The sequence below is a fragment of the Choloepus didactylus genome, chromosome 3 (genome assembly GCF_015220235.1).
Source record: "Choloepus didactylus isolate mChoDid1 chromosome 3, mChoDid1.pri, whole genome shotgun sequence".
Lineage (NCBI taxonomy): Eukaryota > Metazoa > Chordata > Mammalia > Pilosa > Megalonychidae > Choloepus > Choloepus didactylus.
The window spans coordinates 179,119,418-179,191,506 of NC_051309.1; the positions used below are offsets into that span (position 1 = coordinate 179,119,418).

At 36.4% G+C, this 72,089-nt stretch overlaps 1 protein-coding gene and 1 non-coding gene across 2 annotated transcripts; one reads left to right on the forward strand and one right to left on the reverse strand.

The window, feature by feature from the left end:
- Positions 1 to 13,648: 13,648 nt before the first annotated feature.
- Positions 13,649 to 37,853, forward strand: SMIM31 (small integral membrane protein 31; the record flags this gene model as incomplete). The annotated part of the gene is made up of 3 exons (XM_037829099.1): positions 13,649 to 13,963; positions 33,843 to 34,012; positions 37,828 to 37,853. Coding segments are annotated over exons 2-3 (174 nt in total), but the record flags the coding sequence as incomplete, so codon positions are not given.
- Positions 37,854 to 60,462: 22,609 nt separating this feature from the next.
- On the reverse strand, positions 60,463 to 60,569 carry LOC119530676. Its single transcript, XR_005216072.1, has one exon. It is a non-coding gene; the product is annotated as a U6 spliceosomal RNA (small nuclear RNA).
- Between the last annotated feature and the right edge of the window lie 11,520 nt (positions 60,570 to 72,089).

Here is a 72,089-nt window from a genome sequence, read left to right on the forward strand (position 1 = left end):
AGACCTGGTAAAAAGCATAACAACTGTTCAGTTTGGAGCTCTCATCCCAAACTGAGGGAAGGTGATGCATCATTTTAGTTGTGATTATGGATGACTTGGTGAACTGTACCTGTTTTGAGGCATAGTCCTTATGGATTTTAAGAGAATGACATGGATGAGCTAGCCAGGATACAAACTGTGAAATCATGGACAAGATAGAAATGGTAGGCCACAGAAAGACTGAGACAGTCTTAACAGCAACTATTAGATTTTTGATAGGAAACTGCAGCTTGGATATTGTGGATGTGATAGAGATGGTGAAACCTAGAACACAGAGGCTAAGATTGGGTATCACAGCACTAAAGGGCTCCTTCCCAGGAGTGTTTTGCTCTATATGTGACTTTAGCCAACTCTAAGTTATTACCTGATAGAGTCACATCTATCACTGGAATGGTACTTTAACAGAATGGATTAGAGTCCTGGTCCCTTACACCTTCTGGCTCTCCAGGTAAATTAGGGGCTAATGTGGCATAAACCCCTCCCTACTGGAGACCCACCTTATCTGGAGCAAAGACATTGGTAGCTTGATTTTTAAACAGGGAATAAATCAGTAGAAAATCTATATGGTCCAATGCTACCTTTTTTTGGTAATTTAGTTTCTATTTCAAGTTCATCTGGGAAAAGAAAAGAAAGAGGTGAACCAACAGGAATAATTAAGATTAGGGCTTTCTTAGTTTGCTAGGGCTCCTATGACAGTGCTATGTAATACACACTGGCTGGCTTAACAACAGGAATTTACTATCTCAGTTTCAGAGGCTAAAAGTCCAAAATCAAGCCATCAGCAAGGCTATGCTTTCCCCAGTCTTTAGCATTCTGGTGCTGGCTTGCCACAATCCTTGGTGTTTTTTGGCTTGCTTCTCTGCCTACTGTCACATGGAGATCTCTCTATCTTTGTGTCTGCTCTACTGTTCTCCACTGACTTCTGTCTTCTCCATGTGGCTTTCTCTTTAAAAGGCCTCCAGTAATGTGGACTAAGACCCACCCTAATTCAGTTTGTTCACACTAAATAGAATTTTAGAAGATCATCTTCACAAATGAGTGAACACCTTAACTGGTTGTACATCTTTAAAGGGTCCTATTTTCAAATGGGTTCACACACACAGGAACACAATTAAGATTAAGCACATATCTTTTGTTGGGGTACATAATTCAATCTACCACAAGGAATGAGGATGAGGATGAGCTTCACTTGGAAAATCTGAACATTGGTTGGAGCATTGACGTCTAACTTTTGATATATTTTAAACTCTGAGAAATACTTATCTCCTCATCTTTGGTCTTAAGTTAAAAAAAAAAAAAAAGGATAGAGGTGCTTAACAAGCTCTCCAGGTGATTCTCATGCACAATACAGTCTGAAAACCACCGCAGTTGACAGTGCAGCTATGTAGCTGACCTTCAAGTTGGAAGAGGATACCCAAACACCAGACTTCAAAAAAACTAAAAGTGGGGCAAGATGGCAGACTGGTGAGCTGTATGTTTTAGTTACTCCTCCAGGAAAGTAGGTAAAAAGCCAGGAACTGCGTGGACTGGACACCACAGAGCAATCTGTCTTTGGGCATACTTCATACAACACTCATGAAAACGTGGAACTGCTGAGATCAGCGAAATCTGTAAGTTTTTGCGGCCAGGGGACCCGCGCCCCTCCCTGCCAGGCTCAGTCCCGGGGGAGGAGGGGCTGTCAGCTCCAGGAAGGAGAAGGGAGAATTGCAGTGGCTGCTCTTATCGGAAACTCATTCTACTGATTCAAACTCCAAACATAGATAGACTGAGACCAGACACCACAGACTCTGAGAGCAGCCAGCCCAGCAGAGAGGAGACAGGCATAGAAAAAAAACAACATGAAAAACTCCAAAATAAAAACAGAGGATTTTTGGAGTTCTGGTGAACACAGAAAGGGGAAGGGCGGAGATCAGACCTTGAGGCGCATATGCAAATCCCGAAGCAAAGCTGATCTCTCTGCCCTGTGCACCTTTCCTTAATGGCCCTGGTTGCTTTGTCTATTAGCATTTCAATAACCCATTAGATCTCTGAGGAGGGCCGTTTTTTTTTTTTTTTTTTTAAATCCTTTTTGCTTTTTCTAAAACAATTACTCTAAGAAGCTCAATACAGAAAGCTTCAAAGAATTGAAATTTGGGCACGTCAAGTCAAGAGCAGAACTAAGAGAGCTCTGAGACAAAAGGCAATAATCCAGTGCTGAGAAAATTCACTAAACAACACAACTTCCCAAGAAAAGGGGGGTGTCCGGTCACAGCCACCATCCTGGTGGACAGGAAACACTCCTGCCCATCGCCAGCCCCATAGCCCAGAGCTGCCCCCAGACAACCCAGTGTGACGGAAGTGCTTCAAATAACAGGCACACACCACAAAACTGGGCGTGGACATTAGCCTTCCCTGCAACCTCAGCTGAATGTCCCAGAGCTGGGAAGGGGGAGCAGTGTGAATTAACAGAGCCCCATTCAGCCATCATTTGAGCAGACTGGGAGCCTCCCAACACAGCCCAGCAGCCCAGAACTGCCCTGGGGGGACGGCACTCACCTGTGACATAGCACAGTCATCCCTCAACAGAGGACCCGGGGTGCACAGCCTGGAAGAGGGGCCCACTTGCAAGTCTCAGGAGCCATACGCCAATACCAAAGACTTGTGGGTCAGTGGCAGAGACAAACTGTGGCAGGACTGAACTGAAGGATTAGACTATTGCAGTAGCTTTAAAACTCTAGGATCATCAGGGAGATTTGATTGTTAGGGCCACCCCCCCCTCCCCGACTGCCCAGAAACACGCCCCACATACAGGGCAGGCAACACCAACTACACACGCAAGCTTGGTACACCAATTGGGCCCCACAAGACTCACTCCCCCACTCACCAAAAAGGCTAAGCAGGGGAGATCTGGCTTGTGGAGAACAGGTGGCTCGTGGACGCCACCTGCTGGTTAGTTAGAGAAAGTGTACTCCACGAAGCTGTAGATCTGATAAATTAGAGATAAGGACTTCAACTGGTCTACAAACCCTAAAAGAACCCTATCAAGTTCAGCAAATGCCACGAGGCCAAAAACAACAGAAAATTATAAAGCATATGAAAAAACCAGACGATATGGATAACCCAAGCCCAAGCACCCAAATCAAAAGACCAGAAGAGACACACCTAGAGCAGCTACTCAAAGAACTAAAGATGAACAATGAGACCATAGTACGGGATATGAAGGAAATCAAGAAGACCCTAGAAGAGCATAAAGAAGACATTGCAAGACTAAATAAAAAATGGATGATCTTATGGAAATTAAAGAAACTGTTGACCAAATTAAAAAGATTCTGGACACTCATAGTACAAGACTAGAGGAAGTTGAACAATGAATCAGTGACCTGGAAGATGACAGAATGGAAAATGAAAGCATAAAAGAAAGAATGGGGAAAAAAATTGAAAAACTCGAAATGGACCTCAGGGATATGATAGATAATATGAAACGTCCGAATATAAGACTCATTGGTGTCCCAGAAGGGGAAGAAAAGGGTAAAGGTCTAGGAAGAGTATTCAAAGAAATTGTTGGGGAAAACTTCCCAAATCTTCTAAACAACATAAATACACAAATCATAAATGCTCAGCGAACTCCAAATAGAATAAATCCAAAAAAACCCACTCCGAGACATATACTGATCACACTGTCAAACACAGAAGAGAAGGAGCAAGTTCTGAAAGCAGCAAGAGAAAAGCAATTCACCACATACAAAGGAAACAGCATAAGACTAAGTAGTGACTACTCAGCAGCCACCATGGAGGCGAGAAGGCAGTGGCACGATATATTTAAAATTCTGAGTGAGAGGAATTTCCAGCCAAGAATACTTTATCCAGCAAAGCTCTCCTTCAAATTTGAGGGAGAGCTTAAATTTTTCACAGACAAAGAAATGCTGAGAGAATTTGCTAACAAGAGACCTGCCCTACTGGAGATACTAAAGGGAGCCCTACAGACAGAGAAACAAAGACAGGACAGAGAGACTTGGAGAAAGGTTCAGTACTAAAGAGATTTGGTATGGGTACAATAAAGGATATTAATAGAGAGAGGGAAAAATATGGCAAACATAATCCAAAGGATAAGATGGCCGATTCAAGAAATGCCTTCACGGTTTTAACGTTGAATGTAAATGGATTAAACTCCCCAATTAAAAGATATAGATTCGCAGAATGGATCAAAAAAAAATGAACCATCAATATGTTGCATACAAGAGACTCATCTTAGACACAGGGACACAAAGAAACTGAAAGTGAAAGGATGGAAAAAAATATTTCATGCAAGCTACAGCCAAAAGAAAGCAGGTGTAGCAATATTAATCTCAGATAAAATAGACTTCAAATGCAGGGATGTTTTGAGAGACAAAGAAGGCCACTACATACTAATAAAAGGGGCAATTCAGCAAGAAGAAATAACAATCGTAAATGTCTATGCACCCAATCAAGGTGCCACAAAATACATGAGAGAAACACTGGCAAAACTAAAGGAAGCAATTGATGTTTCCACAATAATTGTGGGAGACTTCAACACATCACTCTCTCCTATAGATAGATCAACCAGACAGAAGACCAATAAGGAAATTGAAAACCTAAATAATCTGATAAATGAATTAGATTTAACAGACATCTACAGGACATTACATCCCAAATCACCAGGATACACATACTTTTCTAGTGCTCACGGAACTTTCTCCAGAATAGATCATATGCTGGGACATAAAACAAGCCTCAATAAATTTAAAAAGATTGAAATTATTCAAAGCACATTCTCTGACCACAATGGAATACAATTAGAAGTCAATAACCATCAGAGACTTAGAAAATTCACAAATACCTGGAGGTTAAACAACACACTCCTAAACAATCAGTGGGTTAAAGAAGAAATAGCAAGAGAAATTGCTAAATATATAGAGACGAATGAAAATGAGAACACAACATACCAAAACCTATGGGATGCAGCAAAAGCAGTGCTAAGGGGGAAATTTATAGCACTAAACGCATATATTAAAAAGGAAGAAAGAGCCAAAATCAAAGAACTAATGGATCAACTGAAGAAGCTAGAAAATGAACAGCAAACCAATCCTAAACCAAGTACAAGAAAAGAAATAACAAGGATTAAAGCAGAAATAAATGACATAGAGAACAAAAAAACAATAGAAAGGATAAATATCACCAAAAGTTGGTTCTTTGAGAAGATCAACAAGATTGACAAGCCCCTAGCTAGACTGACAAAATCAAAAGAGAGAAGACCCATATAAACAAAATAATGAATGAAAAAGGTGACATAACTGCAGATCCTGAAGAAATTAAAAAAATTATAAGAGGATATTATGAACAACTGTATGGCAACAAACTGGATAATGTAGAAGAAATGGACAATTTCCTGGAAACATATGAACAACCTAGACTGACCAGAGAAGAAATAGAAGACCTCAACCAACCCATCACAAGCAAAGAGATCCAATCAGTCATCAAAAATCTTCCCACAAATAAATGCCCAGGGCCAGATGGCTTCACAGGGGAATTCTACCAAACTTTCCAGAAAGAACTGACACCAATCTTACTCAAACTCTTTCAAAACATTGAAAAAAATGGAACACTACCTAACTCATTTTATGAAGCTAACATCAATCTAATACCAAAACCAGGCAAAGATGCTACAAAAAAGGAAAACTACCGGCCAATCTCCCTAATGAATATAGATGCAAAAATCCTCAACAAAATACTTGCAAATCGAATCCAAAGACACATTAAAAAAATCATACACCATGACCAAGTGGGGTTCATTCCAGGCATGCAAGGATGGTTCAACATAAGAAAAACAATCAATGTATTACAACACATTAAAAACTCGAAAGGGAAAAATCAATTGATCATCTCAATAGATGCTGAAAAAGCATTTGACAAAATCCAACATCCCTTTTTGATAAAAACACTTCAAAAGGTAGGAATTGAAGGAAACTTCCTCAATATGATAAAGAGCATATATGAAAAACCCACAGCCAGCATAGTACTCAATGGTGAGAGACTGAAAGCCTTCCCTCTAAGATCAGGAACAAGACAAGGATGCCCGCTGTCACCACTGTTATTCAACATTGTGCTGGAAGTGCTAGCCAGGGCAATCCGGCAAGACAAAGAAATAAAAGGCATCCAAATTGGAAAAGAAGAAGTAAAACTGTCATTGTTTGCAGATGATATGATCTTATATCTAGAAAACCCTGAGAAATCAACGATACACCTACTAGAGCTAATAAACAAATTTAGCAAAGTAGCGGGATACAAGATTAATGCACATAAGTCAGTAATGTTTCTATATGCTAGAAATGAACAAACTGAAGAGACACTCAAGAAAAAGATACCATTTTCAATAGCAACTAAAAAAATCTAGTACCTAGGAATAAACTTAACCAAAGATGTAAAAGACCTATACAAAGAAAACTACATAACTCTACTAAAAGAAATAGAAGGGGACCTTAAAAGATGGAAAAATATTCCATGTTCATGGATAGGAAGGCTAAATGTCATTAAGATGTCAATTCTACCCAAACTCATCTACAGATTCAATGCAATCCCAATCAAAATTCCAACAACCTACTTTGCAGACTTGGAAAAGCTAGTTATCAAATTTATTTGGAAAGGGAAGATGCCTGGAATTGCTAAAGACACTCTAAAAAAGAAAAACGAAGTGGGAGGACTTACACTCCCTGACTTTGAAGCTTATTATAAAGCCACAGTTGCCAAAACAGCATGGTACTGGCACAAAGATAGACATATAGATCAATGGAATCAAATTGAGAATTCGGAGATAGACCCTCAGATCTATGGCCGACTGATCTTTGATAAGGCCCCCAAAGTCACCGAACTGAGCCATAATGGTCTTTTCAACAAATGGGGCTGGGAGAGTTGGATATCCATATCCAAAAGAATGAAAGAGGACCCCTACCTCACCCCCTACACAAAAATTAACTCAAAATGGACCAAAGATCTCAATATAAAAGAAAGTACCATAAAACTCCTAGAAGATAATGTAGGGAAACATCTTCAAGACCTTGTATTAGGAGGCCACTTCGTAGACTTTACACCCAAAGCACAAGCAACAAAAGAGAAAATAGATAAATGGGAACTCCTCAAGCTTAGAAGTTTCTGCACCTCAAAGGAATTTCTCAAAAAGGTAAAGAGGCAGCCAACTCAATGGGAAAAAATTTTTGGAAACCATGTATCTGACAAAAGACTGATATCTTGCATATACAAAGAAATCCTACAACTCAATGACAATAGTACAGACAGCCCAATTATAAAATGGGCAAAAGATATGAAAAGACAGTTCTCTGAAGAGGAAATACAAATGGCCAAGAAACACATGAAAAAATGTTCAGCTTCACTAGCTATTAGAGAGATGCAAATTAAGACCACAATGAGATACCATCTAACACCGGTTAGAATGGCTACCATTAAACAAACAGGAAACTACAAATGCTGGAGGGGATGTGGAGAAATTGGAACTCTTATTCATTGTTGGTGGGACTGTATAATGGTTCAGCCACTCTGGAAGTCAGTCTGGCAGTTCCTTAGAAAACTAGATATAGAGCTACCATTCGATCCAGCGATTGCACTTCTCGGTATATACCCGGAAGATCGGAAAGCAGTGACACGAACAGATATCTGCACGCCAATGTTCATAGCAGCATTATTCACAATTGCCAAGAGATGGAAACAACCCAAATGTCCTTCAACAGATGAGTGGATAAATAAAATGTGGTATATACACACGATGGAATACTATGCGGCAGTAAGAAGGAACGATCTCGTGAAACATATGACAACATGGATGAAACTTGAAGACATAATGCTGAGCAAAATAAGCCAGGCACAAAAAGAGAAATATTATATGCTACCACTAATGTGAACTTTGAAAAATGTAAAACAAATGGTTTATAATGTAGAATGTAGGGGAACTAGCAGTAGAGAGCAATTAAGGAAGGGGGAACAATAATCCAAGAAGAACAGATAAGCTATTTAACGTTCTGGGGATGCCCAGAAATGACTATGGTCTGTTAATTTCTGATGGATGTAGTAGGAACAAGTTCACAGAAAGGTTGCTATATTATGTAACTTTCTTGGGGTAAAGTAGGAACATGTTGGAAGTTAAGCAGTTATCTTAGGTTAGTTGTCTTTTTCTTACTCCCTTGCTATGGTCTCTTTGAAATGTTTTTTTATTGTATGTTTGTTTTCTTTTTAACTTTTTTTTTCATACAGTTGATTTGAAAAAAGAAGGGAAAGTTAAAAAAAAAAAAAAAAAAGAAAAAAGACAAACAAGGAAAAAAAAAAAAAAAGATGTAGTGCCCCCCTTGAGGAGCCTGTGGAGAATGCAGGGGTATTCGCCTACCCCACCTCCATGGTTGCTAACATGACCACAGACATAGGGGACTGGTGGTTTGATGGGTTGAGCCCTCTACCATAAGTTTTACCCTTGGGAAGACGGTTGCTGCAAAGGAGAGGCTAGGCCTCCCTGTATTTGTGCCTAAGAGTCTCCTCCTGAATGCCTCTTTGTTGCTCAGATGTGGCCCTCTCTCTCTGGCTAAGCTAACTTGAAAGGTGAAATCACTGCCCTCCCCCCTACGTGGGATCAGACACCCAGGGAAGTGAATCTCCCTGGCAACGTGGAATATGACTCCCGGTGAGGAATGTAGACCCGGCATCGTGGGATGGAGAACATCTTCTTGACCAAAAGGGGGATGTGAAAGGAAATGAAATAAGCTTCAGTGGCAGAGAGATTCCAAAACGAGCCGAGAGATCACTCTGGTGGGCACTCTTACGCACACTTTAGACAACCTTTTTTAGGTTCTAAAGAATTGGGGTAGCTGGTGGTGGATACCTGAAACTATTAAACTACAACCCAGAACCCATGAATCTCGAAGACAGTTGTATAAAAATGTAGCTTATGAGGGGTGACAGTGGGATTGGGAATGCCATAAGGACCAAACTCCACTTTGTCTAGTTTATGGATGGATGTGTAGAAAAGTAGGGGATGCAAACAAACAGACAAAGGTACCTAGTGTTCTTTTTTACTTCAATTGCTCTTTTTCACTCTAATTATTATTCTTGTTATTTTTGTGTGTGTGCTAATGAAGGTGTCAGGGATTGATTTAGGTGATGAATGTACAACTATGTAATGGTACTGTAAACAATCGAAAGTACAATTTGTTTTGTATGACTGTGTGGTATGTGAATATATCTCAATAAAATGATGATTAAAAAAAAAAAAAAAAGGATAGAGTATGTTTATGTAGATTTTGAAAAGCTCTCTAGTTTGTAAAATTTGCCATCTTAAGCAATAAGCATATAGGAGTCTCTCATCTCCTGTTCTAGAACACTAGAAATTCCACAATGATATTTGGAAAAGCAAGACGGGTTGAGAAACGGAAACTTGAGGCCCTCTTACAGACTCTGTGGTCATAGCCTTAAAGGTTCTATAAGGGATTCCGAAGTCACTACCTCAACAGTATTTCTCATGCATATATGCCCTCCATAAGGTTTCCAAAGAGGAAGGAGTTTACTACTTTCAGTTTGAGCATTTCCAATATTAGGATACATTACTTCTCGGGGCAGTCCATTTCATCTTTGTAGAACTCTCACTATTGGAAAAGAACAACTTTTAATAAACCAACATTTGTGCCTATGTAACTTCTACCAACTGAGCTTATTTCTACTTAGCCCTTGAGGTTCACTGAACATTTCTACTTCCTCTTCTACCCAAGAGCATGGGATTTTTGAGGACAGCTAAACAATTCCATCTGACACTTGTCTGTTAGTTTTTTATATGTGTTTGCTTATGTCATGGGTTCACATCTCCTAAGAACCCTGGTAGTTTCCATTTAACTTTCTCCTAGTTTGTTGAGTGTTAATCTAGGAAGTGTGGTGCCCAGAGTGTTTGTAACAATGACAGGAGTTCTGCTCAACACACAATAGAACACTGGTATAGTCTCTTCATTCTAGATAATGTTCTTTCCCTAACGCAGCAGGATTATTCTTAGTATGAACAAACAATGCCAAGTTTCTTCGATACTTGTCACAGATAAACCAGACCTTCTCCATGCTGTAATAGTGTAGATGGTTTCTTTGAAAATAAGTGTAGGTCCTTACATTTCTTTCTCCTAAATTCCATTTCGATAGTTTTTGTACTGTGTCAGGGCCATTGAATTCTGTCATATAATGTATATACTATTTCTCACAGCTTTGAATCTCACAAGTTTGTTAAGCATATTGTTTCTCTATCAACTTACTGATAAAAGTGTTGAAAAGTATGGACTCAGCATAACACTAGAAGTCTCCTGTTTCTTGATTTAAATCTATTAATCAACATTCTTTGGATATGTTATTCAAACAATTATTAATCTTCGTTTGGATATTATCATCCAGTTACACTTTTCCATTTATTTACAGATCATTATGAGGGCTTTGTCAAGGACTTGATAAGGGCCAGCTATGCTTCTTGGCTGACTAATTTAAAATAACTCTAAGAAATAAGGTTGGTCCAACAGCAGGTGTTCTTGATAGCACATTGTAGTCTTAGACATCACAGCTTCTCTTCTAGGGGTTTCTATATGTTCCTTTTAATAGCAATACCTCATTGGGATGAGATATTTCTAGGTTCTAATAGGGAACCCGGGGATACTTGGCCCTCTTAGGCAGTGGTAAGGATGTGGGGTGGCAACAAAATCTTTTGTTTTTTTTTTCCAGAATACAGAAACTTCCACAATTTGGCTTTTCTCAGGTGGTTACTTTAAGTCAGTTTCTGGATCTTGACTCTAAAGGGATCATTTGGTTCTTCTGTCCCTTTGAATTTTATTTACAAAGAAAATTCTACTTTAACATATGCTGCAGGGAAGTATAAGGAAGAGTTCATAACATCAGAATCTGAAAACAGTGCAGAAAAAAATTTCCTTAGATATAAAATGAAAATTTTTAATTTCACATAAACAGAGTTCAAAATTCATAACATATGATGCAGATAAAAATGGGAAAGAGTCTATAACATCAGGATTTGAAAATAGCCCAGAACAAATTTTCCTTATATATAAACTTTTAAATTAAAATTTTACATTAACAAGTGTGGTGGGTTGAATTATATATCCCGATTTATACATGCTCTTGGTCTTATTATTTTAGTTAAGGTATGGTCTGACTGAATGAGATTGAACCTTAGCTGGATTACTAGAGATCTTTATAAACGGAAGAAATTCAGACATGGAGAGAAAGCCATGGGGAGGAGCCAGAGGCCAGAAGTCAGTGGGAACTCAGAATAGAAAGGAGATGTGAAAGGAAACGCAAGAATTATCAGCCTGCAAGAATGCTACAGACCCAGGGAGAAAGCAAGCCTTCCAGCCTCCAAAAGCATTAAACAATAAATTCCTGTTGTTTAAGCCAACCCACCATGTGGTATTTGTCATAGTAGCCTGAAACACTAAGACGACCAGGTTCAAAATTCAAAAGGTTCAAAGGGTACACAGGGAAAATTCTTCCTCCAGTTATCCTCACTGGAGACAACCAACTTTACTAGTTGTGTGTGTGCATGCAGGTGTGTGTGTGTGTGTGTGTGTATGTCCTTCCAGAGATATTCTATGCATATACAATCAAACATGTAAAAATACACTGCTTTATTTTTAACATGATCACAGTTTACTACACATATTTTCTGCAGTTTGATTTTTATTTTTAATATATCTTAGAGATTATTCTAAGACACAAACTCTTTAAACAATAAAAGAGTTTGTTCTTTTCAATGTCATATTAAAATGTTATTCTGCGAGAATGTAACATCAATGGTATGGCCACTGTGGAAAACAGTTTGGCAGTTCCTCAGAAAGTTAAGTATAGAATTACCGAATGACCCCACATTCCCACTTCTAGATATATACCCAAAGAATTGAAACCAGGGATTTAAACAGATTTTTACACACCAAAGTTCACAGCAGCATTATTCACAATTTTCTGCCATTATTCACAAAAGATGGAAGCAACCCAAGTGTCCATGGTATGGAATGGGTAGATAATACTTAATTGGTACAGGTTTTCTGTTTGGGGTGATAGAAAAGTTTTGGTATTGGATGGTGGTGATGGTAGTACAACATTGTGTTTGTAATTACCACTACTTAATTGTGTATTTGATAGTGGTTAAATGAGAAATTTTAGATTGTGTATATGATACCAGAATAAAAACTTTTAAAAAATATAGAACTGTACAACATAAACAGTGAACCTGATTGTAAATGATGGATCACAGTTAATGGTATAATTGTAATAATGTTCTTTCATGAATTATAACAAATGTACCACACTAATGCAAGGTGTTAATAACAGGGTGGTATATGGGAACTCTGTATTCTATACATAATTTTTCTGTAAACCTACAACTTTTCTATTAAAAAAAATAATGAACCCCAAAGTAGTTAATAGTATAATTATAGTAATATTGTTTCATCAATTGTAACAAAAGTACCACAGTAATGCAAAATAGGGAAAACTATGTGGAGGGGGAAGGAGTGATATATGGGACCTCTGGATTTTCAGCATGATTTTCCTGCAAACCCACAACTGCTCTCATAAAAAAATGAAAAAAAAAAAACCCAAAAGACTGAAGAGCATATATGTGCAAAACTTTTCTTCAACTTATAGACAATGAATGGCACACATAAAAATTTGGAGACCCCTTTCAATAACTCCTTCCACTCAAAGATTTCCATGCAGGAACCATAACTCCAGCCATTTCTCTATTGCTAAAGTCTTTTCAGAAATGTTGCTGGTGGTGGTTTGGAACTATATGTGTCCCAGAAAATCATGTTCTTAAATCTAATCCACTCCTGTGGTGTAAACCTATTATAAGTAGGTTTTCACGAGGTTACTTCAGTTAAGGCGTGGCCCAGGGTGAGCCTTAATCTTCTTACTGGAGTTCTTCATAAATGAGATGAAATCAGACAAAGAGAAAAAGCCATGGAAGCAAGAAGCTGAAAGCAATGAAACCCTGAAGGAAAGAGAGAGACCAGCAGATGCCTCCACAAGCCTTGCCACATGATACAGGAATAAGGATCACCGACAGCCATCCTTCGGAAGCGAGCATTGCTTTGATGATGCCTTCATTTGGACATTTTCTCAGCCCGAAACATTTTTCTCAAGTTAACAAATTCCCATTGTTAATAGCCAACCCATTTCATGGCATATTGCTTTCAGCAGACTATCAAACTAAAACATTGCTCTTAACTCCTTAATTAACAATTTTAAGATAAAAATAATGAATAAAAAGAAAGTAAAGGAATGAGATCTCCTTGTGGAGTAAACAACAAAAGGACCACTTAAAATACAACAGTAAAAACCAAGGCCGAAGCTGACTACTATGTGTAAAGTCCCAAGATAAAGTGGTTAGAAAGTTAATTATTTACCAAACTCTTAGTGGTTCAGCCTGGCGGTTATCGTTAAAGAACAATATAAAAATTGACCTGTGTTCAGACACGTCAACCCTCTAAACCAGCTGTCCAATCTCATGTGTGTGATGTCAGCCAAGGGACAATATTGTCCTGAGCTATTTATATATTAGTGGTATTTACAGAAGGGTGTATGATAGAAAAAGCCAACAGAATTCATTCATACCATTTCCTGTTTCCTTCTTGATTCTTCGTGTAGGAACGATACAGAAAGGTACAGATTCTCCTTGGATAAGCACTAATTTAAAGTTCCAGCTAGACCAGTAAGCCAGTTAAGGAGATGGTGTCAGAAGCTGCCTATGTTTTCATGGCCTTGTAAACTTCAGTGAAAATATTTACTAACGGACACAGACCATCCCTTCTTGAGTCCAAGATGCTGCAGACTGTTTGAATCAGACTCCTGAGCTCTTTCTCAGCCACTTTCAGAGACAGAAATGCTTCTGGTAAGTTTTTATAAATTTCCCATGTTTTCTTTGCCACAAGAAGAAATTTGTTTTTTTATTAGTCCATATTAACTAATAGTGTAATATTGCATTGCCATAGATAACATAATTTCACATATCATTCTTTCCTGGAGATTTTCTTAACTGTAAAAGAAATATGAACAATAAGGGGGCAGGGGGAATCTTTGCTTTGTGAAACAACTCCCTCTCATAATATTTTTCTTCTTCTTTGCTACGTGTGGTTTCTTTGTCCTTCTTTTTTCTTCTTTCCCCAAGTTAGAAGATAAGTGTTTTTCATTTGATTCCAAGGTGGACTTAAGCAAATTAAATTAAATCACAAGACTTCAGTTCTGGTACTTTCTTATTATTGAAAATATGGTGACATATTCTGGTGAAACCAAGAATAAATTTCAAGGGAAATATTTCTAAGGGACACTTAAATAATGATTTATTTATTTTTAATTGAGGAGTAAAAGCAGACAAATGATAACATTTCCTCTTGGGTATTTCTAAAGTCTCTTTATAACATAAATCCATTGATATAAATCTGTGGTCAGTGTTATTTTGTTCTAGATATTCAACCTGGAAATCTGAGGTAAAGTGTTATGGGATATGCCTTGAAAGTTCAATTTGAATCAGATTGATACTCGTGAGTTGCCTGTTGTGCTACATGATAAGGTATAGAAAAATCACTGGCCCCACAGGGCTCTATGCTGTTGGACAGAGAGCAGCAATTGCATTGCTAATGCTTAAAAACAAAAATCTTTGGAATTCAATATTTATAACAAATCTATACAAACACACTAAATATACTATTCTTCATGATATCTAGAAGCACAACCAAGAGTCATTTTATCTAGGACTTTAGTAACAACGTTTTTGTTCCCAAAACTTTATTATGAAAATCTTCAAACATACAGAAAAGTTGAAATAATTATACCATGAAACCCCAGTCTAGAATCTATAATTAACATTGTGTTATTTTGGCTTCATCACATACCATCCAACAATTAATCCATTAATTCACCTTCTTAATTTTTATGATATAAATTGCAGACTTCAGTATATCCTACTCCTAAACAGGAATGCAAATTGCTGATTAGAGTTCAATACTTGTTAACTTTTTTCCTTGAGGTAAAATTTATATACAGTAAAATATACCAATCTTTAGTGTACCATTCAGTGGGTTTTGATAATGCATACATCTTTATAATCCAAATCCCTATCAAGATACAGAAAATCACCATCACTCCAGATCTAGATGGTTCCCTCATTCTTCTACACTGTCAGTCCCTGTACCCATCCCCAAAACATTTTTCCTACTTCTTTATACAATATGCATGATAATGGTTTTAGTTTCATCCATGTTGTATGTATCAGTAAGTGATTCTTTTTTATTATTGAATAGTATTCTATTATGAGTACACTACAGCTTACTTTTCCATTCTCCTGTTAATGGACACTTAAGCTTTTTCCAGTTTGGGGCTATTATAAACAAAACTGCTGGAAACATTCTTTCACAAGTTCTTATACAGGTTTTCCTCTGGAGATATGTTTTCAGTTCTTCTGCACATACATAGGAGTAGAATTGTTGGGTCATACTGTAATTATAATCTTAGCTTTTTAAGACAATGTCAGAGATTTTTCCAAAGTGATTTTTCCAAAGTGTATCATTTTAACACCTTCATTGACATTGTATGAAATTCCAGTTACTCCATAACCTTGTCAGAGCTTTAAATTTTATCGATATTGGTGGCTGAGTAGTGCTACCTAATTGTGGTTTTATTTGCATTTCCTTGATGACTAATGTTGAACATTTTCCCATGGGCTTATTGATCATTTGTATATCCTCCTTTGAAGAATGTCTATTCAAATATGTGGCCCATTTTTATGTTAGATTGTTTTGTATTATTGAACTCTAGGAGTTTTTTGTAAATACACATTTTGATACATTTGTTCTTTGTCAAATACATATTTTGTAAATGTTCTCCTCCAGTATGTAGCTTGCCCATTCATTCCTTAAAGGTATATTTTGATGAGAGGTAGTTTCTAATATTGATTAAATCTGGGTCCTATCTAAAAAAGCTTTTTCTTATCCCCAAGTTTAAAGATACTCTCCTATGTTTTGTTCTAGAAGCCTGAGAATTTTAGCTTTTACATACAATTCTATACCATATTAGATTCATTTATTCTAAGTGGTATGAAGTGGGAGTTTTGGTTCATTTATTTTTGATATGAATATCTAGTGGTGTCAAGACCATTTAAAAAAAATAATTTCCTGGGTTTTTCTTAAAGCAATTTTATTTACACACCATAAAACATGTACAATTAATGGTTCTCAACAGCATCATAGAGTTGTAATTTCATCACCACAATCAATTTTAGAATATTTTCACTGCTCCAAAAATAAAAAAACCCATACCCCTTATAACTTCCTTCACTGACACTTAGCATTTGTCTGCTACTTTTTTTACAATTGATGGAAGAATATTATAATATTACTGTTAACTATAGTCCACAGTTTATAGTAGGTGTATTTTTCCCATATACCACCCTTGTAATAGTGACATGTATTTGTTCTAGTTCATGGAAGAACATTCTTATATTTGTACTATTAACCACCTTTACCATCCACAACAGGGTTCTCTGTGTTATTCAGTCCCATGTTTCATTCTCTAGCTTTCCTTCCAGTGACATGCACGTCTCTAAACTTCACCTTGCCACCACAAGCCCACAAACGATTCAACAGTGTTAATTACACTCACAAAAATGTGCTACCATCACCTCTATCCATCAGCAAACATTTACAATCAGCCTAATTAAAAATTCTGCACAAATTAAGCATCAGATCCACATTCTCTACCCTCATTGTATCTCCTGGTAACCTATATTCTAGATTTTAACTCTAGGGTTTCGCTTATAATTAGATCTTATTAGTGAGATCATACGATATTTGTCCTTTTGTGCCTGGTTTATTTAACTCAACATAATGTTCTCAAAGTTCATCCATGTTGTTGCATGCATCAGCACTTCATTCCTTCTTAAAGCTAAACAATATTCCATCATATGGATATACCACTTTTTGTTTATCCATTCATAGTTGATGGACACTTGGGTTGCTTCCATCTTTTGGCAAACTTTAAATAATGCTGCTTTGAACATTGTCGCACAAGTGTCCGTTCACATCCCTGCTTTCAGTTCTTCTGAGTATATACCTAGTAGCGGGATTGCCAGATCATTTAGCAATTCTTATTAAGCTTCCTAAGGAACTGCCAAACTGTCTTTCACAGTGGCTGTACCATTTTACATTCCCATCAGCAGTGAATGAATTTTCCTATTTCCCCACACCCTCTCCAATATTTGTAGTTTTCTGTTTGTTTAACAGTGGCCATTCTAGTAGGTATGAAATGATATCTTATTGTGGTTTTAATTTGCATTTCCCTAATAGCTAGTGGTTGAACATCTTTTCATGTCCTTTTTAGCCATTTGTATCTCCTCTTTAGAAAAATGTCTATGCCGGTTGCTGCAAAGGAGAGGCTAAGCCTCCCTATGGTTGTGCCTAAGAGCCTCCTCCCGAATGCCTCTTTATTGCTCAGATGTGGCCCTCTCTCTCTGGCTAAGCCAACTTGAAAGGTGAAATCACTGCCCTCCCCCCTACGTGGGATCAGACACCCAGGGGAGTGAATCTCCCTGGCAACGTGGAATATGACTCCCGGGGAGGAATGCAGACCTGACATCGTGGGACGGAGAACATCTTCTTGACCAAAAGGGGGATGTGAAAGGAAATGAAATAAGCTTCAGTAGCAGAGAGATTCCAAAAGGAGCCGAGAGGTCACTCTGGTGGGCACTCTTACGCACACTTTAGACAACCCTTTTTAGGTTCTAAAGAATTGGGGTAGCTGGTGGTGGATACCTGTAACTATCAAACTACAACCCAGAACCCATGAATCTCGAAGACAGTTGTATAAAAATGTAGCTTATGAGGGGTGACAATGGGATTGGGAAAGCCATAAGGACCACACTCCAGTTTGTCTAGTTTATGGATGGATGAGTAGAAAAATAGGGGAAGGAAACAAACAAACAGACAAAGGTACCCAGTGTTCTTTTTTACTTCAATTGCTCTTTTTCACTCTAATTATTATTCTTGTTATTTTTGTGTGTGTGCTAATGAAGGTGTCAGGGATTGATTTTGGTGATGAATGTACAACTATGTAATGGTACTGTGAACAATCGAAAGTACGATTTGTTTTGTATGACTGCGTGGTATGTGAATATATCTCAATAAAATGAAGATTAAAAAAAAAAAGAAAAATGTCTATGCAAATCTTTCATCCATTTTTTAATAGGGTTGTTTGTCTTTTTTTGTTGAGTTGTAGGATTTCTTTATATATTCTGGATATTAAACCCTTACCAGATATGTGGTTTCCAAATATTTTTTCCATTGAGCAGGCTGCATTTTCACCTTTATGACAAAGTCCTTTGAAGCACAAAAGTCTTCATTTTGAGGAGGTCCCATTTATCTATTTTTCTTTCATTGTCTGTGCTTTGCATGTAAAGTCTAAGAAACCACTGCCTACCACAAAATCATGAAGATGTTTCCCTACATTTTCTACTAGGAGTTTTATAGTCCTGATTCTTATATTTAGCCCTTCAATCCAGTTTGAATTAATTTTTATAAGGTGAGAGATAGTGCTCCTCTGTCATTCTTGTGGATATAGATATCCATTTCTCCCAGAACCATTTGTTGAATAGACTGTTCTGTTCTAGTTGAATGGACTTGCAGCCTTGTCAAACATGAATTGACCATAAGTGTGCAGGTCTGTTTCTGAACTTTCATTCTGTTCCATTGATCAATATGCCTGTCTTTATGCCTGTACCATTCTGTTTTTACCACTGTAGCTTTCTAATTTCCTTTAAAGTCAGGAAGTGTGAGTCTTACAACTTCTTTATTCTTTTTTCAAGATGTTTTTGGCTATCTGGGGCCCCTTACATACAAATAAACTTGACAATTAGCTTTTCCATTTCTTCAAAGTAGGCTATTGGAATTTTGATTGGGATTGTCTTGATTCTGTAAGTCGATTTGGAAAGAAATGAAATCTTAATGATATTTAGTCTTCTAATCCATGAATGCGGAATGTCTTGCCATTTATTTAGGCCTTCTTTGATTTCCGTTCACAATATTTTGTAGTTTTCTGAATATAGGTCCTTTACATCTGGTTAACTTTATTCCTAGATATTTGCTTCTTTTAGATGTTATTGTAAATGGATTTTTTTCTTGATTTCTTTCTCAGATTGCTCATTACTAGTGCATAGAACCACTACTGATGTTTGCATGTTGATCTTATATCATGCCAGTTTGCTGAACTTGTTTATTAGCTCTAGTAGCATCATTGTACATTTTTTTGGACTTACTATTACATAAGATCATGCCATCTGCAAATAGTGAAACTTTCACTTCTTCCTTTACAATTTGAATGCCTTTTATTTCTTTTTCTTGCCTAATTGCTATGGCTAGAACTTCCAGTACAATGCTGAATAACAGTGGTGACAGTGGGCATCCTTTTCCTGCTCCAGATCTTAGAGGGAAAGCTTTCATTCTTTCACAGTTGAGTATGATGTTAATTATGACTTTTTCGTATTTGCCCTTTATCACGTTGAGGAAGTTTCCTTTGATTCCTATCTTTCAATGTGTTTTTATCAAGAAAGGATACTGGATTTTGTCAAGTGCCTTTTCTTCATTGATTGAGATGATCATGTGTTTTTTCTCCTTTGATTTGTTAATGTAGTGTATTACATTAATTGATTATCTTGTGTTGAACCACACTTGCATACCTAGAATAAAACCTACTTGATCATAGTGTATAATACTTGTGATGTGCTGTTGGGTTCGATTTGCAAGTATTTTGTTGAGGATTTTTCCATTTATATTCATTGAGATGTTGGTCTGTAGTTTTTTTTTTTCTTATGGCATGTTTATATGGCTTTGATATTAGGATGATGTTGACTTCATAGAATGAGTTAGGTAGCTGTTCTGGTTTGCTAATGTTGCTGTTATGCAAAATACCAGCAATGGATTGGCTTTTATAAAAGGGGGTTTATTTGGTTACAAATTTAGAGATCTAAGGCCATAAAAGTGTCCAAACTAAGGCATCAACAAGAGGCTACCTTTACTGAAGAACGGCTGATGGTGACTGGAACATCTCTGTCAGCTGGGAATGCATGTGGCTGGTGTCAGCTGTTCCTTTGCTCCCAGGTTGCATTTCAAATAGTGTTCTCCAAAATGTCTCTGGGTCTTTCTTAGCTTGTCTGGGGGCAAACTCTGGGCTTCATCTCTTAACTTAGCATCTCCAAATGTCCTTCTGTCTGCATCCCCAACCATCTCTAAGCATCAGCAAGCATCTGGGTCTGTGTTGGCTCTTAGCTTCCCTCTTAAATATGTGAGTGTACTAATCAAGACCAACCCTGAATGGGCAGGGCCACACCTCTATGGAAATAATCTAATCAAAAGTATCACCCACAGTTGGGTGAATCACATGTCCATGGAAACACTCAATGAAAAGTTTACACCCTAATCTAAAGACTAATAAATCTGCCCCCACAAGATTGTGTTAAAGAACATGGCCTTTTTGGGGGACATAATATATCTAAACCAGCACAGTAGTGTTCCCTCCTCTTCAAGTTTTTGGAAGAGTTTTAGCAGGATTGGTATTAATTCTTTCAATGATTGGTAGAATTCACCTGTGAAGCCATCTGGTCCTGGGTTTTTGTTTGTTTAGAGGTTTTTGATGACTGATTCAATCTCTTTACTCGTGATTTGTCTGTTGAGGTTGCCTATTTCTCCTAGAGTCATTGTAGGCTGTTCATTTGTCTCTAGAAAAATTGTCCATTTCATCTAAGTTGTCTAATTTGTTGCCATACAGTTGTTCATAGTATCCTCTTATGAACTTTTTTATTTCTGTGTGTTCTGTAGTAATGTTCCCCTCTAACTTCTGATTTTATTTATTTGCATCTTTTCTCTTTTTGACTTTGTCACTCTAGCTAAGGGCTTGCCAATTTTATTGATTTTCTCAAAGAACCAAATTTTGGTTTTAATTATTCTCTCTATTGCTTTTAGTGTTAAATTTACTTTATTTCCTTCTGCTTGCTTTGGGATTAGTTTGCTGTTCTTTTTCTAGTTCCTCCAAGTGTGCAGATGGTCTTTGATTTCACCCCTTCTTCATTCTTTATGTAGGTGTTTAGGTCTATGAATTTCCCCCTCAGCCCTGCCTTCACTGCATCCTATAATTTTTGATATGTTGTTTTCTCATTTTCATTCATCTTAAAATATTTACTGATTTCTCTTGCAGTTTCTTTTCTGACTTACTGATTGTTTAAGTATGTGTTGTTTAACCTCCATGTATTTGTGAATTTTCCAGTTCTCCACCTGTTATTGATTTCCAGTTGCATTACATTATGACCATTAAGAGAAAGTGCTTTGTATAATTTCAATCTTTTTTGTATTTATTGAGACCTGTTTTGTGACCCAACATGGGGTCTGTCCTTGAGAATTACCCATGACCACTTGAGAAGAATGTATATCTTGCTGTTTGGGAGTACAATGTTCTGCATATGTCTGTTAGGTATAGTTCATTTATCAAATTATTCAAGTTCTCTGTTTTCTTATTGATGCTTGTTCTAGATGTTCTATCTATTGATGTGAGTGGTGTATTGAAGTCTCCCACTGCTATTATAGAGACATCTGTTACTCCCTTCAGTTTTGCCCATATTTGCCCCATGTATTTTGGGGCATCCTGGTTAGGCATATAAATATTTATGATTCTTATTTCTTCTTGGTGGCTTGCCCCTTTTATTAATATAAAAGGTACTTTTTTGTGTCTTACAAAATTTGTGCATTTAAAGTCTATTTTCTCTGATATTAGTATAGCTACCACAGCTCTTTTTTGGTTACTGTTTGTGTGGGATATCTTTTTCCAGCCTTTCACTTTCAACCTCTTTGAATCCTTGGGCCTAAGGTGAGTCTCTTGTAAACAGCATATGGATGGACTATACTTTCTTATCCATTCTGCCAATCTGTGTCTTTTGATTGGGGAGTTTAATCCATTAACATTCAATGTTATTATTGTGAAGATGGTACCTACTTCAACCATTTTATCCATTGGCTGTTATATGTCATATCTTGCTTTTGTCTCTCTTTTCACCCTTTTAGTTACCCTTACTGATAATCTTCATTTCTACTCTCTCCTCCAAGCCTCTCTCTCCTGTCATATCTTTTCAGCCTGCAGAACTCCCTTTAGTATTTCTTGTAGGGCAAGTCTCTTGTTAACTAACTCTCTCAGCTTCTACTTATCTGTGAACCTTTTAAGTTTTCTCTCTCTTTTTTTTTGAAGGATAGTTTTACCAGATAAAGAATTTTTGACTGACAGTTTTTCTCTTTCAGTATCTTAAATATATCACACAACTGCCTTCTTGCCTTCATGGTTTATGATGAGAAATCAGCTCTTAATCTTACTGAGTGTCCCTTTTATGTGATGGATCACTTTTTTCTCACTGCTTTTAGAAGTCTCTCATTATCTTTGGCAGTTGTCTGTTTGATTAGTATGTATCTTGGAGTAGGTCTATTTGCATTTATTCTGTTTGGCATATGTTGTGCATCATCAATATGGATATTTTTGTCTTTCATAAGAGTTGGGAAGTTTTTGGCCATTATTTCCTCAAATTTTCTTTCTGCCCCTTTTCTCTGCTTTTCTTCTTCTGGAACACCCATGACACATATGCTTTTGCACTTTGTACTGTCATTCAATTCCCTGATTCACTGCTCAATTTCTTTCCATTATTTTTTCTATCTTTTGTCTTTTCAATTTCAGATATCATATCTTCTTTATCTGATCTTTCACTGATTCTTTATTCTGCCTGTTCAAACCTGCTGTTGTATACCTCTAGTATATATTGTTCTACATGTATTAAATGACATTTACTTGTTGGAACCAGCAAATGTATCATGACTAGTGAGGTATATATGGGTAACTGTTTCTAGAATTATTACCTAAGAAAGTACACAGGCATGGATAAAATGTAACACAGAAATGATGGGAAATGGGCAATGCTTCAGCATACAATTGTATATCAGCACCTTAAAGCATACAGTCTCCTTTTTAAGTACACTTCTTCACAGACATGACACAAAACATTTTAAAATCCAAATCTAAAGTTAAACAATCCAAAATTCTGAAAATGAACGGCAACTTAGTGGTTAAAATTTGAATAATGGCAACAGTTGGGAGGCTTGCAATCAGTCATCTTAATACCTACTAAGTATTAAGCTTAAATAATATATATTCTGGTTTCACTTCAAGAACAGCCCAAGTTTGTTAAGTTTCAGTCTTTCTGGACAATACTGGTAGGTAATACTTAAACTGACAATTCTCTTTTAAAATTAGGGTTGGTTCTTGCCACTACTGAAGAAGAGCTATAGTATAAATCTCTCAGTGCTTTAATCTAGCTCTTCAGTACACTTGAGATCTAGAAAGCCATATATATATATATATATAAATATATATAAATTCAAAGGAGCATGTCAGTTAAAGAAAAATACAACTGCACATGCAAAATTAGCATTAATCCTCCTTATTCTCCTAACTTAAAGAAAAGTTCATAGTTGTCAAGAATTAACAAAATCCATCTCTAGAATTCAAAATAGTGCCATATTTCTCTTCGTTCTATTATACAAAGAATTAGTGTAGTCATGATCCCCACAAACCCAAGTTCAAGAGTGCTGCATTTCCAATAACAGGAAAGTAATGGTAGCCAGCTTTCAGAATAATACTATAGGAAATCTAGCTCACAGTCCACAGAAGATAAAGCTGCTCCTGAAGTTATGCCACTCTATGTAAGACACAGAACCTTCACTATGTAATCAGTTAACAAACTCAGAACTTTCTCATTATCCTCCTTCATAGCATGGAGAATTTTTGTTAATATTTGAAGATCTTCAACAGATGGTGGTCCATTTTTTTTTATCTCATAAGGAATGACTGTTTTTAAGTACTATTTCTCTCCACCTGAATTTTCAAAGGTGTGGTAAAGGCCCTTTTGAAGGACATTTGAGATCCCTTCCATGCTGAAGCATGTGCTGGGCATATGACTTCTCTTGGTCTTGCCTTTCTGAGAGCTGCCAGTTTTGAGCTTCTTTTTCCTTTTGGCCACTTCTTTGTGCTCTTTCTGTTTGTTTAGCACTTCAATAAGAACAGAAATAAAGCTGTTTTTCACTTCCTTTTCAAACTTGAGTTCATCTTGCAGGGCCAACTGCTGTACCTACTCTTCAGAGTATTCCTTATTAGTGATCTCAGTTTCTTTCAGGCAGAGAGAACACCTGTTCAGAGACCATAATGTGGAAGCCAGTATACCTAGAGTGGACTGAGTGAGAGGAGATGGAGGAGAAGAGAAATTCAGAGACGTAATGGGGGCCAGACCATATAGAGTCTCGGAATAGACTGGTATAAAGGTGCTGGTTTTTATCCTGAGTGAAATGTGGAGCTATAGTAGGGCTTTGAGCAGATAAATGATGTAATATGACTCACATTTTTAAAATTCTGTCTTAAAAATACACTGAAGGGAAGCAAAGATAGAAACTGAGATATCAGTTAGGAAGCTATCACATTAAACCTTGTGACAGAAAATAGTGCCTCAAATTAGAGTTGAACATAAGTTGAAGATAGAGTCAACAGGATTTCTTGATGAAAGAGATTTAAAGTCAAAGGAAAGAAAGAAGTCAAGGATGACTTCAAAATTTTGCCCTGAGCAATGGGAAGGATGGAGCTCCTGTCAAATGAAAAGGCAAAGACTATGGGTAGAGATGTTGGGGTAGAAGGAAGATAAAGCAGGAATTACATATTGAACATAAGTTTGAGAAATGATGTATGAAAATCCAAGGATGCATGTTATCAGTGTCTAATGAAATGTCTGAAGCTCCTTTCAACTTACAAATATTATTACATATTTTCTCAAAATGTAGGTGCCCATTTATGATGAATTTTTTATTACTATTCTATGCCAAAGGGTTAATGTGCCTTGGTTATTTTTCTGCCCATTGTCATACCTGCCATAATTTCAAAATCATGATTTAAATGCCAACTCTTCATAAAGGAAAAAAAATCAGTAATTGAGCTTCAAGGCTGTAGTATATCAGGGAAATATCCTTATAACTATTAACACTATAAAGAATCAAACTAACAATTTCATTTTTTGAGTTCCGTATAACAAATTGAGTAGTTTTCTTGAATTTACTTCCAGTCTGCGCATAATCATTTTACCTCTATTATTAAGCCATAATCATCATCATAAAAAATTATTTCTAAACCTCTCTGGAAACTTAGCAAGGTATATTAGTCAGGGTTCTCCAGAGAAACAGAACCAACAGGAGATAGAAAGATAGGTAGAAAGATAGATAGATAGATAGACAGATATTTACTATCAGGAACTGGCTCATATGACCATGGAGGCTGGTGAAGCTGAGCTCTGTAGGGAAAGCCTTAAGCTGGAAACTCTGATAAAGGTTATGTTGAAGTTCTTAGGCCATATTTTCCAGGGGAAGCTCACTTGCTGGAAATATTATAACTTTTAGACTTTTTCCCAAGGGCTTTGAAAACAAGGGGAGGGGCTGCAGTCTCTCATAGACTTTTTTTCAGCCTATAGTTTTCTGATATAGTAGGCTATAAGAATTCAAAATACAAAAAAAAGCAGTAAGTTTAATTTTAAATTACCCTTTAGAAGACCCTGAAAGTGACATGAAATTCAACAAATACATCAGAAGGAAGAGAATAACCTCTTTTAAAATAAATATGTAGCTAAAATCTGAGAATTTTTAAAGATTGACCAAAATAGGGACTCAGATTTAAGTTAAAGGAGCTATGTTATTTTAAAGAACAGATCTGCAAAGATAAATTAAACTTAAGACTTTCTAGTACAAGAAGGCGGATGAGTCTCAATGGCTATATTTATTGAGCAACCTCCAAATTCAGGCACTGTTCAGGTTCTTTATTTCATATGATCCTACATAAACTCCAAAAAGTGGGCTCCTCAACTTGTAGATGAAGCAAATCCAATAATTACACTATATTTGGACTTGCTATTATGGAACAGATAATCATGTTCCAGTCAATATTTTCAACAATGATTTAAATGAAAGCATAGAGGACTTGCTCATTAAACTTGTGGATGACATAAAGCTCAATGAAATTGCAAATAGATGGGATGATAAGAGAAGGATCCAAAAAGGTCTTAGACAGGATAGATGGGCTCAATCTAATAATATGAAATGTAGTGGGTATAAATGTTTAGGGCCAAGCAATCAACTATAAAAGCATGGCATGCAAGAACTACCATTTGGCAATTTGACAAGAATGCATATGAAAAAGAAGTAGGAGGTTTAGTCTGACGACAGTAGAGTGAGGCCTGACTGACAACCAGTCTATTAACAGAAACAGAATAGCTAGAATGCAATGTGTGCTGCCATGGCTCTACTGGGCCTTAGCAAACCTAATCGGAAAAATTGCCTTCAGTTCGGGCACTCCACTTTAGAAGAATCTGAAGGCAAAAGTCTGAAATCATAGGGAGAAGGGATGCAGAACTATGTCAAATGAGGAATGTTTCTTTAGACAAAAGAAAGGAAGCCAGGAGACTCTTGAGAAACTCACTGTCTTCAAATATTTGAAGCACCCTCATAAAAGAGGAAATTACTAGTTCTGCACCCAGGAACTGAAGGGTAATGGGGACAAGGAGAGGAATTTCAGCTCTCTTAAAAGAGTTTTCTAGCAATCAGAGTTCAGCAGAGATTAAATGGGTGCCTTCCAAAGGTAGTGAGTCCTCTGTCACTAGAGAATTCAAGCCTAGGCTGGATATCTAAGTGAAAAAAATAATAATATAGGGAGAATTCAGTAGCTGCATAGTATTTGGACAAGGTGATATTTAAGTTCCTTTCTAAACCTGAAATTTGATTTTAGGGGAAAATTCTCAGGGAGGAGATGGCTTTTTAGCAGAGTTTGAAGAGGAGAAAGTTTGAGATATGGAGTCATCCAGTAAAAAGAAAGGGGCAATAAGATACATAATTCAAAGATTGAGAAAAAGCAATTGGCATATTTCAAGGTTAAAACAGAAGCAATAGTGACAGAAACTGGGGACATTTCATTTGTTATTCAGCAAGTACAATTTGCCAAGCACTTGGTGACCAGGATAACCAAGAAAAGAGTATCTCACTTATATGAGCTTATACGTGAATAGATAACCCAGGAACAAATATGCAGAGACTAGTGAGGGGTGGTGGCGCTATTTTAGAAATGGAAAGAATTATAGCACAAGGCCTTGTTTCGTAGCTGATATGCACACAACAACAGAAGCATTCATACAACCATCCACAATCCTACAAACACAGCAGAAAGAAGTGCTACAGGCTTCAGACCATTTAAATAAGGTTACGCATTCCACGCAGCATGTAAGTCTTGTTCAGAATTTTTAAGTAATAAGAGAATGATTACTTTGTCTCAGAAAATAAAAAGGGGACGGGGGGTTGAAGAAATCCAGCAGGCAAGGGAGACGGCGTGCACATTGGGTAAGTGGCCAGAGACACTGCTTTAAAATGAGACCATATCAGTAAATATGATAACTTTTAGACTTTTTCCCAAGGCCTTTGAAAACAAGGGGAGGGACTGCAGACTCTCAGAGAACTTTTTTCAGCCTATAGTTTTCTGATGTAGTAGGCTGTAAGAATTCAAAATACAAAAGAATTCCTTGGTGCCCAGAAAAGTTTACTTACTGCAAATGAGCCCTTTCGTTTGACTCTAGCAGGGCTTTCTTTGGATTAAGGCAATCATTCTACCTAGTCTCTTTTGGCTCTAAGCTCATATACACAGCATTTCGATTAGGAAGAAGATTCAACAAAAAGAGAATGTTCCCCGTAGTCCCCAAACAATCATAATAGCACTCAAGGGTACCTCGACAGAATAAATGAATAAGGCACAAAAAGAGCAGCAAGCATGCTATGCAACCACGAGAGAGAGGAATAAAGCAACAAGGAAGAAACACATCTCCCCCATGTGGACAAAGCAAGAAAAACCCACTTTATTGAAAACTTGAACAATTTTCAAAGCATACTTCTTAACCTCTGAGTGGGATTTTCTCTAAGTGTTTAATGCCACTGAGATTTCTGATTACACCTTCAAGCTACATTTACCATCCACAGCTATGAAATTCTGATCTTCACATCAAATTGCTTGTTTAATGTGCTGCTTTCATCCACTCATTTATTCATTTACATTCATTCAACAAATCTTTATTGAAATTTTTGCTACATACTGGTCAATTTTCTGAGTCCTACAGACACAGAGGGAAGCAAAAGAGACTACTTTCAAGGAGATTGATTTCAAAGGGGAGACAAACAAAAAACACAATGTAATAGATAATAAGAACTGTGAAGAAAATGAGACAAGGCAATGAAGGAGCACTCAAACCCCGGTTTAGATTGGAGGTGAAGAAAGTTCTCTCTGGAGGTGATATACGAACTGAAGAATGCATGACACACAGGAACCAAACCAAGGAAACGTGGAGGGAGAGTTCCAGGCTGGGAGAAGGACCAGTGTGAGGGCCTAGGTCAGCATGTTGGAGCATATAAAATATCCCAGGTGCAACAGAGAGGAGATGGGCACAGCTGTCACAGGGCCTTGAGAGAAGGGTTGGGAGTCTGGATTTCATTCCAAGAGTGACGGGAAGCCATTTGTGAGTTTAAACAGAAGAGCGGCATTTATAAAGATCGTTCTCCCTGCTGAAGGACAGCAGGACTGACGGGTTGGGGGCATTAATCTAACGACCAATTTCCTGGCCAAAATTGAGAAGATAATGTCTGAGTTAATCGGTGTCCTGAAATCATCTAAGTAACAATGACAAACTCAAGGCAACCATACTTTAGTTATTAGTAAATGACTGTAACTTAAATAAGCCAAGATAAACTTTCATATTGTATCATATTATATATATGATACGAATATGAAAATAGGTATAAAATTTATTTTTAGTCTATAAAAATGAAAATGATTTATGTAGAGTCTGCTATTAAGTAATAATAGCTACTAAGTAATAGTCTTGTGCTTTGAGAAGCTGTAGGGCACAAGTGAGCCATTTAAGCATCAAGTAAACTGAGATGGAGAAAAGTGTCCAGAGATCAGACTACAGGTATACACAGCCCAGGAAGAAATGTGGATTGTGCAAACAATCGTGTTTCAGATGTTCTCACAAGAATACTCTAGGGTGGGGATGGTTCAGGTAACATCAGAAGCATCACCTTTGCCTGTAGACAATAAAAATTTTGACTGGTTTTGAGACCCAGAAGATGGCCACGGGATCACCTTCCTGGAATCAAGAGCATGGTGGTGGAGAGCTCCTGGCAAAGGGCTCTTTTTCTTTTTTTTTTTTGAGGGAAATAAAATAAAATTATTTATTTGTAACAAAGGAAAGTATGTCTTTTGGAAGATGGCATGATTGTTTAGGAAGAAACACAGTCTGCAAAAATCTAGAATAAGTGAAAATAACAATGTCACAGTGTGTAAGGTAAACTTACAGAATTCAATCATATTTCTGTATACTAGCAGTAAAAAATTGTAAGTTGAAATATAATTATAACAGAATAAAACCAAAAATACATGAAATATTTACATATAAACTAACCAAATATAAGCAAGATCTGCATAATGAAAACTGAATTACACTGATGAAAGAAATCAAAGGAAATAAATGGAGAGCTATATCCTGCTCGTGGGTTGGATGACACAATGTTGTTAAGATGTGGAACTGATCTATAGTTGGCAAAGGGCTCTTTGCACTACACACTTAATAGAGAGATAATCAAGTTCCATGTTCAATAGTCATAGATGTCCAACAATATATTATCCTGCTATGTCTTTTCACCCAACTTTCAATTTTTACTGAAAATCCGAAGATCATTACATTAGTTTGTGTCCATAATCCCTAGATTGACAGCATCTTATGATGATACTAGAAATAGGTTGCCACATATAATCTATGTGGTCAGAAAACAATAATGCTGCTGCATTCCAGAAACAGCTACCTTAAAATCCATGGATATCCTAAGGATAGTATGAAACTGGAGAATATAGGAAACTGTTTTGCTTAGGTGTGTGGTACCAAATACATGTAATAAATCATCATTAGAGTGTTTGGATAATTCTTGCTTATTTCTTTCTCCAATCTACTGCACTTTGACACCACTAGATGGCTCTATTTTTTTAATTTTTTGCTTTTGCTTTGCTTTGTTTTTCATGAGGAAGTATTCATAGAATATTAGCAATAAAAATGAATTTTCTTTCTCTGTGCAACACAAGACTATGAGTTTCCTGTTGTAAACCAGTGGGCAATGCTAAAATAGATAAAATTAACATTAAAAATAAAATAAGAAGGATGTTTATTTCTATTAAAATAAGATATATAATCATTATAGAAAATTCATAAATACAAGTAAGCAAAAAAGAAGAAAGTGAAAAGCTCCACAACACACACCTCTTGGACAGGATTTCTATTCCCACTATATATAGCATTCCAATCAACTGTTATGTATAATTATATTTTTAAGTGGAGGTAACTTTGTAACTTTTTCATGTAACAATATTTACCTCAATGAAACAATTTATAAAATAACACTTGATCATTCCATGCCATTGCTCAGAAAACTACCCCAACTATTATAAGTAACACTCTGATGAAATAATTTGTAAGAAATATTCGTGCCCATCCAAGATTATTTCCTACAGAAAAATATTTTCATAGTGTTTGGGTGAGGAGGACTTTTCTGAATAACACAAAAATCCAGGACCATAAATAAAAAAGACTGATAAATTTAACTACATAATAATAACTTTTAAAATTTGAATCACAAAATACATCATAAACAAAAATCAAAGGTGAGATAGGTTGAAGACAAAAGATGACATACATATGTATGTGCATGTGCATGTGTGTGTGTGTAGCAATTAAACATTAACTCCTATTACCCCCACCACAGCCCCTGGTGACCTATATTCTAGTTTCTGACTATGAATTTGGTTATTCTAATTATTTCATATCCACGAGATCATACAATATTTGTTCTTTTGTGTCTGGCTTGTTTCACGCAACATGATGTCTTGAAGTTTCATCCATGCTGTCACATGTATCAGAAAATCATTCCTTTTTTGTGACGGAATAATATTCCATTGAAGCATATACCACATATTGTTTATCTATTCATCTGTAGATGGACACTTGGGTTGTTCTCATCTTTTAGAAATTTGTGAATATTGCCAATATAAACATTGGTATGCAAATAGCTGTTTGAGTCCCTGCTTTCAGTTCTTTTGGATATGCACCTAGAAGTGGGATCGTGGGATATGGCAATTCTATAGTTAACTTTTTAAGCAACCACCAAACTGTGTTCCACAATGGCTGCACCTGTTCGTATTCCTTCAGTGAATGAATATTCCTATTTCTCTACATTCCCTCCAATACTGGTTATCTTCTTCTTCTTCTTTTTTTTTCTTCTTTTTTTTTTTTTTTTTTTAGTAGTAGTCATCTAGTGGATGTAAATGATATCTCACTGTGTTTTTGATTTGCACTTCCCTAATTGTTATTGATGTTGACGTATTTTCATGTGCTTACTGGCCATTTGTATATCTTCTTTGAGGAAATGTCTATTCAAATCTTTTGCCCATTTAAAAAAGTTTTTTTTTCTTTTCATTGTTGAGCTGTAGGATTTCTTTATATATTCTGGATACTAAGATCTTATCAGACATGTAGTTTCCAAATACTTTCTCCCATTCTATAGGTTGTCTTTACTTTCATGATGAAAAACTTTGATGCATAAAAAGTTTTTAATTTTGAAAAGTCCTATTTATCTACTTTTTTATTTTGTTGCTTGTCCTTTGGATGTAAAGTCAGATAAACCATTGCTTAACACAAGGTCCTAAAGTTGTGTCCCTATGTATTCTTCCAGGAGTTTTATAGTTTGGGTTTTTATAATAGGTCTTTGATCCACTTTGGGTTAATTTTTGTATGTGGTGTGACATAAGGGTCTGTCTTCATTCTTTTGCAGGTGGATGTCTAGTTTTCCCAGCACCTGTTGTTGAAGAGACTGTTCTTTCCTCCATTGAGTGGACCTGACACCCTTGTCAAAATTAATTGGCTGTAGATATGAGGGTTGATTTCTGAATTCTCAATTCATTTCCATTGGTCCATATGTTTGTTCTTGTGCCAGTAACATGCTGTTTTGATTACTGCAGCTTTGTAATTAGTTTTTTTAATGCAATTTTACTGAGATGTATTCACATAATATACAATATTCCAAAGTGTTCAATCAGTTGTTTCTATGTAATTAGTTTTAGATTTGGGAAATGTGAATCTTCCAACTTTTTCTTCTTTTTTTAAGATGGTTTTGGTTATTCAGGGCCCCTTACCCTTCCATATAATTTTGGTGATTGACTTTTCCATTTCTGCAAAGAAGGCTGTTGGAATTCTGGTTGGGATCGCACTGAATATGTAAATCACTTTAGGTAGACTTGACATCTTAACAAAATTTAGTCTTCTAATCCATGAATACAGAACATCCTTTCATCTATTTAGGTCTTTCTTTGCTTTCTTTTAGCAATGTTTTGTAGGTTTCCATGTATAGGTCCTTTATATCCTTGATGAAATTGATTCTGAGATATTTATTTAGATGCTATTGTAAATGGAAACTTTTCTTGATTTCCTTTTCATATTGTTCATTGTAGGTGTATAAAAACACTACTGGTATTTGTCTGTTTTTCTTGTACCCCACCACTTTGCTGAATTCATTTATTCACTCTGGTAGCTTTGTTATGGATTTTGCAGGATGTCTAGGAAAATTTTGGAAGGAATAATATTTCCGAATTTTATAGATCCAGCAATTCTAAATACAAAGCTCACAAGCTTTACTTTTGGGGATCTGAAATTGGAAGTTCTCAGAGTTAAATTGTTGATATATTATCTTTGTTTGGGTTTGATACAACTACTCTGAGGTCTGTGGGTTTTTGCACTAAAAACTGTTGAATATTTACCGTCTAGTTAGCAGACGCAAGATAACTTCAGGCATATGAAACAGAGATTTTACCCTGCAGCTAGTTTCCTAGGCTGCTTAAAGCAGATACCATGAAATGGGTTAGCTTAAACAATGGGTGTTTATTAGCTTACAGTTTGAGACCAGAAAAATATCTAAATCAAGGCATCAAGACAATGCTTTATTCCTGAAGACTGGCTGCCAGTGATCCTTGGCTACTCTGCCACGTGGCAAGGTGCATGGCAGGGTCTGCTGTCTCTCCCTTTTCTTCCAGGTTTTGTTGCTTTCAATGTCTTGCTTCAGTGGCTTTCTCTTTTTGTCTGAATTCATTCCATTTGTAAAGGACTTCAGTAAGAGGATTAAGACCCATTCTGATAAGGTGGTTCACACCTTAACTGAAGTAGCCTCATCAAAATGTCCTACTTATAAGGGGCTTACACCCACAGGAATGGATTAGAGTTAAGAACATGTTTTTACTGGGTTACATACAGCTTCAGACCATCACAGGTGCGTAAACATACATTGGCTCTGCTATTCAGTCTTCCATGTTCTCATTCAATCTACATAGTGAAGGTGTTAAGATCAATTATGCCAAATTTCAAAAAATGAGACTATGCTCCACTTTTGCCGGTGCGAAATGCATTGCTCCAAGTGTACAGAAGTATCTTAACAAGTTCTAATAAATATCATATGTGTTTGATTCTAAAATAGGTAAGTGTTAAACAAACTCTGTACTAGACTGTATCAGCCAATGTTTGTTTTATATTGTAGGTGAAGAAGTTTTTGATGGTTCATGGAGCTTCCATTCACCAACCTGGAAATGGCGTTCATTTTATTGGCTTTTGTTATCTTTTCATTATTCACTCTGGCTTCCATCTACACTAACCCAGATGAGAAGAATGAAGGTAAAAAAAAAAAAAAAAAAAAAAAAAAAAAAGCAAGTTGTTCAGCTTTACTCTCTATCTCCTTTCCCCTCCTAAACAGCTTTTTGTATTGTTTGGTTTCATTTCTGTTCTGTATGTTTGCATGCATGTGTGCATGTGTGTGTGTTTGTGTGATGGCGGGGCAGGGCAGCTATTGACTTATTAAATAGCTTGAAATATCTACTGTGTCCATTTACCACTATTCATCCAGAAAGTTTTGGAGGTTGAAGAAGTCATTTACATAACTGCAAATCCCAGAATCTGCCAGGTTTTATGTCCTGAATCTAATATATATATATAATAGATTTACTTTTACCATTTCACCATACCCCCACTCCTATCACCAATCAGAAATCTTAAATGCAAAAATAGCCCAATGTTACAAAAAAAACTTTCAAAGGCATTTTTTTCACAAGCTAAAAGCAAATTCTCAGGAAACAAACTCCTTTATATTTTATATGGTGGTGTGTGTTTCCATTCAACTATAAATACAAAGAAAAATGATTAGAACCTTTTAAAATGGGTTCTTGTCAAAGCCTGAACATTTGAAAAATATGTGGGGGTATTTTTAAAACTCCAAGACCACATGTTTTGCTTATTGCCAATAATAACAATTGTTAACATTAGAAGTATATAATTTAAAGATTTGTGCTTGATATTTCACTGTAGTTCAGGGCCCACCAATTTTCATACAAAATTTATGATAATCAAGAGAGCAATACATTTTCAAGGCCAAAAATTTGTGTGTGTGTGTGTGTGTGTGTGTAAATAAGTAAGCATATGCCAAGAAAATTATACATGTTAATGGAGGATAAGACAAAATTATGAAAAGCAAATTGTGTTTCTTAGCTTTCCCTTCCCCATCTGGTCTTGGCAATAAAAGAAGTGCTGTCTATGAAATAGAATATTTTCTGTCTTGTAAATATATAACACTTACAGAACTGGAAAACAAAAAGCCTCAGTAAATAGACATTGAAATTCATGCTGACATGCAAATTGAGAAACATAATTTGAGCCCATAAAGTCTTTTTCCTGCCCCACATATTGTTTGGATTGCATTAGTTTGAAATGGGTTTGGCTGTGAGAAAGAGTGAAACTCAAAAGAACAATGACTTTAACAAGATAATAATGCATTTCTCTCACATGGAAGGAAGTCTGGAGGAGTGAGTCCAAGGCTAGTGTGGCATTCCATGATATCTTGGACCCAGGCTACACTGACTGATTTTCTGCCATCTTCAACCTGTAACTTTCATATAATGGGACAATATGGCTGATCCATCTCTTGCTATCATTTACATAGAAGGGCACACCAGTTTATCTTTAAGGGTACTTCCAGAAGTTGCACATGCCATTTCTCTTTGGCCAGAATTTAGTCCATGGCCACATCCAAAGGGAAAGTGGGAAATGTCATTTTTATTATGGAAGGCCATGTGACCAGATAAAATTTTGGCTTTGTGTTCCTAAAAGAAGAAGGGTACAACCAGCAGTGCCTGCCAGAAATGTACACTACCAACCATGCAATCATTGTTGGACTACAAGAGAATATTTGAACTAGAAGGAATAGTGAGAAAGCATCTAATCTACTAATTCGTAATCAGAGATGAGATCAGAAAGACATATAATGCCTCAGGCCCATCACAGATCTAATGAATATGCATTTTGCAAAGTAACACATGGTCATGTGCCTTTAAACAGGTTCCCTGCATTATTCTGTCATGTATCCCAGGTTAAGCAGCACTGAATCTAACTATGCATATTTCAGATACGACAACAGAGACCTGAGAAAGCCTAGTGGTTTTCTCAGGAGTTTAAGTAATTAGTAGAAGAGACAAAACTAGAACCCAGTACCCCAACTCTAACATTACTGCTGTATGTTCTACATCTCGTTGGCCCCCTAATCCATGAGAATTATGGGCCAAAGGATTAGACCAGTCATAGGAACATACCTGTTCTTTAATTATGTTTAATGTTCATATTTCATTCATCATAAATTGGTTCTCCTCCAGCTCTATTCCTTCTATATATACCGTTCATTTTCCAGCTAAAGCACCTCCAATTGAATACTATCGTATCAGCAGGTTAAATCACCGACAGAACTGGGACTAGCTGCTAGGAGTCCCATCAAAACACACCTTTAGCTTAGCATTTCTTCTCCTTACGACTATCAGGTCAGACATAAGCACAATTTCACATGAGATTACAAAAGGTGTAGACATTCAAAAATATGATAAGACCTATGAGCACAATTCCTTTCTCAGTGCCAGTAGAGAATGCAGAAGTCTCTATAGAAATATACATGAAAGATTCAGATTAATTTAACATGCATTTATGGAAAATTTAATGGGATCAAGTTGTGAGTAATGAAGGATCCACAGATGAATAGGACTCAGTTCTTACCCTCAGGGAACTACCAGTCTAATGGGGGATTCCACTGTGTAGCAGCAGAGTTCAGTAAATGGTCTACCAGAGGTTCTTCCTAAGGATAATGGAGTCAGAATGGGAAGATCTCAATGGGCACTGAGAAGAGCTTCACAGAAGTGGTGGCCATCTTTCCTTGGTGCAATTGAATATTGGCAGATTAGGATGGGGTGTGTGGAGTGGATCCTAAATAAGAGAACAGCTTAAGGAAATTAGCAAACTGGAAAATTAAGTCTTCATATATATATATGTTATGGAAAATCGACTATAATTTAAAATGTACTTAAGTCCAATGAAAATGTACCTAAGTCCAGTATTCTGAACCGATCATTGACCAGAATATTCTCAATCCTTTCAGAGGCCATGAGAGGAACTGAGGATTTTAATGGTACCACCCTTAAACCTAGGAGATAGTGGCCCCTGTTCACGATCTCCTACTTTATAGCAGCCTTCTCAAACTTTAATACCACATAAATTACCTAGGAATTTTCTGGAAAAATAGACTATAAATTAGTAGGTCTGGGTGTGGCCTGAGGTTCTGCATTTCTAACAGGGTTCCAGGTGATGACATGCACCAGAGGGTGAGACAAGACACTCGATAGCCGAGGTCATCGGTGTGCAGGAGGTTAGGTGGGAGCTTGGATATGTGACTTGGGTGTCCACGTTCCTGCAAGCAAGGCCTCTCAGGGTACAGGACAGAAACAGAGCTAGCAAAGGAAGGGGCTGCAGACCTCTGCTATATACCCTTGCCTTAGGTCCCACAAATGTTAGGAGTGGGTAGATTTAAATTTAACAAAATGTTTATTTGTTTTAAAGTGTTAACAGCCATTCTTCAATAATCAGAAATTTAATGGCAGTATTGCAAGATCTCTGCAATTCTTAATAGCTTATAAATCCAGTATCTCATTTCTAATTAACATTTTTGAAGCTCTTAGTCTATGACTGTATGTAAAGAATCAGTTAAGATAATTTTCTTTGTTAAAAGAAGGTGTAAGTTATGCCAAAACACTGAGATATGAAAAAATTTATCTGTTGATAAACTGAACAAGAACCCACATTTATGTTCCAATTACCATAAGGAGTCTCTGGAGAAATGTTTTCACACTGTTAATATGATAATATCTTCACTGAAAGGAAACTGCTGCAATTTTGATCCCCAGCCAAATTTACTTAGATCACCTATTTTTGACCTTTCAGAGGTGTTCAAGAATGTTGCTTTTCTTTGAGATCATACAATATGTTTTTTTTTTATCTTCATTTTATTGAGATATATTCACATACTACGCAGTCATACAAAACAAATCGTACTTTCGATTGTTTACAGTACCATTACATAGTTGTACATTCATCACCTAAATCAATCCCTGACACCTTCATTAGCACACACACAAAAATAACAAGAATAATAATTAGAGTGAAAAAGAGCAATTGCAGTAAAAAAGAACACTGGGTACCTTTGTCTGTTTGTTTCCTTCCCCTATTTTTCTACTCATCCAACCATAAACTAGACAAAGTGGAGTGTGGTCCTTATGGCTTTCCCAATCCCATTGTCACCCCTCATAAGCTACATTTTTATACCACTGTCTTCGAGATTCATGGGTTCTGGGTTGTAGTTTGATGGTTTCAGGTATCCACCACCAGCTACCCCAATTCTTTAGAACCTAAAAAGGGTTGTCTAAAGTGTGCGTAAGAGTGCCCACCAGAGTGACCTCTCGGCTCCTTTTGGAATCTCTCTGCCACTGAAGCTTATTTCATTTCCTTTCACATCCCCCTTCTGGTCAAGAAGATGTTCTCCGTCCCACGATGCCGGGTCTACATTTCTCCCCGGGAGTCATATTCCACGTTGCCAGGGAGATTCACTCCCCTGGGTGTCTGATCCCACGTAGGGGGGAGGGCAGTGATTTCACCTTTCAAGTTGGCTTAGGCAGAGAGAGAGGGCCACATCTGAGCAACAAAGAGGCATTCGGGAGGAGGCTCTTAGGCACAACCATAGGGAGGCCTAGCCTCTCCTTTGCAGCAACTGTCTTCCCAAGGGTAAAACTTATGGTAGAGGGCTCAACCCATCAAACCACCAGTCCCCTATGTCTGTGGTCATGTTAGCAACCATGGAGGTGGGGTAGGTGAATACCCCTGCATTCTCCACATGCTCCTCAAGGGGGCACTACATCTTTTTTTTCCTTGTTTTTCTTTTTTTTTTTTTTTTTAACTTTCCCTTCTTTTTTAAATCAACTGTATGAAAAAAAAGTTAAAAAGAAAACAAACATACAATAAAAGAACATTTCAAAGAGACCATAACAAGGGAGTAAGAAAAAGACAACTAACCTAAGGTAACTGCTTAACTTCCAACATGTTCCTACTTTACCCCAAGAAAGTTACATAATATAGCAACATTTCTGTGAACTTGTTCCTACTATATCCATCAGAAATTAACAGACCATAGTCATTCCTGGGCATCCCCAGAACATTAAATAGCTTATCTGTTCTTCTTGGATTATTGTTCCCCCTTCCTTAATTGCTCTCTACTGATAGTTCCCCTACATTCTACATTATCAACCATTTGTTTTACATTTTTCAAAGTTCACATTAGTGGTAGCATATAATATTTCTCTTTTTGTGCCTGGCTTATTTCGCTCAGCATTATGTCTTCAAGGTTCATCCATGTTGTCATATGTTTCACGAGATCGTTCCTTCTTACTGCCGTGTAGTATTCCATCGTGTGTATATACCACATTTTATTTATCCACTCATCTGTTGAAGGACATTTGGGTTGTTTCCATCTCTTGGCAATTGTGAATAATGCTGCTATGAACATTGGCGTGCAGATATCTGTTCATGTCACTGCTTTCCGATCTTCCGGGTATATACCGAGAAGTGCAATTGCTGGATCGAATGGTAACTCTATATCTAGTTTTCTAAGGAACTGCCAGACTGACTTCCAGAGTGGCTGAACCATTATACAGTCCCACCAACAATGAATAAGAGTTCCAATTTCTCCACATCCCCTCCAGCATTTGTAGTTTCCTGTTTGTTTAATGGCAGCCATTCTAACCGTATTAGATGGTATCTCATTGTGGTCTTAATTTGCATCTCTCTAATACCTAGTGAAGCTGAACATTTTTTCATATGTTTCTTGGCCATTTGTATTTCCTCTTCAGAGAACTGTCTTTTCATATCTTTTGCCGATTTTATAATTGGGCTGTCTGTATTATTGTCATTGAGTTGTAGGATTTCTTTATATACGCAAGATATCAGTCTTTTGTCAGATACACGGTTTCCAAAAATTTTTTCCCATTGAGTTGGCTGCCTCTTTACCTTTTTGAGAAATTCCTTTGAGGTGCAGAAACTTCTAAGCTTGAGGAGTTCCCATTTATCTATTTTCTCTTTTGTTGCTTGTGCTTTGGGTGTAAAATCTAGGAAGTGGCCGCCTAATACAAGGTCTTGAAGATGTTTTCCTACATTATCTTCTAGGAGTTTTACGATACTTTCTTTTATATTGAGATCTTTGGTCCATTTTGAGTTAATTTTTGTGTAGGGGGTGAGGTAGGGGTCCTCTTTCATTCTTTTGGATATGGATATCCAACTCTCCCAGCCCCATTTGTTGAAAAGACCATTATGACTCAGTTCAGTGACTTTAGGGGCCTTATCAAAGATCAGTCGGCCATAGATCTGAGGGTCTATCTCTGAATTTTCAATTCGATTCCATTGATCTATATGTCTATCTTTGTGCCAGTACCATGCTGTTTTGGCAACTGTGGCTTTATAATAGGCTTCAAAGTCAGGGAGTGTAAGTCCTCCCACTTCGTTTTTCTTTTTTAGAGTGTCTTTAGCAATTCGAGGCATCTTCCCTTTCCAAATAAATTTGATAACTAGCTTTTCCAAGTCTGCAAAGTAGGTTGTTGGAATTTTGATTGGGATTGCATTGAATCTGTAGATGAGTTTGGGTAGAATTGACATCTTAATGACATTTAGCCTTCCTATCCATGAACATGGAATATTTTTCCATCTTTTAAGGTCCCCTTCTATTTCTTTTAGTAGACTTATGTAGTTTTCTTTGTATAGGTCTTTTACATCTTTGGTTAAGTTTATTCCTAGGTACTTGATTTTTTTAGTTGCTATTGAAAATGGTATCTTTTTCTTGAGTGTCTCTTCAGTTTGTTCATTTCTAGCATATAGAAACATTACTGACTTATGTGCATTAATCTTGTATCCCGCTACTTTGCTAAATTTGTTTATTAGCTCTAGTAGCTGTATCGTCGATTTCTCAGGGTTTTCTAGATATAAGATCATATCATCTGCAAACAATGACAGTTTTACTTCTTCTTTTCCAATTTGGATGCCTTTTATTTCTTTGTCTTGCTGGATTGCCCTGGCTAGCACTTCCAGCACAATGTTGAATAACAGTGGTGACAGTGGGCATCCTTGTCTTGTTCCTGATCTTAGAGGGAAGGCTTTCAGTCTCTCACCATTGAGTACTATGCTGGCTGTGGGTTTTTCATATATGCTCTTTATCATGCTGAGGAAGTTTCCTTCAATTCCTACCTTTTGAAGTGTTTTTATCAAAAAGGGATGTTGGATTTTGTCAAATGCTTTTTCAGCATCTATTGAGATGATCAATTGATTTTTCCCTTTTGACTTGTTAATGTGTTATAATACATTGATTGATTTTCTTATGTTGAACCATCCTTGCATGCCTGGAATGAACCCCACTTGGTCATGCTGTATGATTTTTTTAATGTGTCTTTGGATTCGATTTGCAAGTATTTTGTTGAGGATTTTTGTATCTATATTCATTAGGGAGATTGGCCGGTAGTTTTCCTTTTTTGTAGCATCTTTGCCTGGTTTTGGTATTAGATTGATGTTAGCTTCATAAAATGAGTTAGGTAGTGTTCCATTTTCTTCAATGTTTTGAAAGAGTTTGAGTAAGATTGGTGTCAGTTCTTTCTGGAAAGTTTGGTAGAATTCCCCTGTGAAGCCATCTGGCCCTGGGCATTTATTTATGGAAAGATTTTTGATGACTGATTGGATCTCTTTGCTTGTGATGGGTTGGCTGAGGTCTTCTATTTCTTCTCTGGTCAGTCTAGGTTGTTCATATGTTTCCAGGAAATTGTCCATTTCTTCTACATTATCCAGTTTGTTGCCATACAGTTGTTCATAGTATCCTCTTATAATTTTTTTAATTTCTTCAGGATCTGCAGTTATGTCACCTTTTTCATTCATTATTTTGTTTATATGGGTCTTCTCTCTTTTTGATTTTGTCAGTCTAGCTAGGGGCTTGTCAATCTTGTTGATCTTCTCAAAGAACCAACTTTTGGTGATATTTATCCTCTCTATTGTTTTTATGTTCTCTATGTCATTTATTTCTGCTTTAATCCTTGTTATTTCTTTTCTTGTACTTGGTTTAGGATTGGTTTGTGTTCATTTTCTAGCTTCTTCAGTTGATCCATTAGTTCTTTGATTTTGGCTCTTTCTTCCTTTTTAATATATGCGTTTAGTGCTATAAATTTCCCCCTTAGCACTGCTTTTGCTGCATCCCATAGGTTTTGGTATGTTGTGTTCTCATTTTCATTCGTCTCTATATATTTAGCAATTTCTCTTGCTATTTCTTCTTTAACCCACTGATTGTTTAGGAGTGTGTTGTTTAACCTCCAGGTATTTGTGAATTTTCTAAGTCTCTGATGGTTATTGACTTCTAATTGTATTCCATTGTAGTCAGAGAATGTGCTTTGAATAATTTCAATCTTTTTAAATTTATTGAGGCTTGTTTTATGTCCCAGCACATGATCTATTCTGGAGAAAGTTCCGTGAGCACTAGGAAAGTATGTGTATCCTGGTGATTTGGGATGTAATGTCCTGTATATGTCTGTTAAATCTAATTCATTTATCAGATTGTTTAGGTTTTCAGTTTCCTTATTGGTCTTCTGTCTGGTTGATCTATCTATAGGAGAGAGTGATGTGTTGAAGTCTCCCACAATTATTGTGGAAACATCAATTGCTTCCTTTAGTTTTGCCAGTGTTTGTCTCATGTATTTTGTGGCACCTTGATTGGGTGCATAGACATTTACGATTGTTATTTCTTCTTGCTGAATTGCCCCTTTTATTAGTAGGTAGTGGCCTTCTTTGTCTCTCAAAACATCCCTGCATTTGAAGTCTATTTTACCTGAGATTAATATTGCTACACCTGCTTTCTTTTGGCTGTGGCTTGCATGAAATATTTTTTTCCATCCTTTCACTTTCAGTTTCTTTGTGTCCCTGTGTCTAAGATGAGTCTCTTGTATGCAGCATATTGATGGTTCATTTTTTTTTATCCATTCTGTGAATCTATATCTTTTAATTGGGGAGTTTAATCCATTTACATTCAACGTTATAACCGTGAAGGCATTTCGTGAATCAGCCATCTTTTCCTTTGCTTTATGTTTGTCATATTTTTCCCTCTCTCTATTAATATCCTTTATTGTACCCATGCCGAATCTCTTTAGTACTGAACCTTTCTCCAAGTCTCTCTGTCCTTTCTTTGTTTCTCTGTCTGTAGGGCTCCCTTTAGTATCTCCAGTAGGGCAGGTCTCTTGTTAGCAAATTCTCTCAGCATTTGTTTGTCTGTGAAAAATTTAAGCTCTCCCTCAAATTTGAAGGAGAGCTTTGCTGGATAAAGTATTCTTGGCTGGAAATTTTTCTCACTCAGAATTTTAAATATATCGTGCCACTGCCTTCTCGCCTCCATGGTGGCTGCTGAGTAGTCACTACTTAGTCTTATGCTGTTTCCTTTGTATGTGGTGAATTGCTTTTCTCTTGCTGCTTTCAGAACTTGCTCCTTCTCTTCTGTGTTTGACAGTGTGATCAGTATATGTCTCGGAGTGGGTTTATTTGGATTTATTCTATTTGGGGTTCGCTGAGCATTTATGATTTGTGTATTTATGTTGTTTAGAAGATTTGGGAAGTTTTCCCCAACAATTTCTTTGAATACTCTTCCTAGACCTTTACCCTTTTCTTCCCCTTCTGGGACACCAATGAGTCTTATATTTGGACGTTTCATATTATCTATCATATCCCTGAGGTCCATTTCGATTTTTTCAATTTTTTTCCCCATTCTTTCTTTTATGCTTTCATTTTCCATTCTGTCATCTTCCAGGTCACTGATTCATTGTTCAACTTCCTCTAGTCCTGTACTATGCGTGTCCAGAATCTTTTTAATTTGGTCAACAGTTTCTTTAATTTCCATAAGATCATCCATTTTTTTATTTAGTCTTGCAATGTCTTCTTTATGCTCTTCTAGGGTCTTCTTGATTTCCTTTGTATCCCGTACTATGGTCTCATTGTTCATCTTTAGTTCTTTGAGTATCTGCTCTAGATGCTGTGTCTCTTCTGATCTTTTGATTTGGGTGCTTGGGCTTGGGTTATCCATATCGTCTGGTTTTTTCATATGCTTTATAATTTTCTGTTGTTTTTGGCCTCGTGGCATTTGCTGAACTTGATAGGGTTCTTTTAGGATTTGTAGACCAATTGAAGTCCTTATCTCTAATTTATCAGATCTACAGCTTCGTGGAGTACACTTTCTCTAACTAACCAGCAGGTGGCGTCCAGGAGCCACCTGTTCTCCACAAGCCAGTTCTCCCCTGCTTAGCCTTTTTGGTGAGTGGGGGAGTGAGTCTTGTGGGGTCCAATTGGTGTACCAAGCTTGCGTGTGTAGTTGGTGTTGCCTGCCCTGTATATGGGGCATGTTTCTGGGCAGTCAGGGAGGGGGGGTGGCCCTAACAATCAAATCTCCCTGGTGATCCTAGAGTTTTAAAGCTGCTGCAATAGTCTAATCCTTCAGTTCAGTCCTGCCACAGTTTGTCTCTGCCACTGACCCACAAGTCCTTGGTATTGGCGTATGGCTCCTGAGACTTGCAAGTGGGCCCGTCTTCCAGGCTATGCACCCCGGGTCCTCTGTTGAGGGATGACTGTGCTATGTTACAGGTGAGTGCCGTACCCCCAGGGCAGTTCTGGGCTGCTGGGCTGTGTAGGGAGGCTCCCAGTCTGCTCAAATGATGGCTGAATGGGGCTTTGTTAATTAACACTGCTCCACCTTCCCAACTCTGGGACAATCAGCTGAGGTAGCAGGGAAGGCTAATGTCCACGCCCAGTTTTGTGGTGTGTGCCTGTTATCTGAAGCACTTCCGTCACACTGGGTTGTCTGGGGCAGCTCTGGGCTATGGGGCTGGCGATGGGCAGGAGTGTTTCCTGTCCACCAGGATGATGGCTGTGAGCGGACATCCCCCTTTTCTTGGGAAGTTGTGGTGTTTAGTGAATTTTCTCAGCCACTGGATTATTGCCTTTTGTCTCAGAGCTCTCTTAGTTCTGCTCTTGACTTGACCTGCCCAAATTGCAAGTCTTTGAAGCTTTCTGTATTGGGCTTCTTAGAGTAATTGTTTTAGAAAAAGAAAAAAGGATTTAAAAAAAAAAAAAAAAAAAGGGCCTTCCTCAGAGATCTAATGGGTTATTGAAATGCTAAGAGACAAAGCAACCAGGGCCATTAAGGAAAGGTCCACAGGGCAGAGAGATCAGCTTTTCTTCGGGATTTGCATATGTGCCTCAGGGCCTGAGCTCTGCCCTTCCCCTTTCTATGTTCACCAGAACTCCAATAATCCTCCGCTTTTATTTTGGAGTTTTTCGTGTTGTTTTTTTCCTATGCCTGTCTCCTCTCTCCTGGGCTGGCTTCTCTCAGATTCTCTGTTGTCTGGTCTCAGTCTATCTATGGTTGGAGTTTGGATCAGTAGAATGAGTTTCCGATAAGGGCTGCCACTGCAGTTTTCCCTTCTCCTTCCCGGAGCTGACAGCCCCTCCTCCCACGGGACTGAGCCTGGCAGGGAGGGGCGCGGGTCCCCTGGCCACAAAAACTTACAGATTTCGCTGATCTCAGCAGTTCCACGTTTCCATGAGTGTTGTATGAAGTATGCCCAAAGTCAGATTGCTCTGTGGTGTCCAGTCCACGCAGTTCCTGGCTTTCTACCTACTTTCCCGGAGGAGTAACTAAAACATACCACAATATGTTTTAAAACTTAAATTTGGGTCCAAATAAAGAACAATATTTGGTCACTGTAGGAAATCATATGGCTCCAAAGAAAACTTCTTGACTATGTAATGAAACATCTATTTAAACAACCATGATCAAACCATTGTCCACTGAGGACTTTCTTATCTTGTCAACATGTTCTAATACTGTAAAAGTCCTCAAATTTAGTCACCCCAGGACCAATATTGCTTTCCTTTGAGACTCATGGGTACCTAATTAATGCTGTATTGTCTTTCCTCAAAATAAGAAGATAAAATATTTGTAACTTGATCATTACAGAATTAATTTAGATAGTGCCTTTCCAAAGAAAGTTTTAAGGATCCACTCTACATAACACAGAATGCATGTCTCATCTAAATGATTTAAAAATTGAGAAAAATGAAAGTTAGATGACAGTAGTGGAACTCCATGAAGCTGGTCTTCCTTTCCCCAGTTCAATACAATGTTGACTGGACCATGCTGCCTCCTTGTCAGAATAAAAACAATGATGATGGAAACATTTACTAGTTACCTTCCATGAAAAACGCAGGATTCTAAACATTTTACGTATGTTATTGCATTTAATCTCAAAACAACATTATGTGATACATGATATTAACTACAATATTTTGCATGTGAGGAAATGGAATCTCTAAGCCTTACCTTAAATCACTCTGCTGATAAGTGATGGAGCGACAAATTGAGCCTGGTTTATAGGTCCTATGTTCATAACCACCACATTTCCTTTGCAGCTGACCTTGAAAAAGATATTTGCTTTTTTAAAAATACATATTTACTTACTTTATTCCTAAAGCATAAAGTTGGCTAAAAGGATAAAACAAGATAAAATTAAACATCATCATCTAACCTATTGATCAGTGAGTTGTTTTCCCATGAATGATTATATCGTAGTTAATACGTCATAGCATGACAGTATTTGCAGAAAGCTTTTTATTTGGAGGTTTTTGGTTTGTTTTTATGGTTTGGTTTTATTTTTTTGTTTTTTTTTTTATTTTTGTTTTGTTTTTTTTGGATTTTTTTCACGAACTATCTTACTTTATCATGATGGAATTGCTTTTTATTTGTCTTGTGGTGTTTTTTTTTTGAAGTGAAATTTAGCTTTGTGTGATTATACTATTACACCAGTCTTGAGTGTCTTACTTGTACTGTATCATGTTCCATGCTCTTTTAATACTTTAAATAGACTGTTCACTTGTTTTTTCTGGGTAGCATGGTAATTACTGGAATAATATAAATGTGTTGAATGGTCTTTGAGAAAATGGATTAAATTACAATAAACCATAGTTACAGGAAAAAAATTAAATAGCAAATAAGTAGATAAGGAAATCAAGGCAAAGAGAAAAATAAGTGTAGGAAAAATAAAAGTGGGCGGGTGTGGTGGGAAGGAGGAAACTAGCATATTATTGCAACAAAGGGTACAAACTTTATCAAACATTCTTGTTTTTGTGTCCTGAAATTTGGTAACTCTGTGACTTAGGGCAAATTACATAAATTGCTAAGACTGCATTTTTTTCATCTTTACTGGGGATAATAATAGAACTGCCTCATAGACTTGAATGGAGAATTAAATTAAATAAAGCATATAAAATGCAGAGGGTGCTTGTTATTAGAGTTTTCTCTTTTGGAATCTTCATGCTTAAGAATTTAGGTAGAGCATTAGGGTAATCATAACAGGAAAATGTTTACTACAGAACCGACAAAGTCTGTACTCATTAAAACAACCCACCTACTGAGTCAACGCCTTTGTTTTAAATTTCCAGCAAAACAATAAATTCCATACAAATAAACTGTAAGGTGACAATGCATATCTCACAAAAGATACAGATCTGATGTAGGGGAAGTAAGGGGTGTTGAAATCTGTCAGGCAAAGCCACAGAAAATGAATATGCAACAGAATTAGACCACCTGTCAAATTAAGAAGAGAAGGATACACAGGCACTTCAAAAGAGGATGAAGTGAATGTCAAAGAGTTGAATGACATCTCAGAAAATTGATAAAGACTTGAATATTTTTGCAAACAGTATCCTCTATAAAATTTGATATGAAAATCACAAAGAGAAGTGTTATATGGTGCTATCCTACAAGTGTGTTAGAAAAGTGATGCATCCACCACAAAAAAATCAACACATTCTTTACTCTTTGTTCTAAAATTAGCTTGAGTTGCATTTACAAGCTGTCTTATTAAATGGATGGTACAATAAATTTATTTTCATAATTTTTAGTTTCTTTTTTTTTAAGAGAAAGTCCCATTCGAACTTTTTGTTGTCATTGTCTTCTATTAAATGTTGCCCTGACATTAAGTAGATTCACTTTAAATGACCTTTCCACTACCAATTATCCTCATTAAAAAGAAGATGCCTGATGCAGAATTACACAGTCAACAGTGTTAGCCACCATTAGCTATAATCTGAAAAGTTAGCTGGATATCTGCTGTTACATCTAGCTACTTGTAGGAAGTGGGCCAGAAATTTAGTTATATGTTTTCTTTAAATCCAACCCACAGGAGAAAACTGACCATGTTGAACTTCATCTGACCTCTGTGTTCCTGGAAAACAGCTAAGGTTAAAAAGTCTCCTCCCCCACTTTTGTGTTCCAGGAAATGATATACTTTACTGCCAAGGACCACCCTTCCTCATATGACATGGCTAAGACTCACTGTCCACTCTTTCTCATGATTCCCATAAGACTTGCGATGACTGCCCTGTTTACCTCTAACAAGGCCAAACACAGACCTTTCTCCTTTTACCTGGACCTGCTAACAAGGACAGATACCAACCCTTCGACTCCAAGTTCTTTATCTCATGAATGATTAGCTGAGATTAGAACTTCAGCAGACCCTTGTAACCAAGTAGACACCAAGATAAACTTGCCTTATATAGCTAATTGATTGAGACTTCCTTGACTGCAAAACAATCACAACTATAAATCACCCTGAAACTTGTCTTTTCCTCCCTACAAAAGTCCAAGACAAAACCACCCTGTGATCTTCAGATCTGGCATGCTCTCCCTTGGCAGTAGCCTGCATAAAATAATACTCTTTATTTATTTAGTTTTGTCTTTGATAACATAATCTGGTCCCTGTATATGATAATCTGGTATGCATATGATATGCTTAGAAGTAGTACAACTATTTCTTGTACAGAAAAAACAAAAAACAAAAAAACAGAAATCTAGTAAAGAATCTCACTAGTGTCACTAGCTCAGTAGCTTTCAGACTTTTCAAGTTCCCCACACATAAACTCATTTAACATGTGTGTACAACTGAAGTGAAAGTTTCATAAAATAATACTTTGCCTGCTAATCAGATAACTTATATTCAGTTCTGTTTTTCTTTTTTATGCTAATTGCAATCTAGTAAATAGTTTCCATGACCCATTAAATATGTGCAAATCACAAAACTCTAAACTCAGGCACAACCTCCAAATACAACTGGGAAGACAGTTTTCACAAATGGCAATCTCCCAGGCAGAAACCTTTACTAAATTACCATTGCCTTAAGAATAAGGCAGAAATTCTCAAGGTTATTACTCAAGGCTCTTCACATTTTTCTTGGGAATTTCCACTTACTCACTGTCTCAGTTGCCAGTGCTGCTATGACATTACCACAAACTGGTTGGCTTAAACAATAGGAATTTATTGTCTCACAGTTTGGAAGGGTAAAAGTCCAACATCAAGGTATTGGCAAGCTATGCTTTGGCAAAGTCTGTAGGGTTCTGGTGATGGCTTTCCAACAATCCTCCATCACATGGCGATCTCTCTCTTTCTGTCTCCTCCTCTGGTTTCTACTTGCGTCTTCCACTGACTAACTGCATCTGAATTTCCTCTGCTTATAAGAACTTCAATCATATTTGATTAAGCCCCATCCTGGCTCAGTTTGGCCTATCCAAATAGAATCTTTGAATGTACTATTTACAAATGAGTTCACACCCACAGGACCAGGGGTTAGGACTTGAACATGTCTGAGGGGAACACGATTCAATTTATCACACATCCCAAATAGCGCCCTTGTCTTCCTCTCCTATCTGAACTTTACTTATTCTACAAGGCTAAATTTATTTCCTCTTTTCCTTAATCATTCTAAACTAAAATGAGCTCTCTCCTTGAGGAACATTTATAGCATATATTTTGTCTTCCATTAATTTGATGCTTATATTATATTTTACTATTAGTTAATTTCTTATGTATGTTTTTGTATGCATGTATGTCTCATACATACATGTACGTGACTACAAAATAATGAGACAGATTTCCATGAATTTTTTTACTGGAATTACCTTACCACTGAGCAATTATATTTTTATTTCATGCTATTTACAAGAAGGCACTGGACTAGGCATGGGACAAGAATGATAAACTAACCAATCTCCAGTCTTGCCCTTAAAATTTATGGTCGATTAGGAAAAATAAAGCAGGTAGATAAAAGTACAAAATGATAATTCTTGCTCACATCAAAACAGAATTCATCTCCAAATGAAGCCTTTCTTCAAATGTCAAAAGATATCAAACCAGCAAAAGCAATACTTTAAAGAGAATAAGAAGCAACACTGCATGTCCCATAGAATGTAAACTCCATATGGCAGATATTTGGACTGTTTTTGTCACTGCTTCATTCCCAGCACTTAGAACACTGCCTGGGACATAGGTTATTCACAATAGTTCGTTACTGAAAAAATAAATACTTACAGCTTATTTCTTTGGGCAATCTGAATGTATGAGTCCCGAATATCATTAGCATCATAACTCATCTTTCTCATTCATTCTATAGCTCTTCTTCCTACTACTAATAAATCTCATATCTATATTAATCATTTAATTCTCATACCTATGAGAAAAATATTTTTACTATACTCTGTCTAAAATCCCAAAAGAATACCCATTGGCATCCTATCTATAAAATCTCATGAACATGGACTTGTGAATGAGCAGACTGCCATTACAAAACTGGTTTGTTTGTTATCTTACACACAAAGATAGCATATGAGCTATGTATAACCCTCCTTCTTGAAATCTCAGTGTCAGGCAACACAAATTACTTTAGAATAACCTACTCAATATAGAAAGGCCCTTCATGATAATATTCAACGTACATTTGACCATCCTTCTATAACATTCAGCTTTGATATATTCATGAATTGAAAATATATTTTAACTTCAGTCAAATGAAACTAAGATGGGTATACCTGCTTGGCAAAAGAAATTATGCAATGCATGTCAAAGTCAAATATAAATGGTTTTGTGGGCTTCCATTTTTTTTAGTATTATCCAGACCACTGTTTCCCTTTATTTCCTTGAATTAAAAAGAATAATTTTCCATTCATTTCACCATTCCTTAGTTTTTAAATTTTACACCAACGAGCTGCAGCATCAGTTTGGAGGATATTGCTACAAAGGCTTTAGAGAACAGCACATTGTGAGGCAGCATAGCAACTATTTCCTGCCTGAATTACATTGTTGTCCACCTGCCTGTCAAGCCCTGTCTTTGAAAGCGATCTGGTCTAATGACCAGCAGGAAGTGGTAAAATGTAAGTGACCCATCAATGAATTTGAAGGATATTCTGGGTAGGTAATGATCAAAGGTGTGTCCAGCCTCCTGACAAACAGTAGCCTTCCAACAACATCCCTGTGCCAGACACTGGCTGCCAGGATGACGGTGGGAAGCCACCAGGTGAACAGCATTTGGCGATTGCCTTGATGCACAGAGCTTCAGAGAGAGAATTTAATTAAGCCCAAGGCCAGTGAATAGTCAGTCCTGATTAGGATAAATTTTAAATTATCTTGGAATTCTTTAGTTCAATTGCAAAACTTCATGTCTGTTAAGAATTAATTTAGATATTTCAGCTTTATCTAAAGTTGTTGTCCAATTATGTCAATGTGGCTGAAAAATCCTACACTCCTTCTTACCTGATGAGGCTGGGCACAGGTCTCTATAGAAAACAATAGTTAGAGCATACGTATTGGAGTCAGGAATGGGTCAGAATCCCATCTCTACTACTTACGTATTCTTATTCATTCTTACCTGCTGTGTCTTTGAGCAAATTACTTACGTCCCCAAGGCTCAACTTCTTCATTTATAAGATAGTTATGAAAATAATTATCCATACAAGGCTGTTACTAGAATTTAAATTTGATACTATGTTTTAAACACACTACTACCTATTTAAGCATTAAACAAATTAAACAAATTTAAGCTGCCATTGTTGTTTTCTTTTTCTTTTTGCTGTTGTTTTCCTCAGACTGTTGTTTTTTGTGTGTCTCTAATCTGCCTTTTGTAGGGTGCTGCTGTTTGTGGCCTTGTAACTCTAAGGGGCTGCCACCTTGGGTGACTGCAGTCATCTGGGTTTAACTGTTTGCTGTTAATAAAATATGCTTTTGTCATTTTCCTACACACACTGTTTATTCACCTACAAACAAGTAGATTTTGTTGAAATTAAGTCTCATTTCTGTAGTGGTTGATATGCTGTTTCTCATTTTGTTTTGTTGGGTTCTTCTTTTTTCATTTTTTATTTGGTTGGTTTTTGGTTTGGGGGATAACATTGAATGTCACTTAAAAGTATTTGTTGAGTACCCGCTACTCAACATAGTGGCAGACATAAAGAACGAAGGACACTCCTTTGTTCTGAAAAGACTTTCTATGGCTAGCAAAAAAACTGTTTTGTTCCAGGCACACTTTTGAATTCTAGAATTGGACAATTGTATCCTTAACGGAGCACCAAACAAATACAAAACATTGAACAAGCAGCATTGTTACAATAGAGTCCTGCCTGTAGCCCAGTCATCTCTCACAAGGTCTATAAAAGCATCCAAGTTTACTTCACTAAACAGATAGAGCAGCTTCACTGCCCTGACCACACTCTTTTAAATATCCATGAGGCAAAATTCCTGTGCATTTTGGTAAATACATAATCTTTCCCTACTGATCTCATGTTGAGGAATTCCTCTTACCTCTTAAACAGAAAAAGCTTTACCTCACTTTAACAATATCTCATTACCCTGCCAACTTACCCTGCCATCTGACAGACAACCCCATGAGTAATGATGTTCACTTGGTTGTAGCAAAAGAAAATTTTTATATATTGATCAAAATTTGGTGGAAGAGGGTGGAAGTGTTGGCTATGGCACTTGTTGTCCATTGTTAACTTAGATGGTAGCAATCTTACAAAGTCCTTATATCTCCATTCATTTCTACTTTTGTGTGATGGTTACAGTAAGGATTCAATAAATGCTTATCTTAAGTAAATAGCAACAACTGATGACAGCAAAAATTTGAAGTCAAATTAACCTAAGCCAGACATTTAGAAAGAGGTAGATTTTTAGCTGCATCTTGAAGGGAAAAAAGCAAAATGGAAATTTAAAAAGGGATTTAAGAGGACATTCTTTAGCAGGAGGTTTAAATGGTAGAGGCAAAAAGATAGAAAGTCACATGCAGTGAAAAGACGAACTTTGCCACAGCAGGGAGGCTACTCTAGAGACAATTCTGAAATTTGCAAAGCTGTATGTAATATTATAGAGACTTTAGTTCTACTGTTACTCTATAACCACTTGGCTCCTGCCACATGACATAAGATATAGATGGAGAGTGTAAAATTAAGAAACTACTGAATGATTTCAAGCAGAGAAGAGAAGAGGTCAAATTGAGCAAGGATGTTCACTAAATCACTGTCTGCAGTAGTAAAAAAGGGTAACAAGCTAGATGTCCATCAATCTGGAAATGATAAATCACAGCAGATACATACAATAGTATATAGTACATATAGTAGTTGAAAGAAGGAAATAATTCCATATGCACAGTCATTAAAAATATCCAAGATATGATATGTAAGTGGAAAAGTGGGCTGCTGAACAGTATTATGATCTTATTTTTAGGTTTAGGTTTACATATATATTTGCATGTGTGTGTGTGTGTGTGTGTGTGTGTGTGTGTGTGTGTGTAGATCTATCACCTGATCAGTCATGTCTGGAAAGACAAGAACACACAGAAACAAGCAAGTGTGGGTAATTCTAGAGAGAGGAATTGGGAGAAAGGGCTTTACAGTCTTCTGAAGTGATTGACTATTAACTATTTTACCACCAACATGTTATAAATTCCTTTCACAGTTAAATAATAATGTATCTGTAGCCCTTTGAAGTTGACAAAGTGCTCTCACATTTTAAATTTGATTCTCATAAATCTTTGAGGTTGGTTCGGGAGATAGCAAAATCCCTGAGTCCCTCCTTATCTAGGAAACTGAGATAAGTGACTTTCTGAGTTTACACAGCCAGAAAGAGACAGGACCATGTATCCTGACCCAAGTGCAATGCCCTCTGTACTTCTTAAGTAAGCAAGACTTGAAGAGTGCTCAATTCTGTACTCTGATGAGCTGATGATAACCCAAATAGTCCATTACCTTTTCTCTCTGGGTTTTATTGTCCTCATAGGGACATACAACTAACCCTATACTAATGCAGCTCCCTTTTTACTAAATAGACAACATATTCATTTATTCAGTGGACAAATATTTATTGAGCACCAATTATATCCTAGAGATTGACAATACCATTAATGAACATGTCATTCAATCATGTACTTGACCAATACTTATTGAAAACTCAGAATTCATTCACAGTGGCAGATATTGAATATGCTTTGATAAATAAAATTGCCCTGATAAAGCTTACTTCCTTAATGCTGGGGACATTGAACATCCAACTACATAACTAGTTTTTTTTACAGCAGTGATAAGTGCTGGAAAGAAACACAAAGAGATCTACAATAGGGGAACTTGGCCACATATATGAGACCAAGAAAATTTTTTCTGAGGAAATTTAAACTGAGCACTGATGGAGCTTGGTGTAAGGCAAGAGGCAAGAAGAAAGAGAGCTGGCATTCCAGCATATGGAAAAACCAACGGGGGAGGCCATTCCAAGAGAAGTGGCACAAAAAAAAGTAATACTGATGCCAAGAGTAGCTTGATTACAGAGGGTAAGGCAATGTGGCTGGGAGAAGGGAGTTAAATGGGGCTGGGAGCCAAGGAAGGATTTCTGATTTTATCCCATGAGCAAAGAAACAACTGTTAATGATTTTAAGCAAGGGAGTCACAAGAGTAGATACATAATTAAAAAGATCCTTCTGACTACAATGGGAAGACATCAGGGTATGAGAAGATGCAAAGAAATGAACTGGAGACCATCTAAGAAAGAAGTAATGGTAGCCTGGATGAGGGAAGGATAGTGGAGATGTTTCCATTTGGCACCACTGTGATTTTGAAAGAAATTTAATTGAAAAATAAAATTTAAAAATATTTTAATATTAAAAACCATCAAATTAGTTGATCTTAAAGGAAGTTTCCAATCTTACAACAGATCACTCTGATTTACATGCTTTACGGTATGCCAATCATGAAAATTTGAATTAAAAATATCTGTTCCTGAAACAAAATCCCCACTGCCATATTTTCATGTTAATGAGACATGAAAACCAAGCATATTTGCCATTTGTTTCAGTTTCCTAATGCTCCATTATAGAAAATACCAGAAATGGATTTGCTTTTATAAGGGGCATTTATTAGGTTACAAAATTACAGTTCTAAGGCCATATAAGTGTCCAGATTAAGGTATCAACAAGATGATACCTTAATTGAAGAACAGCCGATGGCGTCTGGAACACCTCTGACAGCTGGGAAGGCACGTGGCCGGCATCTGCTGGTCCTTTGCTCCTGGGTTGTGTTTCAAAATGGCTTTCTCCAAAGTGTCTCTGGGCTTCTGTCTTCACTACTCCTTCTCAGCTCCTGTGCGTCCTTGCCTCTTTCTCCCAGGGTATTCCTCTCTAAGCATATGGGGGACTTCTCTTAGCTTCTCTGGGGCAAACTCTAGGCTTCATCTCTTAGCTTAGCATCTCCAAACGTCCTTCTGTCTGCATCTCCAAGCATCTCCAAGTGTCAATAAGCACCTGGGTCAGCTCTTGAGTTCTCTTAAGTAACCCAGTGAACCAATCAAGGCCTACCCTGGGGTCCACAACTCCATGAAAATAATTAAATCAAAGGTCTCACCCACAGTTGGGTGAGTTACATCTCCATGGAAACACTCAGTCAAGAGATTTCATCCAACAAGACTGGGTTAAAAGATCATGACTTTTGTGGGGGGCATAATATATCCAAACCAGCACACTATTAAACAAAAATTCCTATTGTTTTTGTTCAAAACAGGTTTATAAATCAGCAAGTAGCCCTATGATGTAAATCTTACAGAAGTGAGGAGTTATAAGGCAAAACCAAAGCATAGACTGCGATTTTAACCATGTAGATGGAATTTAAAAAAAAAAAATTCACAACACCACTCCACTCTTTTCCAAAAACCACCACAAATAAACACTAAAAACAATATATGCCTCTAATAATGTTAAATTAATTTACTAGCGCCAACTCACTCAAGGAGCTATACTTGAGGATTTGACACCAGATCTTTCCCTTTCATGCACAGTTTGAGTTGTCTGCAAGATAACACACTTTGAAGAATTGGTGATTTCTATGGAGCAAATATTAGCAATGTTTTGAGTGTTTACTACATGCCAAGCGCTAACATAGTTCATCCACATTTCATCCCCAAGACTACGTTGGAAAGCAGGTCTTGGCAGGTGTGCAGGACCATGGCCAGGTTCTTAATCAGCACAGGTGAGTCAGGGTGAGTGTGCAGGCAGGGACTGGTTCAGAACTCACTGTATGTTGAGCTGTGTGATTAACCCTTACATCTATATTTAGGTATTGTTCAACCAAAGACAGACACAGGCTGGCTATCACCATTGCTTCTTATGACAGTGAGTTTTGCATGAATAAAAAGTGACCTGCCATCCTGGAGAAAATATAAAATAATATTGAGAATGGAAAGCACAAAGGGAAATTCAGAGCATCAACTACATCATTTTAACTGAGGTTTCCTTCAACCACTTAAAAGTTGTGTTTCTATCTACCTAGATTTGAACGTAAATTAAATAAATGCCTTTTTGTCTTAGAGAAGCTCCGTTCTAGGAAATGCCGGAGCGGTCTTAAAGAATGTACATGAAGACTGTGCTCCTTTGCAATTCTCTAGTAATTAGAGTTGGGCTTACATTTTGGTTACCCCAGGCTATTTTCATTCTGTGTGGATGAACTAAAGGGCAGGCTGATCTAATACTTCATAGCACAGTGTTGGGGGTGCCAATGGCCACAGGCTCCAAGGTTTTTAGTTAAATTGCTGGGAGTAAAATGCCAAAATGTCTGGATCCCAAATTGGAAGTCTGCCTCTTCACTTCATAAAATAGAGGAAAGTCACTAATAGCAAAGGACCAAACTGAGATTGCTGGCCAATCTGTAGACTCACTATTCCTAAACATAGTTTTAATTTTCTTCCATTTTTCTGTTGCTCATTAAACATCATGAACCTTCTGTCTTTATGAATCAAATTTTCCAGTGTTAAGAAGGCATGGCCACACATGGGACCGAAGCCCTTCTATTTCCCTCACCTGAAGGTTGTGAACTTGACCAGAATGATTCAGGGCTACAATTAGTTATTTCCAAAGGGAAATTTCAAGTTTGTTGTAAATGAAATCAAAACATCCTCTCTGCGTCAATACTCCTGACAAACCTATTTTAAGGAAACATGAGAATCAATAAGGTTAGATTTAAAAAGAAGGAAAAGATACAAGAAAGTATTTAATAATGGGTTGCTAGAGGCAGGGATATATCAAATTTTGATAGCAGGCGATAGACTGGTTCTCCACTTAATTTCTTGGAAGTAATTACAGCAGCCAGCCAGTAGAGGGCAAAGCTTTACAAATACTAGAATCCAAGAAAATTACTCTCTTGTGTCCTGTGTCTTCAAGGCGGGCACCAAGCTCTGCAAAGAGCACCAAGGCTCTGATCCTTTTCCCAGTGAACTGTGAGAATGCATGCAACTCCTACAGATAATTCCTCAATTATATTTAAAATGAGGATCGCTTCTCCTTCTGCTTTGCTCAAAGTCCATGCAGTAAGCAGGGACCTGGGCCAGGTATGTCCTGAAGACCTTTGTATTAACACTGGTAAACTGGGGTCTCTTAAATGCAAATGGTGAATGGATTAATCGTTCCACATTGGGAAAGTACAGAATAAAGTTCTACAAAGGCATTAATAATTTTGTGCAAGTTATTAAACACTTCATTTACATACTTATTTTTGAAATCTAAGAAAATGAGGATCAATTTCTAAAATTCATGAAATTATTCAAAGCAGATAAACCTAAAACCATGATGAGATATCACTATACACCTATCAGCATGACTAACAAAAACAAACAAAAAAACACCAGACAATACCAAATGCTACTGACAGCAGCTACAACTTTCAAACATTTCTCATGCAAAATGGCATAACCACTCTGTAAAAGAGCTTAGAACTTCTTATAAAGTTAAATATACATTTTCTATATGCCTAAGCAATCCTACTCATAGTACTTATATTCCCCCCAAAACTTCAAGCAAATGTTTATAGCCTTGTTCATAATGCCAAACACTGGAAACAACCCAAATGTCCTTTAGCTGATGAATGGGTAAACAGACAGTGGTACATTCATACAATAGACCACTACTCAGCAATAAAAAGGAACAAACGATTGATACACGCAACCATATGAATGAATCTCGGATGCATTGTGCTGTTAGCATTTCTCAACCTTTAGCACTATTGATATTTGGGCCAAATAATTCTTTGTTGCGAGGGCTGTCCTGTGCAGGGGAGGATATTTAGCAGCATCCCTGACCACCCACTGGCTGCTAGGAGCATTCCCCATCCTTCCTGTCTCCAGACACGGCCAATGTCCTCTGGAGGCGGCAAGGCTGTTCCGCACTGGGAATCTGTGCTGAGTGAAAGAAGCCAGTCTCAAAAGGACAAATTGTATGATTCCATTTATATGACATTCTGGAAAAGGCAAAACTACAGGGTTAGAAAACAGTGGCTGCCAGGTGTTCAGGGGTGCAAGAAGGCTGAACGACAAAGGGACAGCATGAGGGAATTTTTTTGGAGTGAGGGACTTGTGTGCTAATTATGGTGATGGTTACATGATTCCATGCATTGACAACATCTCACAGGACTACACTCCAAAAACAGTGAATTTTATTGTATGTAAATTTAAAATGAAATTTTAGAAGCACTCAAAACACTACTTTATTTCTAATGCAATGTAAAATAAATACTATAGTTGAGATGCAAACTTTAAAAGGATAATATTTAATTCAGCATTAACTAACAGAGTTCTGAATTCTCATGTCAAATACTGGAGAAATTAATATATAAATACCAATAAAATATATAAATACTTCATAGTTTAACTGAAGTTCTTTATGAATAAGTACACGCACATATACACACACACAAACAGGATAATTTAAAAACACATTATCACAAAGTTTGCTTATAGTAATGATTTCAATAAAATGAATTTATTGGATATTAAATTAATTTCTGAAGAGAAAACTGCATAAATAGAAAACAGCATATCCTCTGAAGTTTTTATAAAAAAAGATGTAACACATCTTATTTAAATGAACTAATTAATTTTTCAACTATATAGACAACTTCACTTCACTTATAGTTGGCACTATATAACTTCCTCAGTAGAAGGCTAGCTTTGGAAAATGTAAATTAGAGAAGCACTTTTCTTTATGATAAAAAATTTAAGCTGGCTATTAAAATACTGCTTTAATAACTCAGAAATAACAAAGATTCCAGGCATTATTTTCTCTCACCAGGGCATAATAAATTCTCTTGTTCACACACCATGTACTGAAAAGCAAAGTCAGAATAGTGGTTCTAAAAATAAAAATTAAAAGTACAGCTAACTATAAAGCAAGAAAGTTGGAGGCAGGGACCCAGCTGGGAGATGAGACTAATAGTGAGGGAGATGTAATTTGAACATCAAGACTTTCTCACCACCCCCTAGGGAGATGTAAGGTATATGATTAGAGGACAAAAGACACTCCAAGCTTGACTCCCAAGACCATTCTTGAATTATAGACTAATGACTGCAGCTTGGCTAGCGCTCTGCCTTACTCAAAACAAAGACCAGTTCAATTTGTTGTCATAAATGTAATTGCTAGATGCCATTGGTTCCTGATATGAGAAAGTGCCACATATCCAGATAAAGGTTTTTTTTTAACGTAGAAAAATCCATTTGATGGATATAAGAAGGCTTTTTAAAGATAGCAAAACAGGTGGAATTAGACACTATATAATGAATTTATATAAAGGAAAATCTTACACTAAATTGACAAACTGAAGAAAATGGTTTGTTGATTCCTAGTTAATGGAGGACAAAGGATACTAAGAAGAATAAGATCTACAAACAGTTTAGTTCCTTGAAGTTAAAAATGCAAATAAGAAAAACATAGTTTGGGATCTTACTTCCTACTTACGCACCTGCTAATCATAACAAGAATCAATATTGGAACATCTAAAGGGTACCTGCCATAGCTGGGCTCATTCAACTGATTACATAAATAAAGTCCTGTGGGTATCTTTGGAATACTACGTGTTTGGACAAGAAGAGTTTAATAGTCATACACAAAATAAAATCACACAAAATATTAGTAGCTGCTCCTGATATCTTTTGAGGGGAACGGGAGAAGGAGGTTCTTTCATTCTTTTTTAAATTTTTATTTCCTTAGTATTACAAATAGTCTTCCAACATTTGGTAGAAGAAACAAAGGTTTCTTCAGGACAGAAGCAGTTTAAAATCACCCCAAAATTGGTTTATTTAGCCATTTTTATTGACTTAAACTTCTTTATTTCTCAAGAACTTCATTAACTAACTGAAATTCAGGGTCCATTATCAAGCATTTGTAAGCCTCAATCTCCTGCTCTGTGAAGTAGAGATAAGCACCACTTACTCTGCCTGGTGTCAAATGAGATGGTGCATTCAAGTGCCCTCCCCCCTTTATTTTAGAGAAGTGGGTTTAAAGAACTGTCATGCATCATATACAGGATTTCCATACACCACCCTATTATCAACACCTTACATTAATACGGAACACTTCACATATTTGAGTGTCATCCTTGCACAGGGGTCATGCTAGTCACCTCTGTATCATTCCAATTTTAGTATACGTGCTGCCAAAGCAAGCACAGGTGACTCTTGAAAACTGTAAAATACCATAAAAATACTAACCAAATGCAAGGAATTATTTATAAAGATAGTAAATATTGTGTTCATTATTGAGACTGACTTTTGAGATACAAATTCAACTTTCAATTATGCTATGTGTATTTTTACATAATCTTTAACTTAAATATCTTTTTAACAAAATGGAAATCTATGTCTTGAGAATTATAAGTGTCAGACAATTTTATAATAGTAGAAACAGACTATCATTTGGAATAGGTAATTAAATGTCATGACTACAGATAGTACAGAGCCTCTCAGCTCTCTAAATCCCATACCAAAATTCAATTTGTAGATCATTAAAGTCATATAGAATGGGGGATAGTGGTTATCCCTAAAGAACACATAAACTGTAGTTTCCTATCTGAGTCCAAGCAGTTTTAAATATTTACAATAGACAAATATCAAATTTACATCTAAAAATTTTAACCTTAAGGAAAAAATGACTTTAAACATTTGATGAAAGCAACAAAATTTATTTTTATGACACCATTTCCCAGGAACATGATTCTAATTGAATGATGTTTGCTAAACTACCTCCCCAGTAAACCAATAACTGCCTGCCAGTAATAACAGCCTTTGTGGCTCCAGTTTTGTGTAAAGGATTATATTCAAATATACTATTCTAGGAGACACTGAAAATGCCAGTCAAGAGCTACCTGGAAGCTACTGCCCAGTCCATGATACAGGTGAAGGAGTATATCAGTCACAACTTTGTGGAAAATTTAATGGCTACATTCCCCATGAGTAGTTAAAATTCTGCCCCTGTATGTCTACATTATTATCAGAAACCCTAGGATTTAGGGATATAAAGAGAGAAAGAAAAGAGAGATTAATATTTGCTCATGTTTGAAAATATATTTTAGCTTACATGTATATTTTCCACTAAAATCTTAGGGCTTTCTTCTGGCATTCTGAGGCCAAGGACCAATTATTTATCTAGAAAATTTATTCACACATGGAGCCTCTGAAGTTCCTCTTCTTTTCTGACCACAGGCTAATTAGCAAGGTTTTCTAGGTAGAATTTTGCCCTTCCCAAAGGGCTTTGTCACTGCCTTATTTGAACATTTGGGCACTCTACATTAAGTTAAGAGGCTTTGAGTCTGCTTGACTTTACCCAGATGGACCATTTAAAATGTAAGTGGGTATGTATAGGACACAAAGACATTTAAGAAAAAAAAATGTTGCACTTAGATTAGCAGACATTAGCCAAAAGGAGTCATAGCTCAAACTCTATTCTTGGAATTTCTTATGAAACCATGAAAGTACAGTTGACTCCATTATTTCTTTGCAAAGTTAAAGAACATTTTCCAGAAATTTTTGTGGTTATAAATTCAGGGGGCAGGAGTGACATTAAATTCTATCCTCAGGCATAGATGTTTTTATTTTAATAATTTTAAGTTTTCTTTATATCTTACAGCATTCATTAAATAATTCTGAAAAAATACTTATTAAAAATAAGATATTGGTATTTGTAGTAAACTGGAATCAATGTTAATACTCCCTCTAAAACATTAAGGGAGATACTAACTTATGTGCCAAGATTTTCACTGCAAGATTTTTTTAGAGGAAAAAAAACGCGTATTTTCCAGAATACAGAAACAGTATTTCTCTGGTGTTTTAAGTTCTTTCTGTCTTTCTTCATTTCTGTCTTTCTTTCCTTCATGCTCTTTCTTTCCTTCCCTCTTTATTTTTCTTCCTTTCTCTCCTTTTTTCCTTACTTTCTTATAGTAACAAGTTTAAAAAAGGCATTTGGGGGTTTTTAAGCTCAACTTGTGTATTAAGTCAGAATAGGCCCAAATGTTCTCTGTGCTCTTTCCATCTTGACAGTTGAATCTCAAGTGTCATGAACTAGAATTCAGTTACCTGGATAATGGAAATTCTAGATCTTTTAATCCAGACCGCCAAACTCCTAACTTTTTATAAAATGCACTTTATATAAACACATGCACCCTATCATCTGAACAAGAACAGAGTCTGTTCCTAATCTTGTTTGTTCTAGTCTCTTGAGTGCTTTAAGAAGTCAACCTTTTAAGATAAAGTCTTTGAGTGTAACATCAAGTTCTCTGGTTAACACATATCATTATTTTAACTTGTTTGACAAGGTACTATGTAACCCCAAGAAACTACCTCGGGGCACAGTTAAGGTTAATTTTTCAGGGCTATCATACCACTCTCTGAGGCTCTGCTCTCAGTTCTGATACAATCCTTCTAAAAGAGTCTTCCCACTGCCCTCACTTTTATATTATTAAGAAGACTTAGAATGCTTGCCTCTGAATGTTTGCAGATTCCAAGGATCTGCAAATAATTTGTTGAGAGTTCTCGAATGCATAATTAGGTCTGTCATCAGCAGTATGTTGAGGGAAAAGCAAAGTTAGGGATATCATGGAGTTCACTCAGGCAAAAGTCCCTCAAGTCTCTCTGCCTTATCTACATTAGCATTCCACATGCGATATTAAAAAGTTGGGCTGAATTTCTATATGGAGCTGATTAGGAATAACTTGAAAACTTGATAATCACATAAAAGTTCTCTTGTCATTTAACAAACTCACTTTAAATAATTGAAGTTTCTTTTATGTCTATCAATATATTTGGCAACTCTTAAGAGAAACGTCATTTGATAGACCCATAATATTCCCAGTATAGAGTTATTAGTAATTTAGCCTTTGGAATCTTGCTCTAACGTATACGTAGGATTTATAACTAGAAAAGAGTCGAGTGAAACTCAAATCAATTTAACCCTATAGTCATTACCAGAGATGTAGAGGTTTAACTAAATATTTATTAATCTGTTGCTTCTTCACATATGTTTTTGCATCACCACAGAGCATTTCTGCAACTCAGAGATAAGCAATGTCAGGAATGGTTCTTATTCTTGATAACAAGTTCTTTTTCGTCTTTTACCCTACTCTGACAAAAGCTGATTAATGTTTCTCTCTTTGATTCCCTATTCTCTAAGACCTCTAAGTTATTTCCATGATATATCAAACCATCTAAAGCATTTATGCAGAGTACCCCCTCATACGTAGCAAAGGACTAGAAATCTAGTTATGCTGAAAAAAGAACAAAAGACCCTGAAACACTATTTATTCATTTGGAGGCCAGATTCACATATCTTTTGGGGGGGTTATTCTTAGTTCTCTGTCAAAAGATATAAAAACAGATCAGATAAGCAATGAAAACATAATTCACTAGTCTTTGGTAGGCTGCATATAGCATCAAAATTCTTTTAGGCTCATTTTGCTAAGTGAAACACTTACTTTAAAAAATATACATTAAATGTATGATGACTGAAACACCTAAACTAGAAACTTGAAAAACTCTTAAGCAAAATAATTATTTCATCTGGTATCACTCATTTGAATGATACTGTATTTAAAAGACTTTTTAAAATAGATTAACATTGAGTATTAAGACAAACTCTGAAGATTGAATTATTTGCCTATTTTAGAGATTTCAAAACCCCTGTAAAAGCAATCCAATAAATTTCATATGAGTATTGAGCTTTAAGTGACTTCACACTATACTCATAAATCCTTATTGTTACAAATAAAGAAAATTAGCATTAGGATTCACTCTCATTATTTCAGTAACCATGGTTTCTGGAATATGAAAGACAGAAGAGCTCAAAGTGACTAAAATCAATATGACCACAACTTTAAAATAAAACCTCCTATATTTATTATACAGATATATAGGTGTGGATCCTACTCAACACAGAATATTTGGGGTTAATCTTTTTCAGCAAATAATAAATATTTTTCATTAGAAAAAGGTTTACCTATGCATATTCATATACTGTAAATAGGTGAGTGTGTGTGCGTGTATATATATATATATATATATCTCCAATGACCTATTTTCACCTTCAGAGTCCATGCTGTAGATGACTTACAAATATATACGTTTAGTGTAGGCAAATATATACGTTATCTCAAGTATTTAAAATTAAAGTCCTTAATAATGTGTAGAGTAATGTTGACCCAAAGGAAAGTAACTATGGTCAATCAAAAAATAGTGAGGTTAATTGTCCATGTGTACTTTCCAACCACTTCCATTATTAATTTATACTTATTTCTAATTTTACCTTGAACTATTTTTCTAATCTTCAATAAATGCATTACATTAAGTAGGATCAATGTTTTCATAATTTTCATTAAAATATTTAATTCTATTAAATATACAAATTTATATGCTGACTGTGAAAAAAAAGACATGGAATTGTAATTACCAAAAAAATTAAAAATTATATTCTGTTAAATTTAGACATTCCTAATAAACCATTAGTTTACACTAATTCTCAGGACCCCTTTTCATTCCTAAAAGTTATCAAGGACCCCAAAGATAATTTTTAGGAATTATCTCTGACTCATACAAGCTTGCAAGAGCTGATTCTAACACATTTCTTCCCAACTCTACATTCAGTGTTGGTAGATTGAAATTGGCCATGGCACACAATATTTACATCACAGAAATTGATAAATGCTACATATTGGGACTTATTTATTTGGAGAGCCACTTACCAGTATATCATTTTATCCTTTGATATTGTACCCCATTAAAAATTAAAGCTGAGAAATGTTTTAAAATATTTATTTATTAATTCATTTAAAAATAATAAACCCATTGTATGTTAACTTGAAAAACATTTTTATTTTTTAAAAACCCATATTTTCCAAAACAAAAAATTTATTGAGGAGAATGGTACTGGTTTACATTTTCATAAATCTCTTTAATATCTGATTTAATGAAAAAAGCTGTATCACGTATCACCTTTTGCATTCATTTTGGTGTCATCTATTGTTTTGGTTGAAATAATAAAAAATCTGGCTTCAAACAGATATGTAGCTGAATAAAAGGGAGTATTCTATTCTAATAGCCTTTTCAGATAATTGCGGATTTTTGTTTTATAGTATACCAAAAACTAAACAAGTGGTAATTTCTAAAAGGTTAGTTACAGTGATGAATCTGAAACTATATCAATAAACTTTTTAAACTCTTACAGCAAAGTTCTAGGTAAATCTAGTTTAAAAATCCGTAGCTTTACCTTTCACTTTGAATGAATCTTTTATGCATGAATGTTTTTGTAATAGCATGCATTGATCATTTGGAAAATATTAGTACACTAAGTTGGGCAAATATTCCAAATACTGACATATTTCATTATACAATATTTTAAAAATTATATTTGTTAATATCACCACTCATTTCATCAGGAAAGTCTGTATTTATTGGGAAGTTGTCAAGCCCATAGTGGATCCCCAAATTCCAATATTCTCTTGAAAGTTCACATTTTATCATTAGCTCAAATACTGTCAGTTGTTCTTTTAAGGAAGACTAACACTTCATGAAAAAAGTGGCTAGTTCAGTTTGCAACTGAAATGATCACACATGTGCTTTTCCTCAAGATAACAGTCATACCTGATAGGCAGGCAGTGGTGCTCTATGCATACTCCACATTTCACCAAGCAGGATAATAAAAAAAGATGTGCATTCAAGGGTCTAGATTTAATAAACTAATAATTTTCACTGCTTCATTGTTGACACTCAAATGAAATTGGCTCTTTTTTTTTTTAACTGCAAGTGTATGCAGGTTAAGAATACAATGACAATACAGTTTGGTATCTTTGACTGCAAGTGTATGGAGGTTAAGAATACAATGACAATACAGTTTGGTGTCACTGTCTTGGTTCATGTTAAGGCACCAGCAGTAATGTCTACCGTTGCTTTTGTACTATCAGTGCAAATATCAACACAGTGAAAAGGGTAAAGAACAATTTAGTATTATTATGAAAATGATTTTGACCTTGCAGACTTTAAAAAGGTCTCCAGGACACCCCAGGGTTCATGGACCATTCTTTGAGAGTTGGCTGCATGCTAATCAGGGAGAGAATTGGCAATCCTAAAAAGAATTTTTAAAAAATCTAATTTTAGCCCTTATATTTGTCTTTGGAATAAGTCAGATGCAGACATAAGTTAATTATAAACTGTTTCTCCTTGGTTCAGCTATAGCTCCATTAAGGTTAAATATTATTGTCAGCTGCCCAAGGTATTCTGGATAAGAGACAGCAAGCTGATGCATTTAGATCTTTGATACCTAAAGTACCCTTGAATCAAATATGCATTGATCAGTTCTTCTTAAAAAATTGACATACATATGAGTCAATTGGGAATGTTGTTAATATGTAGATTCTCATTCAGCCGATAGGGATAGGGTCTGAAATTCTGCATTTTCAACAAGCTCCTTGTTGATGTCACGGGGCTGGGCCACAGACTACAGTTTGAGTAGCCAAGTTTTAGATTTATCATTAATCTGTTTCAAAGCAGTCTATTGAAAGTTGTCTGAAAAGGGAAAAATAATTGAAGAACTTGTTTTCTTTAAAGCTGTGTAGCAAAGCATTAATATAAAAAAAGAAGGGGGCATTTTGAAGTAACACAGTAAGTAGACAATTTTTTTGGCAATTTTTTCCACTCTTCAGGAAGCAGATTTAACTATAACTCTACCAGAAAGGACTTATTTAATTGGCATTGCAAAAATAAAAGAGATATTGATGAAAAAAAGAAATCAAAAATCTATAAATAAGAGAATGGTAAAATACATGCAACATAACATAAATGCAATATAACTATGCAATGTAACACAATGTAGCCACTAAAATAAATTAAGTAGATGTATACATACATGGGATATTTACACTAAATTGTGTCCACAGTCTTTGGTGTAAAAAGCAAGATACAGAGCACTATCTTTAGTACAATCAATTTTTGGTCAAAAACCAAACAATAAAACTTAAATATGTGTATTCTGAGAGAGAGACACTTTTTTTTTTTTTTTTTTTTTTGCCTAGAATGATATGCAAAGAACTATAACCTCAACATAACAAACTCTAAGGAATAGAATTGGAAAGGAGGAACTTTCACTTCTTACTTCATATACTTTGCAACAAAAATGAAATAGTACTATTTCTCATACTGATAGGTATCTTTTAATACACTGCAAGTTTGAAACTCAGATATTTAATTGTCTAAACTTTGTTAATGGAAATAACATGGTATCATGACTTTGAACCAGAAGGTTCTAGGTTCAAATCACAAATTTGCTGTTTAACTGCTTGGACAAAATGCTTAATTTAACTAAGCTTCAGTTTTTTCATCTACCAAAAAAGGTTAATAACATCTATCTCATAGGATTGTTGTGAGGAACAAACAGTTAAAAAGTAAATTAAGATTGTATTTCAGGCATTTTTATATTATGAAGTCCTAGAATGTAATAAACAATCAATAACTAATTATTAATTTTAACCAGTTAATCCATTTAATAACTATTTACTGATTGCTTACAACAAGACTGTGTGATACCATGGTGGCTAAAACACTTTCTCTAAGATCACAGAAAGCACAGACCAAAGAGGAATCATGTCTTAAATCTTTCCATTCAACTTCTGATCACATGCTGCAGACATGCTGCAGAGAAATTCCCACCTTAAACTGCTTGTGGATAACTGATATCCTCCACGGACTCTGAGAGGGTTGCAATTTTCTCATAAAAGTATAGAAATTTCTAACCCATGGGGTAATTCTCAAAAGGCTTGGAACTAACTCTACAAGTCCTGAATATGTAAATGAACTTGAATCATTCCCTCTCAATAATCCTAGAAAAGTTCAACAGTAGATGAACAATCTCTTTTGTTACTATTGACTTCAATCAACTGTGTGGGAAATAAATCCTGTGGCATAACTTCTCATTCTATTCTTTTTCTTCAACTTGCAAAATCCCTAACTCATTCGTAGCTGCTAAAACTGTCACTGCAGCAATCAGTTTCTTCAATGAGACAAATGTCCCACTCTTGGTTTCCTCTTACTTTCCTAGTCCTTCTTGTCTTTTTTTGCAATTCCTCTAAAAGTAGGAGTGCTTAGAACCTCTTCTCTTCTTTATCCCCACACACTCCCTTGATGATCTCTTTTATCCAGTCTTTTAGCTTTAACCTTCACTGGTAAAAGTATGACTCACAGATTTATATCTCCATCTTTTCCAGTTTGCTAATGCTGCCAGAATGCAGAACACCAGAAATGGATTAGTTTTTATAAAGGGGGTTTATTTGGTTACACAGTTACTGTCTTAAGGCCATAAAGTTTCCAAGTTAATGCATCAACAATTGGGTACCTTCACTGAAGGATGGCCAATGGTGTCTGGAAAACCTCTGTTAGCTGGGAAGGCATGTGGCTGGTGTCTGCTCCAAGTTCTGGTTTCAAAATGGCTTTCTCCCAGGACGTTCCTCTCTAGGCCACAGCTCCTCTTCAAAATGTAACTTTCAGTTGCTCTTGGGGTGTTTGTCTTCTCTTAGCTTCTCCGGAGCAAGAGTCTGCTTTCAATGGCCATCTTCAAACTGTCTCTCATCTTCAGCTACTCTCCCAGCTTCTGTATTCTTCAAGGTGTCCCTCTTGGCTGTAGCAAGCTCACTCCTTCTGTCTGAGCTTATATAGGGCTCCAGTGAACTAATCAAGGCCCATGCTGAGTGGGCGGGGCCACACTTCCATGGAAATTATCCAGTGAAAGATCTCTCCCACAGTTAAGTGATCCCATCTCCACGGGAACATCCACTCAAATGTCTCCAACACAATCAACACCAATACATTTCCTGCCCACACAAGACTGCATCAAAGATAATGGTGTTTTGGGGGACATAATACATCCAAGCCAGCACACCATCTCAGACCTATTTTTGCTCAGCATCTCTCCCTTAAAGTCTAACACCCAAACTTAATTCCTGATCATGCTCCCCAAACATTCTCCACCTGTAAACTTCCCTTGTTAGTTGTTGACAAGTCCATCTTTCCAGTACCTCAAGGCAAATTTTCTCCTATCCAATATTCATACTCAGCAAATTCTGTTGGATGTAACTTCAAAATAGAACCAAAGTTAGATCAGAGCTTGTTAACTTCCACTGCCATCACGCTACTCCAAGCCACCCTCTTCTCTCACCTGGATTACTGCAATAGTTGATCATGCCATTCCTTGCTTGAAAACTTGTCATGGTTTTCTGTTTCATTCAGAGTAAAAGCCAAAATCTTATAATGGCCCACAGGGCCAGCTGTCTTTCCTCCAGCTTTCCCTCTTTGATTTAATTCCTATCACTCTCTGCTAGATCCCTTGGACACATTGCCCTCTCATTGTTTCTCAACAACCATACCTGCCTTAGGACCTTTCCACTGCCAGTTTCCTCTGCTTGGACTACTCTTCTGGCTGATAGTCACATGGCTTATTTCTTCACTTCCTTCAGGTCCTCACTTGAATGTCACCTTCTCAAATAGATTTACCCTGACCACCATACTGATATTTCAGTCTTCTCTTCACTTTAATTCTCCTGACTCTCCTTATCAAATTCTCCTCTTTTTTATAAATAGCACTATTTTATCATTTTTATCATTTATCAACTTTCTCCCTCTGCAAGAATGGGAGCTTCAGAAATGTGGGGCAGGGATCTTTGTCAATTTTGTCCACTAATGTATCTCAAGCATCTAGAACAGTACTTGACACATGGTAGGTGCTCAGTAATAGTTGATGAATAAATGAATGATTGAAGATTAATGATGCCAGTTGAAATTAGCATCAAATAATAGAAATGAACAGTGTGATTGATCAGTCAAAGATGATAAAGGTAAAATTTCAAAGCAAAAGGGGCTTTGAAACTCACTCAATCCAACCCCTCCCTTTAAGCAATTCAGAAAACAGAACCAAAGAAATAAAATGATTTATCTGAGATCATACCGCTAGTTCATGGCAAGAAGAAAGAAAATATGAGTTTTTTAGTTTGGTGGTTTTCCCTAATTCTTGAGATTCTCTCACCTAGGAAAGGCTGTAGCCTAGGCTTCTTGAGACTCTGTAGGACAACCATAATATACCTAAATGGAGTTTAGCTTACTGACATCCTCTCCCAAGTAATATTAACTAGTCCTAAAGAAATGGTATCTTCACAGCTTGTACACTAGGTCCAAGGATGCTTCAAGAATGCTAAGAATGGCTACCAGACCAAATGGTAACGACCCCACACATGTGAATCTGAGTGTGTGCACAGTGGGCTCCCAGACTCTATTGCCAATTGTCTTAATCACCCAGTTCTCAAGAGAGCCTCCTTTGCCTTTACAGATGACATGTTTTCACATGCAGTAAATTGTAACATCAATCTAAATGTTTGTATAGTTCAGTTGCAGCTCACACCTTACAAAGGATGCCATTAACCTTTGCAATGTTGAAGAAAAACAGTACCTGGGAAGAAATGAATCGTTCAGTAGTCTCGTCAACTCAGTGGTCAGTTTTTTGCTCTCTTGTTACTCTGTCCTGTTTCTCTAGGTACAATCCCTTTTGTAGCCATAACAGCTTTCCAAACAGGAAGAACTACGTTGGTGAGTACCCAAGTCCTTTCATAACCAAATTAACTTCTACTTTTCCCAAAAGGCTAATCCCTTTTTCCTATTTTTTTTTTTCAATAACAGAGGAAGAATGTCAAGTAAAGGAAGAGAAAAAGAAACAGAAAAAGCCTGAAAAGAAGAAAAATTGCTCAGAGGAAGAACACAGAATTGAAGCTATTTAGGTTAAGAGCTGCTACCTATGATCCACCAGCCACAGATATTTTCCCCCTAAGGAGACAGAGGAACCAAATCACAGGAGCTACTCAACTGCAGTAAATACAAGAACTGGATGATCAAGAAAGTTAAAAGATACGCTTACAGGTCAGACATGATGGTAATAACCATTAATTAAATGAATACTAGGGATTGGGCATGGTAACATTTTTGAGACAGAGCTTTATTCAACATATATATTTTATACCTATTAATAAAACAATACATTATGCTAGGTGTAACAGATTATACAAAGGAATATGGTCAAAAAGTGGTAACAATAAAATAAGATAGAAGAAAGAGCTGGAAGAGTCCAAACTGTATGTGTTATAATTTGCTAAGAGGAAAAAAACAATAAATGTTAATCACTTTTTAAATTTAAGATACCTGGTAATGTATAAACTTCTATCACATGATGGTTAAAAAAAAAACACATGCAAAAAACAAAAACTAAAATTAATTGTATTTTTGCTTCTTTATCTGAAACATGAAAGCGAAAAGAACACTATAGATTTTTACAGCCTTAAGGCAGAAATTTGGAGTGTTTACTTTAAATGGGAAACTATAATTGCTTCAGTGAATTTTAAAACAAAATTTCCAAGTACTCTTAAGCAACATGGTTTACAATGGCATTTGTCTTTGAAAACCTGTGGTCCTAGTACTGTGTATACCAAATAATATATAAACATTCAGGAAAATGTGTCATTCTGTGTCCTTATTTTTCCTAGAAGATAAATTTTTCTATTTTTATCTTATATAGAGCTACTAAACCATCATAATTAATACTGATAGCATTATAATGACAGGAAGGAAAGCATGATACTGCCAAAAATACTTAACTTGCATTTGATAGGACTCTTA